Source organism: Triticum dicoccoides, chromosome 3B (genome assembly GCF_002162155.2).
Source record: "Triticum dicoccoides isolate Atlit2015 ecotype Zavitan chromosome 3B, WEW_v2.0, whole genome shotgun sequence".
Classification (NCBI taxonomy): Eukaryota; Viridiplantae; Streptophyta; class Magnoliopsida; order Poales; family Poaceae; genus Triticum; species Triticum dicoccoides.
In genome coordinates, this window is record NC_041385.1 from 751,609,156 (window position 1) to 751,681,244 (window position 72,089).

At 44.9% G+C, this 72,089-nt stretch overlaps 3 protein-coding genes and 1 pseudogene across 3 annotated transcripts; 2 read left to right on the plus strand and 2 right to left on the minus strand.

The window, feature by feature from the left end:
• The first annotated feature begins 9,809 nt into the window (after positions 1–9,809).
• On the plus strand, positions 9,810–11,074 carry LOC119282025 (annotated as a pseudogene).
• Positions 11,075–32,084: 21,010 nt separating this feature from the next.
• On the minus strand, positions 32,085–38,172 carry LOC119282026 (protein LAX PANICLE 2-like). Its single transcript, XM_037562394.1, has 4 exons — positions 37,312–38,172; positions 36,900–36,950; positions 36,421–36,493; positions 32,085–32,436 (listed from the first exon to the last, which is right to left on the minus strand). The coding sequence occupies exons 1-4, from the start codon at positions 37,968–37,970 to the stop codon at positions 32,242–32,244; spliced, it is 978 nt and encodes a 325-aa protein (XP_037418291.1). The 5' UTR covers positions 37,971–38,172; the 3' UTR covers positions 32,085–32,241.
• Positions 38,173–44,259: 6,087 nt separating this feature from the next.
• On the minus strand, positions 44,260–47,944 carry LOC119278265 (long chain base biosynthesis protein 2d-like). The gene is made up of 12 exons (XM_037559625.1): positions 47,648–47,944; positions 47,506–47,571; positions 46,809–46,897; positions 46,565–46,710; positions 46,347–46,471; positions 46,175–46,268; positions 45,929–46,092; positions 45,541–45,702; positions 45,334–45,460; positions 45,079–45,245; positions 44,817–44,924; positions 44,260–44,645 (listed from the first exon to the last, which is right to left on the minus strand). The coding sequence occupies exons 1-12, from the start codon at positions 47,771–47,773 to the stop codon at positions 44,550–44,552; spliced, it is 1,470 nt and encodes a 489-aa protein (XP_037415522.1). The 5' UTR covers positions 47,774–47,944; the 3' UTR covers positions 44,260–44,549.
• Positions 47,945–61,941: 13,997 nt separating this feature from the next.
• LOC119279899 lies at positions 61,942–64,952 on the plus strand. Its single transcript, XM_037560969.1, is given in 8 exon segments — positions 61,942–62,034; positions 62,105–62,198; positions 62,201–62,384; positions 63,043–63,078; positions 63,177–63,338; positions 63,595–63,601; positions 63,715–63,924; positions 64,926–64,952. Coding segments are annotated over 8 exon segments (813 nt in total).
• The last annotated feature ends 7,137 nt before the right edge of the window (positions 64,953–72,089 follow it).

The window sequence follows — 72,089 nt, forward strand, 5'->3', positions numbered from 1 at the left end:
CTGGAAAGCCGTGAACATGCCGGCACACTTTATTTCTTCCTGGAATCTGCAAGTTTTGTGTGTTTTATGTTAATCTATCGTGCGATCTTTTTTTTGTAGCACGTTACGCTGTCATGGAAATAGAAATAGATTTTTGTTTGAATATGGCAAACATAGTACACTGAACATGGCAACTGTAGTATACCAGACATGGCAACTGCAGTACACCAGACATGGCACCTGTAGTACACTGAACATGGCAACTGTAGTACACTGAAGATGGCAACTGCAATACAACAGACATGGAAACTGAAGTACACTAGACATGGCAACTGTACTACATTTTCAACTGGCCATCGTCATTTCCACACCAATATTTCCCCCAAGGGAAGCACATTGCATAAAACATGGCATCTACATTTGAGTAAACATAGCAATTGCATTTTCAACAAACATGGCAGTTGCATTTCAGTAAACATGGCAATTGCATTTCAGCATATGCGTTGACAATATAACATTTTTCAGTTGACATTGGCATTTGCATACCAACATGCCCCAATGGAAGTACATTTCAGTAAACATGGCATCTGCACTTCATTGAACATGGAAAATGTATCCGAGTAAGCATTGTAAACAGAATTTTCATTGAACATGGCAACTGCAGCTGAGTAAGCATGGCAAACAGTATTTCATTAAACATGGCAACTGCATATCATGGCAACTGCATTGCACTCTACTAGGCACCTACTGCCCTAGTGCTTTTGCGCAAATAAGACCGTAACGCAACTGACTTACTTGTTGAAGATCTTGTTTGTGTATATCTTGCTCATTTGCCTCTCCATTGGTAAATATGTTAGCAATTTCGGCTGCTTTAGCGCGGTGGTAGCTTCTTGCTGTAGCTCAGATCCCAGAATTTTTTGTTGCAGAGCTGTGTACTGCTTGGCAAACTGTAGCAATGAGTTGCCAGGACTCACGTATCGCTTCAAAACAGCATTGAACCCCTCGCTGCGCTGCGTAGTCTGTAGAAAGGGGAAGAAGCACTGCATGAAGTAGGCGGGCACCCAGTACATTTGCTTCTCCCACAGGCTAGCAAGCGTCTCGTTGTCTTGGACTTGATGTGTTTCAACCATGGCCATCCAGCTCCTTTCAAACTCCTCGACCGTCAAGTTGTGGTCAATGCACAGCTCGAATGCCTTGTGCAGCTCTGGACGGTCAGCAAAGAACGGTCCTAGCGTCTCCTCAGCCTTCTTTATAATGTGCCACCTGCAGTGCCTGTGCACTGCCAACGAAAAGACCTCCTCTATGCCTGCACGCATGCTGAAATCCTGGTCTGTTATTATGTTCATCGGCGCAAGTCCATCCATGCACTCCAAGAAGGTCTTGAACAACCAGACGTACCCATCCGTGTCTTCGTTCCGAACGAGCCCGCAGCCGAACTGCAACGACTGATTGTGGTTATTTATTCCTATGAACGGAGCGCATGGCATCTTGTACATATTGGTGAGGTACGTCGCGTTGAATGAAATGCAATCTCGGAAATGTTTGTAGGCTCTCCTTGCAGCACCATCCACCCAATACATGTTCCTGACACGGTCCTCATCGTCCAACCTTATCTTGTAGAAGAAATCTGGATCTTCCTTTGCTTTCTCATCAAAGTAGGCAATTGTAGCCTCTATGTTAGCCAGCCTGCTCTCTCTACGGTACTTGGCCTGTAGGTTTGTGACGTCAGCCGGTATGTACGGCATGCTACTCAGATTCCCCTTTTTGCTGTGGATGAGTGATAGTATCTGGACCATTCTTGATGGACCGATGTTACAATCATGTAGCAGCTTTACGAATTGCCTTTCGACTGGGGTGAATCCTATGTGGGCGGTCAGAAATTCGACCAGGTCGAACTTCTTTATGAGTTTGTGGTTGTGCTCATCAAAATATTCAGTGACCATATACTGTGTTCCATCTACGTTCAGCTTACACCGGACAGGGCATCCCGTCTTGAGAATGATTCCTCTTTTTCATTCTGGAATGACAGGCGCATCACCTTTCCCCTTCTTGTTCCTCCATGCCTTGTGGCACCTCATCTCACCTCTGCTGTACTCATTAGTTTTCTTAATTTTCCTATGGTACTCGGTGTTGACCGAAAATCCATGGAACTTTGCATATGTCTGGTAGTATTCCTTTGCTTCTTCGAACGATTCAAATCTCTGCCCAATGTACGGTGGTTGAGGTACCATGATATCTGATTGCCCGCCATCTTCATCCCCTTCTGCCTTGTCGTCAGTTTCATCATTCACTTCAGTATCGGCGGCAGTTCCATCCACTTGAGTGTTGGCAGTGCTTGTGTTCAAAGGAGTGCTTGTCGGTATTGCTGGAATGATTGCCATTCTTGACTGTGACTCGAAATTGTCTGCGTCATGATTGTCTGCTGGCTGGTGGAACGCGTCTTCCGTGTGCTCAGAGCTCCCCGCAGTAGATGTCCCCGCGCCGCTGTTAACTATAGTTGTAGGCCCTGTAATAGGAAAAACAGGTACGAGAGTAAGTTTTTTGTTTGAATAACATGTGTATCACAACGGATCACACCATCTACGAGTGATTTGGCACGACATCATTTCAAACAGCAAGCCGTGAGTCTGCGCGTGGACATGTACGGCAACTATAGCTGTCCAGTGATGGCAGCTACTGTTCAACAAACATGGCAACTATTGTTTTTTGCCTACAAATAACTACAGATAACAAATGTAGTGCTGTTTTTGTGGTTCAGTTTTTTTCCCTTACCTTGTTGTGTTGCATTTGACCTTCTTGTGTGGTCTGTGACACCAAAATGACGTGCACCACCTGCAATTTGTGAAGCTTGCCACGAGATGTTTGCCGGGTTTCGACCAGCGTAATAACCTGTACGCAAAGTAGTGGTTGGTCAATTCATGGCAAATGCATTTTGTGTTAGCACGGCAACTGCAGTTGCCCCTGATGTGGCAACTGCAGTTTTACTGGCATGGCAACTGTATTTGCATCGGCATGGCAACCGCAGTTGTTCCTTCATGGCAGCTGCAGTTGCCATGTCATGGCAAATGTAGTCGCACTGGCATGGCAACTGCAGTTGTTCTTCCCTGGTAACTGCAGGTGTCCAGGATGGCAACAATAGTTGTCCAGGGATGTCAAGTGTAGTTTCTAATACATGGCAACTGTAGATGTCCAGTCATGGCAATTGTAGTTGTCAACTATGCTCCTTCTGCTAATTGATCATCCGCAACTTCACTTTTTTTATGGACTCACCTGTGTATGACGTCGATGGCAGGTACATTGGTGCTGCCTGATGCCACGCGCTGCATGAAGGCTCTGCATTTTCACCCTTGGTAACTCGTGAGTCCTTTTGCCAGTTTTTTTGCATGTTCATTTTTCATGTCCACAGCAGTATGTGCTCTTTTCTCGGTTTGCATTACCTTGATTATCCATACAAGCTAGTTGAAGTTGGCTGCCCGTACATTTGTCAGTGTTAGCGCCTTGTGAGTGAACTTGCCACGGGGGCCCCCTAATTGTGTTTTGGTCATAAGAACCTGCGAAAAATGACAGTGTACGACATAAGTAGAATGTCATCTTCATCGTTGCGAAGATGGCAACTGTTCTCTTCTTTTGTTATCACGCATCATACCTACGCCTGCATACTGTTCTAGTGGTGGCAGCAACGGCCCTGAAGAGATGAGCTGACTGTACTCTGTTGCATCCCAAGGGGGTGTTTCTGGCCTTTGAGAATCCCAAGCATCAACGCCATCTTCGTGATTCATTCTTTCCGTGTCTCGCTTCTTTCCTGTGTGTTCTCAATCACTGCATGAACAAGAAGGCATCAACAATCCACAAGAATTGTATTCTTCTGCTGCTTGCACATAGAAGATATGGATGGCAAGCGACGGGTCAAAATAGGTGGCAGCTACTGACAACGAAAGGTGGCAATTGTCGTTATAAACAAGTGGCAATTAATTTCTTCCAACCCTCTTCATTCCAAAATTTGTCTCTCCTGTCCTTTAGTGATTCCTACTCATCCATTTTTCATACTCAACTACTTGCGTCAATTAAGCTAGGAAGTTAAGTCAATTTTAAACGTAGTACATGGCAGATCTGGTGTACTCTGCCTGGCAATTGCGACTACACACTGAACCATGTAGTGTTCTACCCCTATAGCATAGATCCAGCACAAGATCGGGAGATTTTCAGCCTTAAGGATGAGAAGGTCGAGATCGGGAGATTTTCACCTGGTTTTTAGATGATCGTCTCTGGAGGGCTGGGTTGGAGTTTGGGGCTGGGGGTGGGGAGGGTTGGGGTGTGGGTTTGAGGTGGGAGTACCCTACGGATCTGATCTGTTTGCCATGGCAACCATAGAAGGCCGGCGACGGAGGTCGGGGTTCGAGAGGTGGGGGACGATGGCGGCAGACGAGAGAGGGAATGGATTGGAGGCCGGGAACTACTTGGTCGTGCGGGCAGCGGGTCGGCTTGCCCGGATGGGGCAGTGCGGGCGGGGTTGGCACGCAACAGACGTGCGAGCCGTGCGTTGTGCGCGCGGACGTGGTCGTGCGGGCCGGTTCCCGTCCATGCCACACGAGGCGTGCGGGCGGGTTCCTGTCGACGCCACACGTGTGGCAGTTATTCGGACCCAAATAAAATATGTATTGCATTATGAAATTGAGGGAGTACAAATTGGCGCGTGTACGCAGATGGACCGTGATGTCTTGCACTATCTACCGATAGGCGTACGAAGCTAAGACAGAAAGAAAATCATGTGCTAGCTAGCTACAATGTGCACATAGAGCTATAGGAGCTAGGTAGAATACGCTGGCCATCCATCGCTATTGGTCGTACCAGCTGGTGCGTACGTGCACCTCGAGCGAGTGGTCCGTCCTACCCTTGCGCGCGTGCCGCCAGGGCCGGCCGGACGGCCGGCCGGACGGCCGGCGTCAGACGGCCATGTCACGTACCTCTCGTACTACATGCGTGCTCCTGTATAGCTATGTGAAAAGTGAAGTCTATTTTAAACCTTGAGGTTATAGAGCCCGTCTAAAATGAACCCTCATCCTCAAATCCTCGAAGTTTGTACCTTAAAATCATGGTCCTGATTTGATCCCAACCCCGAATCTGTTTGGCACACCGGGAAACATTCCATCCCGCCCAGGATCAGGGTCTACCCTCACTTACATCCTTACCCCACGTGTCAATCCATCCTCTATCCCTAGTGCCTCTCTCTCTTGAAATCAACGCAGACGCGTCTGTGCCGCATTGTCGTTGCCGTGCACCTCGTGCGCCTCGTGCCCATTGTTGCAAACAACGTCGTGCGCTGCTCCAGTCCATGCCAGGACCCGGGCCGCGCGTCGGCAGTACACCTCATGCCGAGGAGTCCGTGCTCTCATTGTGAGTAGAGGAGAGCAAGATGATGAAGTGGTGCGCCCGCACATCGGTGCTCCCCTGGCCATATGCAGTTCGTGGGGTAGCACGGCATCGAGTAGCTTGACGTGGTGTGTGCGACCACGGCTTCTGCTTGGTCCTTGTTAAGAGAGCTTGTTGCATGCAACGTTCAGGTCAGGACTAGTTCCTTACGTGTTGTTCCACGTCTCCTAATCTCTTCGCAGTGTACACTCATGTATATGTAATGTAATCCTTTGATGTGAATACTGAATGTGAGTAGCATTCCAAAGCTTTTCAGCCTTCTACAATCTGCGCCGAGCAGTTCAGAGTTGCCTGCCACCACAAGTTCTCCTGGCTTTGCCTCGACAACTAGAGCGCGTACATGGGTTGCAACCGATACCGAACAACAGCAGAAGTGCAGAACTCACACGCACGTAGTACAACACAGCAAGTTGCTTGATCGATTCTAGCCGCCAGCTAGACGCGTATATGTACTTATGCACACAAGCGCTTCTGATCTGTTCCCAGCGCGAAGATGGATATGACGCGCGGGTCTACTTAATCAGTGAGAGTACAAAGTTATCCTAGCGGGATAGTGTTTTTCCTGGTGTACCAAATTGGTCTAAACTGATTGAGAGGGTCGGGATCAGACCGGGATTAGAATACAGAGTACAAACTTCAGGAATTTTGAAGTGAGGGTTCATTTTGAACGAGCTCTGCAACTTTAAGGTTTAAAACAGACTTCACTCTTCTTGATTTGTAACCCCCACATAATAAATAGCTAAGAGAAAAACAGTAAAAGCTGCAACGTTTGGCAGCACAAATTCTCCCCTCGTCTGCATGTATACCTTCTTCCCTGAGCTTGACAGGTTCTCTCTCGCGTGTTTGACAATGACATACGTGCTGGTGGTCACCAGGGCAGACGAGGACAGCAGTGGCCCACACAGAGCTGTAGGTTGGCCTGGCAGGTGGCGTTGTCTGGCCCGTATCCGCGGTCACGGATGCGGATCCATTGGACGCCGAGGCTGCCGACGAGGTGGCCGGAGTGGATGAGTGCCTGGTGAAGTGGTCCGGTGGTGTAGATCCAGCGCGCGCGTCGGCCAAAAGGGCGGTGCCGAGGGCGACGGTTAGCGACACAGACGGTGTACGTTGTGCGTGCCTGTGCGGGGTGAAGCTGTGGAGACATGTTGTGAATATTCACATGTGGCAACGCAGGTAGCGTCCATGGCGGAGGCTTGTGCATGGGATGATTGAGGATGAAGATGGAGATGGCATGTGGCCCCAAATAATCAGTAAGAGAAGCATTCTCACAAATTAAGTTATGCTCTCTCCGTTTCTAAATATAAGTCGCTTCTTTCGTTTCTCTTGAACAGACAAAAAAAAATCCCTTTCTTCCCTATGCCTATGGATTTCTTCTGGGGAGATTTTGCTACTAGAAGCTCTTTCAATAACCTAAAAATTCTCGATGCTCATCTATGCATCTAGAATGCATCTACTACTACTTTGCACCTACTTTGCTATTTCTGGAAAATTGCATCTATGCCTCTAGGTCGTTTGACATTTCTTCAAGTCTTAGTCAGAATGTAGTTCAATTTCAGTGTACCTTTGCTTCCACCTACTTTTCTATTTCTACAAAATTGCATCTTGCTGCACAATGGACGAGGCCACGGCGGGTGTGTTGGCTGGAACTGAGTCCGGATCAAGGGCACTGCCGAGCGGCGGGAACTCGGACAACTGTGGAACGGGAGTCTTTGGCGGTTGTGGACATGACGGCGGTCTCCGTTTCTGCCATCTCGCCACCTTCCGGCGGATCCGGCCCGAGTCGTACCCCTTCCCTCCGTCGACGACGAACTCCTCGAGAACCATGGCGTTCTCCGCCAGGAACTTGACGAGCCGAACCTGGAAGCAGGTCAGCTCCTCCGCGTCGAACTTCACCACCACCCTCCTCAGCGAACTCCGTAGGCTGTCCAACGTGCAGCCGCAGCAAAGCCCATGAAGGCCCAAATCATAACAGCAACCTTCGTCGTCGTCGTCGTCGTGGCCGGCGTTGATGGATCTGCACAGGGAGAAGTCCGACATGGCGGCAACCCGATCCGGGTCCGCCATTTCCTCAAGGTAATCCAGCCATCTGAACTTGAACCGGAGCTCGCGCACCTCGGTGCAGCAACGCAGCAGGCTCACAACGGCCCTCAGCGCGGCGACGCCGTGGTTCTGGATAGACCACCCGCAGAGCTCTTCAATCTCGAGCCGCTCGAGTCTGGGAAAAGGTACCGACGTAGCGTCGGCGAGGTCGGCCATGGAATAGACCGTGAGCTTGAGGACCCTCACGCGGTTAATGGAATAGAGCATGGAGCAACTCGGTGGCCACGCCGCCGGGGAGTGCAACGCCAGGTGGACCTCCTCCAGGTGCGTCATGGGCGAGTCAAAGGAGAAGGAGCTGCCTAGGAAGGCGACGACGGTGTAGCAGAAGCGGCGGAGGCGCGGCGCGTCGAGCTCGACGCGGCACGCGTCGAAGTCGAGGTACCCGAAGTCGCAGTTGGCCATGAGGATGACGGTGGCCGCCGGGCATCGGATTCGGATCCGGTACTCGAGCTGCGAGTTCACGAATCTCACGTCCTCAAGGCGGACGTCAGCGAGCTTGGGAGCAGCGGAGATCATGTCCTGGAGCGTCGCGTAGTCCGTGCGGCACCGCCGGAGCCGCATCGCCTCCAGGCACGGGAACGCGAGGTCCGGACAGGGCTGGAGAGAGTAGCCGGTGAGCTCGAGGACTCGGAGAGCGGGGAACGGCAGCCAGCCCGTGCAGTAGGGGATCATGCACCTCCCGTAGTCTAGCCAGTAGCCACCAAGGTTTTGGTTACCGGTCGAAATTTCGAGATTTACCATGGTTACCGCGTATTTCCGTGCCCCTCGGTAAATCCACGTACCAAGCAAAAAATACCAGTTATTTGAATTTTTTGAATTTAAACACTCAATTTATAGTAAAGTACATAGAATCTAATTAATACCATGAGAGTTGGTTTTGGCTTGTTGGTCGGAACCTAGTTCCTGTTTGAGAGGTCTTTGGTTCAAATGTTCGTTCATTAACTTATTTGAATTCAAAATTCAACTATAAAATTCGTTCGAAATATTCTCGGTATTTTTCGGTATTTCTCGGTAACCGTGGTAACCGCGTTTTCCAGTCCCCCTCGGTAAAAATGCCTCATTCGGTAACCAAAACCTTGGTAGCCACTCGAGCCGGAACTCCTCTGCCTGGGTGATGTCCTTCAGCACGACACAGGGGGCGCTCTCCACCTCGGTGCCGACGGTGAACTCATCATCATCGAGGCTCGCAGACTCCTCCTCCTCCTCCTCCTCCAACTGTTCCTCGTCGGATTCCTCCTCCTCCAACTCTTCCTCGTCGGATTCCTCCTCCAACTCCTCCTCGGCGTCTTCCGGGCTGCACGCGGCGTGCAAGGTGTCGTCGTCGCGCGTGGTGAAACCGGTGCCATACCTCGTGACTAAGGTAAACTTGTTGGGGCCGTGACCGCGGGAGCGGAGGAACGCGAGGTTCGCGTTTATCATGTCGTCCAGCACGCGACGCCTGAGAGTATCGCCGCCGCAGCCGACGCCGGTGGTATAGGAACGGTAGTCGACGTTGACGGCGCCGGTGTCGAGCCAGAGCGGGCGGCGCCATCGCCGGGAGAGCGCGGTGGTGCTGGCGGCCTCACGGGCCGGGGCGAAGGAGAGGATGCCGATGAGCAGGTTGTCAGGGAGTTCGGAGAGCCGGTCCGTTGCGGCGGCAGTCGTCGCCATGAATCCAGATCGAGTTCTGTCAGGCCTCTATGCCCTTTTTCAGGGGAGTTAGGGCGCCAGGCGTATATAGTGCCCGTACCGAGTCCCAATTGGAATCGTCTTCGGGCGACGTCTAGCGGCCGGCCGGCCCAGTAGCGAGATTTTGTACGCTGCGAGCTGTAGGTACATGTAGGTCCCCGGTTTGCTACACCCCTAAAAAAGTCCGGTTTACCATGTTTTTTTTTTCTTTTTCGTTTTCTAATGTTTTATCCTTCGTTTTTACTAGCACATATGGCCGTGCGTTGCAGTGGAGTGAATTGCAAGAAACCACCACATTTGAGGCTTATCTTGCAGAAAACAACGTGGTCGCTAATCATTTGCAAAAGCCACCGCGGATTCAGTAAAAGTTTTGCAGATTGCACTGAACATGTAATTTGGCGCGGTTGAGGGCGTTTCCGACAGATGGGGCCCAATATGCGTGACGTGGCCTAACGGACACGTTGACGGCGCCGTTTGCTTAAGACAGACGCGGTCGATTCGGCAGAGACAGACCGCCCGCGCCCGACCACATCTCGCTCGCTCTTTCTGCTCTCACGCTCGCTCTCTCTGCTCCCACGCTCGCTCGCTCCCCTCCCATTTGCTCCTCTCCTCTCCGGTCGCCGCCGGCCGCCATGGTGTCCTGGAGCGACAGTGAGAGCACTGAGGGCTCCTGCGCAGTACATCTCCTCCGACGACTCCCCTCTCAAGGTCAGAACCTTGTATTTCTCATTTGTGTCCTAGGGTTTCTAGGGTTCAACATTTGCTCGATTTGAACAAGTTTTTGTTGGATTTCTCAGATCCCAGCTACAATTGATGAGCCGTCGTTCGAGGGTCTTGCTGGCGACTTGAATGTGATTTGTGAGCATGGGAATCCAGGGAGGAAATATGTTGCATTTGAGGGGATAAGCGCTGGTAGGAGGTTCATTGCCTGTGCCACTGAAGTAAGTTTCAAGTTTTGTTTGCAGAATTCCAATTCTTGTTCATGTTCTAGGGTTCAAAGGTATTGTTCATGTTCTAGGGTTCATAGATACTGTTCATGTTCTAGGGTTCATAGTTATTGCTGATGTTCTAGGGTTCATAGTTACTGAATTTAGTTCTAGGGTTCATAGGAACGGTTCTTAGTTGTAGTTTCCATAATGATTCATCATTAAATGAATCTGATTCTGGTACATTAACTGAATCAACTATGTAACTAAATCTGTAAGTAATGTCTGTAATTTTGAACTGAATTTTTGTATTGTAGGGTGTTGCAAATTGTGGATTAGTGCAGTGGGTAGATGAGCATTGGCCAGAGCATCTGCAGAATGATATTCATAAGTTGTGGCTTATGTATGAGCATAGCCAGCATGATAACAAGATGGCATGCCTGGAGCATTCAAGCACCGTACACAATCTCACACAACAGAAAAAAGAGTTGCAGGAGACATATAAGAAGCTTGTTGAAAATGTGAACAACCTATTGGATTATAAGGATAGCCAGCCTAAGGTAAAACAGAAGAATGATGCTGAGAACATTTCAGTGAGTATGGAAAGCAGCATGACAAAGGATGCTGAGATCAAAAAATTGAAGGCTGTTGTTGACCAGTTAAAGCAAATTCATGTAGCTCAAGCCACTGTCATTAGGAATTTGAAGTTCAACCATCTTAAAGAGAAGGAAAAGTTGAGCTCTGATAAGAGGACTTTGGAGATTTGCTATGCTGACCTGAAGAAAGAGAAGGATGACCTGAAGAAAGAGAAGGATAAGCTGGATTGTTGCATTGCTAAGCTGATGAAAGTGAAGGAGAAGTTGACCATGGATAAGAGCACTCTTGCTTCCTGCATTGTTGACCTCAAGACAGCAGGTGATAGCAACAAGAGGAAGCTTCACCAGATCAATGCTATTTGTGATGAGGACTAAGTTGTGTTGTTGTCTGACCATGTGTGTCAATGATGTCTTTTGTAGTAGCTATGGAGGAAAGCTTGGAATGTGCTAAGCTTTATTGTGGTGAACCTTGGATTGTATGTTGTTTGTGAGAGTACTATGTTTGTGATTAATTATCAGCTTGGATTAAGTTCAGTTTGTACCTGACATACTAACATAATACTGCTGGCATACATATATAGTACCTGCATATATAGCCTGACATAGATAGCAAGTTCATACTGCTGGCATACATAGATAGTACCTGCATATATAGCCTGACATAGATAGCAAGTTCATACTAACATGGATAGAACTGACATAGATAGAACTGGCATACTAACATACTGACGAAACTGAACTTTTTCTTCTACTGACGAAACTGAAGACAGCATGTCACTCCTCCTTCTTCAGCATCTTCAGGCGTTGGGAGCGCAACACGTCATTGTTGTTCACCGCCACCCTCTTCTTCTTGGCCGGCTCTGGCTCCACCACATCTTCACCGCCGCCCTCCTCTTGCTTGACGACGACGAGCTCTTGGTTGTCGGCGACCTCCGGCAGCTTATCCACATCAGTTGGGTTGTTCTTCTGCCCCTCCACGGCGTGGAGGACGGGCGCCAGGAGCTGCACATTAGGCTCGTCGGAGGAGGAGTCGTCAGAGAGTACGACGACCTCGTCCACCTCGTTGTCAGAGGAGTAGCCGTCAGATTCGTCAGAGTCATAGTCGTCAGAGGACTCGGACTCGGTGTCAGAGTCGTTGTCTGGCCCGAGCACCCATGGATTGCGCCTCTCCCAGTAGGCGTTGTTGATGGGGGCTGGGAGAGCAAGGACGACGTCGTTGATGTCATCCGCGGCGGCCGGCGGCGTGGTGGATGAGCGGTACATCCACCAACGGGCGCGCTGCCTGGGGTCGGGGGAGCGCTGCACCTCGCGCATCGCCCATAGGAGAATGGTCGCCGGCGGGACGGTGCGGCGGGCAGGGATTGCACGCTGCCTTTTGGCAGGTGTCATCACCTTCACCAGGCCGCGGGCATGGTTCCTCAGCATCACCAGACTGGGGAACCAGCGCGCGATCTCCCTGTACTGCGCGCGCAGCTCGTGGTTGTTGCCGGCGAGCTCTTCGATGGCCAGCTGCCAGTCCATGGCGACAGCGGTGGGGGTGGCTGTCGGGGGTGGTTTCGACAGGAGAGAGGGGGAAGAGGAGTGGGCGGTGCGGGCGGCGAGTGGGCGAGTGATCAAAGAGAGCGGTAGGTGGACACGTATTAAAGGAAGAAACCGAAACGACGAGTTATACTAAACGGACGTTCATCACGCTGCCGGCCTCAACGCACTCTCAACACAGTGCGTGCCTAACTAAATATAAGTAAAATTTTGGATGCTACTAAAACAACATCACTAGCACTATCCCATTGGTATTGAACCCCTGGTTACTACCCACTAGTCCTGGGTTCGATCCCCAGGCCAAACTATTTTTGTGCAAATTTTTTTGGATTTATAAAATTAATATGTCAGTAACTTCTTAGGGTTTTTTTGGGTTTTGTCTACGCCGAGGCACCCAAAACGGACCCATTTAGGGTTTTGTCGACGCCGAGGCACCCAAACTATGAAAACTTCTTGCAAAACATCATAACACATCATATCAACAGCATGAAAACTAAGATCATCATCATATCAAAAATGAAACTATGATCATCATCACAACAACAGAATGAAAACTTCTTGCAAAACATCATAACTAATAAGTTCATCATCATATCATCATAACCAGAGTATCATAGTGCATCACAACCATTAGGTACATTACATAGTCCACCACTTGGACTTGAACGGGTAAAGTCTGATAAAAACCTTAAACTGGTAGATCCAGTCTGAATCAAACCTCGAACTTCCAATCCTTGAAATTGATACCCTGTACTCAACAATCTTGGTGAATTCCAACCCTAAACCAACCATATATTGTTTGTCTTACCGGGAAAAGGTGGATCCCAGTCGGGATTATCGCTTCTTTCACTGACTATGCGGTCCTACTTGTCATCTTCATCTTCTTCCCCCAAATGTTCTCCTTTTCTCCTTGCTAACAAGTGACGAGGCGTCCGTCTCCATGACGAGTGACTGATGCAGACCCACCTCCCCGGCGGCAGCGCTGCCCAGTGAAATGGCACCATTATTGCGCTCACTTCTTCCTGTCCAGGATCCCTCGCCTGCGCCGCCTGATGTGCATGCTCACCCCAACATCTGCAGATGGAAGACTCCACGGGTCTGGCTCATGTCGTCACGGAGGCCCCGCCGAAGGCGAGAAGTGGTTCGTCGCTAGCGTTATGCTCCCCGGCCAACGCTGTTCAACGACCTGAATGTGCTGGGCTTATACAAGATGTCTGGTTTAATAACTTCGGCGAGAGATGCAAGTGCAAAAAAGCTATCCTAAGCAAGCAAGCAAGCAGGTGGATTGATTCCTAAGCTAGCCATGGGATTTATTTGTAAAGTTGTGGAGAAGTTGCATGGGCGTAAACATTACAGTAGCCATTAGGAATTAGCCATCGCAGTAGGCAGGCGGCCACCAGTGACGCGATGGAGCGGGCGGACAACCGGACACCAGCGACACAATGTCCTCGAGCGCGGGGTTGACGGCATTGACGCGCCCGGCTACCATGGAGATAGGGAGGTGCTGGAAGAGGACCGGTGCTGATTGCAGGAGAGCGGGAGAGAGGGGCTAGGGAAGAAGATGAATATGACATGTGGGGGCATGGATGTCAGTGAGAGTAGATCGCAATCCCGGCTGGGATGGACCTTATCCCGATACGCCAACCATCACCATGGGCAAGATTGACCAGGATCAATGAGTACAGGACATCGATTTCAGGGATTAAGAGGTTGGGGTTCAATTCCGACAAGCCGTATGAGTTCAAGGTTTAAATCAAACTTCACCCGCACTAACTGGTTTCAACATGAAATTCTTAATATTCTTCATCACAAACTAGCCAAAAAAGGCTGAATTAAACATGTTTCAACATTACATCACTTCTTGCTGCCTTGAGAACAATTGAACCATTCAGACATCTTGTATGATGGCTTTCTCACTCTTCCAGTACCTGACAGTCTTGGTGGTATGAATGTTTTCTTTGCCCTTGACCTAGCAGCAGTAGCAGAAGATGAACTAGGCCTATCAGCAGCAGCAGAAGATGAACTTGGCCTTGTTGGAGCAGGAGCAGAAGGAGCTGCCCTAGGTACAGCCCTAGTTGCAGCCCTAGTTGCAGCTGGAGTTATTGCCCTTGCTGCTAGTGGAGCTGTCCTTGGTGTTGCACTGGTTGCAGCAGGAGCTCTTGCCATACTTCCCTGACTCACCACCAAGAGCATACTTGAGCTCTTGCCATACTTCCCTGACTCACCACCAAGAGTAAAAATAAGAATGATGATGTATGAGGTACCTTTTGTCTATCAGATATGATAGTGTACTAGCCATACTTCCCTGACTCACCACCAAGAGCATACTTGAGCTGGGTTAGAAACCAGGACCAGCTCGCAGTGTCTTCCTTGTCAACAATAGCAAATGCAATGGGAAAGATGTTGTTATTACCATCTCTTCCAGTTGCAGCCAATATTTGTTGCCCTATTGTCAACTTAATAAAGCAACCATCAACACCTACAACCAAACATAACACATTAGCACCAAACATAAACAAAAGCAATGGCAAATATGTTGGGAAAATAATTATGCAAGTACCTATGAAGGGTCTGTAACCATTTAGGAAACCCTCTTTGCAAGCATTGAGGCACATGAACAAGCCATGAAATCTAGGGGTTTTGCTAGGATGAAGCTTTAAATGCTTTTTTGTGACAATGCATCTACTTCCAGGATTGGTATCCAGCACAGCTTGGAGGTAATCCCTTATCCTAGTGTATTGTGCCCTCTGATCTCCTTGGACAACTTCCTTAACCGCTTTCCTTGCCCTGTAGGCCATGTGAATGGACACTTCAATTCCATGTTTTTTCTTCAAATTGTCAATTATTGCCTGGACTGGTGTGTTTATGTCACACCTTAACTGTTGCTCACACTCATGTGCCAACCATCTTGCAATGACTTTGGTGCTCTCTCCAACAGCAGGACAGTTGTGGTACAAGTTCATTTTCTTCATGCAAAATGTCTTCTCATGTGCAATTTTGGAAGCAACAATGAAAAAAGGACAGTCATCTGTACTGCAAACTACAATAACTCTATCTGAGCAATTCCTATGAAATGAGTAGTTCCTGTTTTGTGAGATGTGAAATGTAAGGAGTGCCCTCCTGAACTGCTGGACATCTAGGAAACAAAGTTGCTTGACAAATTGTTATTGTGGGTTTTCCCTCTCCTCATCATACCAAACCCTAACTTTATTCTTTTTGGCCCTGCTCTTCCTACCATTTGGTAGCTTAAATGGTGGAAGCTGAGCACAATCATTCTCTTCCTGACATAAGTCACCTGGGTTGCTCTCCTCATCAGATGAAGGTGCCCAGTCTTGCTCTATGATTTGATCCAAACTTGCATGGGATCTTGTTGTTGGCCCCTCCCCCCTCCTCTTACTTCCTCCTGTGCTGCTGCTACTGATGTCTACTACACAACCTTCTTCTTGTAGACGTTGTTGGGCCTGCAAGTGCACAGGTTTGTAGGATAGTAGCAAATTTCCCTCAAGTGGATGACCTAAGGTTTATCAATCCGTAGGAGGCGTAGGATGAAGATGGTCTCTCTCAAGCAACCCTGCAACGAAATAACAAAGAGTCTCTTGTGTCCCCAACACACCCAATACAATGGCAAATTGTATAGGTGCACTAGTTCGGCGAAGAGATGAAGATACAAGTGCAAAATAGATAGTAGATAAAGGTTTTTGTAATCTGAAATAATAAAAACAGCAAGGTAACAAGCGGTAAAAGTGAGCGTAAACGGTATTGCAATGGTAAGAAACAAGGCCTAGGGTTCATACTTTCACTAGTGTAAGTTCTCTCAACAATAATAACATAGATAGAACATATGACAAGCCCTCAACATGCAACAAAGAGTCACTCCAAAGACACTAATAGCGGAGAACAAACATAGAGATTATGGTCGGGTACGAAACCACCACAAAGCTATTCTTTTGGATCAATCTATAAAAGAGTTCGTACTAGAATAACACCTTAAGATACAAATCAACCAAAACCCTAATGTCACCTAGATACTCCATTATCACCTCAAGTATCCGTGGGCATGATTATACGATATGCATCACACAATCTCAGATTCATCCAACCAACATAAAAGTACTTCAAAGAGTGCCCCAAAGCTACTACCGGAGAGTCAAGAACGTGTGCCAACCCCTATGCATAGGTTCCCAAGTGTCACGAAACCCGCAAGTTGATCACCAAAACATACATCAAGTGGATCAATAGAATAACCCATTGTCACCACGGTTATCCCACGCAAGACATACATCAAGTGTTCATAAAAGACTCAATCCGATAAGATAACTTCAAAGGGGAAACTCAATTCATCACAAGAAAGTAGAGGGGGCGAAACATCATAAGATCCAACTACAATAGCAAAGCTCGGGATACATCAAGATTGTGCCATAGAGGGAACACGAGAGAGAGAGAGATCAAACACATAGCTACTGGTACATACCCTCAGCCCCGAGGGTGAACTACTTCCTCCTCATCATGGATAGCGCCAGGATGATGAAGATGGCCTCCGGTGATGGGATCCCCCTCCGGCAGGGTGCCGGAACAGGGTCCCGATTGGTTTTTGGTGGCTACAGAGGCTTGCGGCGGCGGAACTCCCGATCTATTTTCTGTTCTAGAAGTTTTAGGGTACGTAGGTATATATGGGTGCAGGAAGAACGTCGGTGGAGCTACGGGGGCCCCACGAGGCAGGGGGCGCGCCCAAGGGAGAGGGCGCGCCCCCACCCTCGTGAGCACCTCTCGTATCTTCTGACGTGGGGTCCAAGTCCATCAGGTGGGTTTCCTTCCAAAAATAACTTCTCCAGTTGATTTCGTTCCGTTTTGACTTTGTCTGATATTCCTTTTCCTCGAAACACTGAAATAGGCATAAAACAGCAAATCTAGGCTGGGCCTCCGGTTAATAGGTTAGTCCCAAAAATAATATAAAAGTGGATAATAAAGCCCAGTATTGCCTAAAAAAGTAGATAAAGTAGCATGGAGCAATCAAAAATTATAGATACGTTGGAGACGTATCAGCTACCTCCTGCACTGCTTCCTCCTACACTGCTTCCTCCTTTCAAGCCCTCATCTAGTGACTCCTCCTGTCCTTCCTCTTCATCTCTTCCTTCATTCTCCCCCTCCTCCTCATCTGGTCCATATAGCTCTTCTACATCAGTGTCTCCTTCAAAGTGATGTAGTGGATCATCCCTATGCCTCTTCATTGCCTCCAACCTAGCCAATATGTCCTCATCTTCTAGATCTTCATCCTCACTTTCACTATCAGTGAACTCCTCAGCAAGCAGTTGTGGGAGTTTTCTTTTTGCTGCCTTGTACTTCTCTCTTTGTATCTTATTACCCATGTACCTCTGAATTTCTTCATTTCTTTTCTGCTCCATCATCTGCTCAATGTGCTCTTGCTCTTGGTCTGTCTCCATGAAATAACCATGCCTCTCATTACCATTTTCCAAAGCAAACTCAGGTTCACTTGGGCCCTTTTGCTTCAACAAACAAGAGCTCTCCTGTGTGTTCATTACTTGGACTGGCTGTGGTTGGGGTTTCACTGGACTGGGGAAAAGAACTGCTGAATTGTCTACCTCATAGACAACTGGTACACCTATTTCTGACAAAGGAACCTGCTCTTCATAAGCATGACCAATGTTCAAATCAACTGGTCTAGGTGCATCACTTCTCATAACTGTAATGTTAACAACATTCTTTCCTTTACTAGCTATGTGATCCAACATTTCTTCCACCTTATCATCATCAGTTAATTCTTCCATTCCTGACACCCCAACTCCTGGATCTCTAACATAATACATAAAATGCCTTGAACTATAGCCTTCTACCTCTATTAGGGCAATGAGATTCCAGAAGGTTATGTTTGATAAACAGATTGTTCTTTCCAAGTTATCTCTGTCTAGGAAATGGAACCTCACTTCCCATTCTTCATCATCCAAGCTACAAATTCAGATAAAATGCATTTAACAGTGTTCACAATTATTGTTAAGAGGTCTCATTGGTGGCAACAGAAATTCAGTTTACAGTGTTAAAATCCAGTTAACAGTGTAAACAAAATTCAATTAACAGCATACAGTTTTCAATAAATCCAGTTAACAGTGTTCACAATATTCAGTTAACAGAGTTAAAATTGTTGGCAACAGAAATTCAGTTAACAGTGTTAAAATCCACTTAACGATGTTCATGTAATTCAATTAACAATATACAGTGTTCAATAAATTCAGTTAACAGTTAACAGTGTTCACAAAATTCAGTTAACAGCTAACACTAACCCTAATGCTAGAACCCTAACCCTACAACCTTAACCATACTACAACTACCCAAGAACACTAACCATAGAACCCTAACCCTACAACCCTAACACTAGAATACCAATTGGGGAAATGACAAAGGAGGAGGAGGATGACTTACTCCACACCGTCGAAGGAGGAGGCAAAATGGTGGCTGCCCGTCGGATTGGCCTTCACCGCCTGGGCGAGCGCAGTAGCCGCCGCATATTCCAACGACTTCGGCGACGACGGCGGTTGGGGAAGAGGCAGCGCGCTCGAGGGATTGGAGCTCCAGCAAAACTCTGGTGGATCTCCAGCACCGCCGCCCGGAGCATCCCCATCGGCAGCAACTCCCCCGCCGCCGTCCACGCCGCCAGGTTTCGTCGTCGCCATGGATTGGAGCTGGAGGGAGAGGAGGGAGCAGATCTGGTCTAGTCGGGCGCGGTCGGTCGGTCTATCCGGCTTGACTAGATGTACGCGCAAACGGCACCATCAGCGTGTCCGTTAGGCCACGTCACGCATATTGGGCCCCACCTGTCGGAAACGCCCTCAACCGCGCCAAATGACATGTTCAGTGCAATCTACAAAACTTTTACTGAATCCGCAGTGGCTTTTGCAAATGATTAGCGACCACGTTGTTTTCTGCAAGATAAGCCCCAAATGTGGTGGTTTCTTGCAATTCACTCATTGCAGTGAGGGAGATAATTGACATGTCCACTGAAGTATCCACCAGCACGACCCAACAACATTCAAATTGTGTCAGGTCACAGCAGAGAGGCGCACACTGAGGTCGATCTGGGAATGGTTTGGACTCAAACTTTAATTTTGGATCAGTTTTCCTATTGGACTCTTTAGGTTTGGATAAAATGGGATGAGTTCCTAATGTAAGTTGGTTTGATTTGGGTTTTCCCTATTATTGGTTTGGTTTGGTTCGGTCTGGTCATATACCAAACAATCCCAAACTATTTCAACCCATGGACTAAGAACCAAATCAGCCACCAGCTTCTCCTCCTCACGGTTCGCATCGTAATGGCAATGTCGTCTCGTCGTTACTGCTAAGACCACGGATACGGCGGGTGGCGGAACCAAAACCAACGTCTATGGGCTCGGGTCGTGCACCAGGAAAATCATAAAAAGGCGGGCTAAGGGTTGTGTGTAGAGCAGGTATCGGCTTAGAGCATCTAGAACCACACATGTAACGCCCCGAATCCGTTGCGCCAGGTGTCATCCAGTTATTCGCCGCCGTTGCCATGTCATTTGCTTGTGTGTTGCACTTTGTCATGTCATCTTCTGCATTTCATCTGCATGTTTTTCAAATCTTGCATCCGTCCGGGTTTCCCAGGTTCTCTCCGTTGTCTGTTCTGAGCACAGACACACCCACACGCGCCCACGGCACCTCCGAAATATTATTTTATAAGGGGCATAAAATTTTCTCGGAATGGGATGAAAGTTGGCATGCGGTCTTATTATAGTGTAGGTAGACCGCCTGTCAAATTTCGTCGCGTTCGGAGTCTGTTTGATAGCCCAACCATTAAACGTACAACCGCGATATAGCCGGTGTATTCGTCGGACGTTTTCGGTCTACGAAAACGGTTGTTGGGCCGCACTCCTTCCCTCTCATCTAAGCCTAGCCCACTCTACACAGCCCACTAGCCCACCTACCTAACCCCCCATTCCGGACCCTTCGATCGAGATCGAACGGCTCCGAAACGGTCTCAAACCCCCCTAAACCGAATCCCTACCTATTTAAACCCTCTCCCCTTCCAAATCTGGCCAAACCTAGCCCTCCACCTACCTCTAGCCTTCCCCCTCGGATCAGCCCCGCCGCCACCTCGAGCACCACGCCGCCCCACTCCACTGCCGCCACTTGTCGCCGGCCCAAAGGTCAGCGCCGCCACCTAGCGCCCCCCGCAGCCAATCCGGCTGTGCCACCTCACCCAGCCACGCGCTCCCAACCAACCCCGAGCCGCCACCTCGCCTCCCTCGCGTCCCTGCCGCCGCCAGGCCCGAGCGTGGCCCAAGCGAGCCCCGCGCGCCCCTGCACCTGAGCTCCTCCCGCTCCCCTCGAGCGTCGAGCACCTCCCCGCAGCCTCCTCAGCGTCGCCCCGCCTCGTCCTCACCACCGGCGCCCCCAGGGCCGCGCCCCTGCCGGAGCTCCGCCGGCGACCTCGCCAGGTCGCGCCTCCCCGTCGCCCCTCTCCCTCTTGCTTCACTCTCTCTCAGATCTCTCTCTCTCTCTCTCTCGCTCTCTCTCTCTCTCTCTCTCTCTCTCTCTATCTCTCTCTCTCTCTCTCTCCAGGAACTCCGCCGCCCTTGGAGCTCCTCGTCGGAGTCGTCCCTGCCGCCGCCACCCAGGAGTGGATGGATCCGGTCGGGATCCGCCGGATCCGACCCCTATGCGCCCGTTCCCGGCCTCCCCGCGCCTGCCCTAGCCGGAGATGCTCCCCGCCGGCGCCACCATGGCCTCGACCGCTCGGGATCGAGGAGGCCGCCCGCGCCTCGAGCCCCCTCCTCACGTGGGCCCCACATCTGGCCCAGTGACCCTAGCCGCCGATCCGCCTCCCCGCCGTCCTGGGCTTGGCCCAATGGTGAGATCCCCGTTAAGTCCCGCCCATGCGTCATTTAGCTATTTTGCGCCCTTTCGTATTTTTTTCCAGAAAAACTGCTGTGTCCCTGAATTTTAACGATATGTGCTCATATTTGCCATGTCATAACTTGATGTTCGGCGCTCTGTTTTGTGTGCATGATATGTCAAAATGTTTATTGTGAGATGCTATTAATTTCACTCCATTTTAGCATACTTTTTAAGTCCATATTCAAGTCCTAATCATCGTTGCAAGAGTGCTATGTGATATAAACTGCTGGAATCTATTGTTTCTTAACATCATTTGTGCATCTTGTGAGTGCCACAACTTTGTCCCTGTTGATGCTATGATGATGATCTTGATATGCACATGTTCTGATCTTCACGCTCTAAATGTTGGTGTGCTTTGTATTCATGTTAGGGTTTGTATTGATATCTTAATCCCTGTTGCAAAAGTGCATGTTGCTGTTAACTACTGAAAACTGTTGTGACTTGCTGATTTGTCATTTTTGTTGCATTTTTTGTGTGCATCCTATGGGCATGATGTCTACATGTTTTAGGATGAATTTTATGCCATCTTTACAGGGGTGCAATCCATGTATTTTGTTTATGCCTGTAGTGAGTGCATCAAGCTTGTGAAGTGGACCACTTGCTGTTAATTTTCTGCCAATGCTGAAACTGCTATATCATGTTGCCATGTTTGATTGATGCTACCAATTAATCCATGCATAATCTAGAGATGCTTAGTTGAGATGTTTTGTTGTATATGTTATCCTCTATCATCCCAGGCCTTTTTATGCCCTATATATGTCCTGTAGCATATGTTTTAATTGCCATGAACATGCTTATATAATGTTCCAGATTTCTGTTAACTTCATGATGCATTGTTGTGAGCTTGTTATTGAGTGATCAATGCCTCTTCTGGAGATGCTTCAATTACATGAATTGTAGTATGAATGAGTACTATGTCCACATGTCATATTTGCTAATTTTGGATATCATATGCCTCTGTTCCATGCTTGCAAACATGCTTTATAATGTTGTTGTTTTACACTTGCTAAAACTGTTTCAACATTCAATCTTGTCATGTTGATTCCTACTAATCCATGGGCCATATGTATATGATGCTATGATGTTATTTGATCTTTGTTATGTGTACTTTGATGTCATGCCCTTGGTTGCTATGTATACTTGCTGTACCATCCTTGTTTCATGCCTCCAACATGCCATCATATTAACTCTGCTCATGTATATGCTCCTGTGTTATAAAGTTACTTTTTGCATTGATCATATTGGTTTAACCTTGATGCCTATAAACCTGAACCTTTAATGATATTTAAAGTATGTTATCTGTACATGAAGTACATGTAAAGTTTATGCTCATTTGGTTCCTGTAGCATCTTGTTTTGTTGTTTGCAAAGTGCCTACTTGCTGTTTTGGACAGATTGTTGTTATATCTTGTTTGAAGTGTATGTGTTGCACCGTTGCTCCGTTTTGAGCGTGCTCTTTATGAAACTTGCTTGATTTTGCATGTAGTTTCATCTTATCATGTTGCATCCATGTTTTGAGAGTGTTTGCTTGATGTTTGAATGAATTTTGCATCAATGCCATGTTTAACTTGTTTTGCTCTCTTCTAGGCCGTAGCTCCGAACTAAATGAACTTTATATGTAACTTGACTAAAATTTCGTGTAGATCATCATGGTGCTATTTAACTTGCTGTTTAACAACTTCAACTTAATGTTTGTTCAGATCTGGACCAATTTTGAAATTTGCATGAGGACTTATCGGATTTGTTATATGTTGTTTCCGGCCTCATTTAAACTTGCTTTGATTTGACATTATTGTATGCTTCATCTCTTGCCATGAGTAGCATCATATAGCCTTTGTCATGCATCATGCTTGATTGTGCATCATGTCATGTTTATGTGTTGTGTGTTTACCATGTTGTTTGCTTCTTTCCGGTTGTGCTTCTTCTCGATAGTTCTTGTTTCGTTGCGATCGTGGGGATTCGTTCGTCTATGCTTGGTTCATCTTCATTCGTTCGTCTTCTTCATGGACTCGTTCTTCTTCCTAGCGGGATTTCAGGCAAGATGATCGTCACCCTGGATCTCACTACTATCATTGCTATGCTAGTTGCTTCATTCTATCGCTATGCTGCGCTACCTATCATTTGTTCATCAAGCCTCCTGAAAGATCGTGCATGTCGCCTAGAGGGGGGTGAATAGGCGCTTTAAAATAATCACGGTTTAGGCTTGAACAAATGCGGAATAAACCTAATGGTTAATTTGTCAAGCACAAAACCTAAAACAACTAGGCTCACCTATGTGCACCAACAAGTTATGCTAAGCAAGATAAGCAACTATGTGATAGCAAGATATATGACAAAGAACAATATGGCTATCACAAAGTAAAGTGCATAAGTAAAGGGCTCGGGTAAGAGATAACCAAGGCACGCGGAGACGATGATGTATCCCGAAGTTCACACCCTTGCGGATGCTAATCTCCGTTTGGAGCGGTGTGGAGGCACAATGCTCCCCAAGAAGCCACTAGGGCCACCGTAATCTCCTCACACCCTCGCACAATCCAAGATGCCGTGATTCCACTAAGGGACCCTTGAGGGCGGTCACCGAACCCGTACAAATGGCAACCTTGGGGGCGGTCACCGAACCCGTACAATTTGGCAACCCTTGGAGGCGGTCACCGGTACCCGTCAAATAGCTCGGGGCGATCTCCACAACCTAATTGGAGACCCCGACGCTTGCCCGGAGCTTTACACCACAATGATTGAGCTCTGAACAACACCAACCGTCTAGGGTGCCAAGGCACCCAAGAGCAACAAGCTCTAGGGTGTCCAAACACCCAAGAGTAACAAGCTCAAGGGTACCAAGCACCCAAGAGTAATAAGCCTCTCAACTTGTAACTTCCACGTATCACGTGGAGAACTCAAACTGATGCACCAAATGCAATGGCAAGGGCACACGGAGTGCCCAAGTCCTTCTCTCCCAAATCCCACCAAAGCAACTAATGCTAGGGAGGAAAATGAGAGGAAGAACGAAAGAAGAACACGAAGAACTCCAAGATCTAGATCCAAGGGGTTCCCCTCACTAAGAGGAGAAAGTGATTGGTGGAAACGTGGATCTAGATCTCCTCTCTCTTTTCCCTCAAGAACTAGCAAGAATCATTGGAGGGATTGAGAGATAGCAAGCTCGAAGAAGGTCAACAATGGGGGAAGAACACGAGCTCAAAGGATGAAGTCTCAATGGGGAAGAAGACCCCCTTTTATAGGTGGGGAGAAAAACCAACCGTTATCCCCTCACTCAGCCCGCACGATGCGGTACTACCGCACGGAGCTGCGGTACTACCGCGGTCGGCTGCGGTACTACCGCTACAGGTTGTGGTACTACCGCATGTGCAGCACTGGCCAGATGAAGGCCTGATGCACAGGGCAACGAGCGGTAGAACCGCCGGAACGGTACTACGGCGCGCCCCTACGGTACTACCGTAAGGCAGGCAACACTAGGCGCAGAGAAAGCACGAAAGTAAAAAATTACTTCCGTACCTACTTCCGCTGAGGGAGGACCTGTGCAAAACTCCGGCACGGTACTACCGCACACGAAGAGCGGTACTACCGTGTAGGGTGCGGATGTAAAAAATTACATCCGCCCCTACTTCCGCTCATGCTGCTAAGCCTGGCCAGAGCCCATGGTACTACCGCGCCCGCAGTGCGGTACTACCGCGTAGGGCGCAGATGTAAAAAATTACATCCGCCCCTACAACTGCTCGAGCACCTGCGCCTGGCCTGAGGCCACGGTACTACCGCTCCCACAAAGCGGTACTACCGTGAGCACCTGCAGTACTACCGCAGGGGACTGCGGTAGTACCGCAAGGGCCTGCGGTACTACCGCTCCGGAGAGCAGTACTACCACATGCCCCAGATCAGCAACACTAGGAGTCCTTCATTTTGCAGAGAAGACAACAGAGGGAAACAATAAAACCAGAACTGCCATAACTTCTGCAAATGAGCTCCGAATTGAGCAAACTCAAGCTTGTTGGATACAAGACAACGAGTAGCATCAAAACAGAGGTAGGGGAGGTATGCCTAACAAGCAAAGGAGTGAAACCTCCAACAGAGAAGAACCGGCATACCCTCTAACATCGAAAACATCATAGAAGACGCATGTGAACTCCGTTTTCGATGAACTCGAGCTTGTCATAAAAATGACCATAAGCTCCAAAACTCGCAAGGAGAAGAACCAAACAAGAACCAATAAAGATGATGCAAGGATGCAATGGTTTGAGCTCTCTACGAACGATACGATCAAGCAACTCATCAAGAGCCCCCCTTGATAGTACGGCAATCGATCCTATAACCCGGTCTCCCACAACTACCATGAGACCGGTAAAATAGAAAACCTATCAAGGGCAAACCTTTGCCTTGCACATGGTCCACTTGAGCTAGATGATGACGATCTTCACTCCCTCAAGTTGGACCACCTTTCTTGATTGCGTTGGCTCGATGAAGACTAGTTGATTGCTCCCCCATACTCCACTATGGATGAGCCTCTCTTCCGCACATCTTCACAAGTCCATTGTCACCACAATGGACAGCAAGCTTCAAGCATTTGATCTCTTCGTGATGCCTCACTTGAACTTGCACACCACAACCTAACCCCACAAAGAACTCTCACGAAGATCATGGGTACACAAAGCGTAATTGACAATGCTTACCATACCATGGGATTGCTTGATCCCTCTCGGTACATCTTCTATGCTTTGTGTGTTGATCAACTTGATTCACTCTTTGACTTAGTCTTGATCAACCTTGAATCTTTCCAACTCTCTTCATTTGGATGATGTCTTGAAGGTAAACATGAATGATCACACACTCTTCTTCTTCTTCAAGACATGCTTGCTATAAGCACAACACTCATATGACCAATCTTTGGATAATTCCTTAATAGCACCTTGGTCATCACAAACTCTCCTTGAAACCAACAAATGGACTCCAAGAAAAGCCTATGGACAAACCCTTCAAATATAACTCAAGGCAACCATTAGTCCATAGAGATTGTCATCAATTACCAAAACCAAACATGGGGGCACCGCATGTTCTTTCACCTCCCAAATTGCCATGTCAGCCTCTAACCTTTTCACCCTTCCTAGCAAACCATTGCTTGGCTATGTTACCGCTTTGCTCAGCCCCTCTTATAGCGTTGTTAGTTGCAGGTGAAGTTGAAGATTGCTCCATGTTGGACAGGATTATTTTGGGATATCACAATATCTCTTATTTAATTAATGCATCTATATACTTGGTAAAGGATGGAATGCTCGGACTTATGCCTGGTGTTTTGTTTCACTCTTGCCACCCTAGTTTCCGTCATACGGGTGTTATGTTCCTTGATTTTGCGTTCCTTATGTGGCTGGGTGTATGGGAACCCCTTGACAGTTCGCTTTGAATAAAACTCCTCCAGCAAGGCCCAACTTTGGTTTTACATTTGCCTAACAACCTATAACCCTTCCTTTGGGAGTAATTAACCCAAGGGTCATCTTTATTTTAAACCCCCCCCCCCCCGGGGGGCCAGTGCTTCTCTAAGTGTTGGTCCGAACCGGGCAACCTGCGGGGCCACCTCGGGGAAACTTGAGGGATGGTTTTACTCGTAGCTTGACTCATCCAGTGTGTCCTGAGAACGAGATACGTGCAGCTCCTATCGGGATTTGTCGGCACATTCGGGCGGTCTTGCTGGTCTTGTTTTACCATTGCCGAAATGTCTTGTAACCGGGATTCCGAGACTGATCGGGTCTTCCCGGGAGAAGGAATATCCTTCGTTGGTCGTGAGAGCTTATAATGGGCTAAGTTGGGACACCCCTGCAGGGTTTGATCTTTCGAAAGCCGTGCCCGCGGTTATGTGGCAGATGGGAGTTTTTAATATCCGGTTGTAGAGAACTTGACACCAGATTCGAATTAAAACGCATCAACCGCGTGTGTAGCCATGATGGTCTCTTTTCGGCGGATTCCGGGAAGTGAACATGGTTTTGGGTTATGTATGAACGTAAGTAGTTTCAGGATCACTTCTTGATCACTTCTAGCTTCTCGACCGTTCCGTTTGCTTCTCTTCTCGCTCTTATTTGCGTATGTTAGCCACCATATATACTTAGTCGCTGCTGCAACCTCACCACTTATCCTTTCCATACCCAGTTAAGCTTTGCTAGTCTTGATACCCATGGTAATGGGATTGTTGAGTCCTCGTGGCTCACAGATTACTACAACAACAGTTGCAGGTACAGGTTATGCGATAGTCATGACGCGAGAGTGATGCTTGCTTGTTTTGAGTTCTTCTTCTGCTTCATCATTCAGGGGTTTGGTTCCTGGTCGGCAGCCTGGGCTAGCAGGGTGGATGTCGTTTGAGTTTCTGTTTGTGTTTCATCCGTAGTCGGATGTTGATCTTGCGTATGATGATGTCGTATTTGTGTGGCATTGTATGTCTCTGGTCTGTATCCCCAACTATTATGTAATGGTACGATGTAATGATATCCACCTTGCAAAAGCGTCTTCAATATGCGCTCCTATCCTTGGTGGGACCTTCGAGTTCCTTTAGGATAGGGTCGCATATTGGGCGTGACAACACATGACAAATATGACCTCTTAAACGTCCGCGGATAGGGACCGGACACTCTTCAAATTAGCACAACTGCATCCGGACATCTCATACTAGATTCTCTAATCCACAAAAGCATGCAAACAATAAAACCTACTCCCTCCGTACCTAAATACAACTCATTTTAGAGATTCCATTATGAACTACATACGGAGCATGAGCGAATGTACACTCTAAAATACGTCTATATACATATGTAGTTTCTATTGAAATCTCTCTAGAAAACTTATATTTAGGAACGCGGGAAGTACGTACTACATAGATGATCTAGTTACTCATCGTCAGAGATGTCGACAATATTCCTGCCTGGCTTTGCCAGCATGGGCAGCAGCTGCAGCTCCGACGCCTCCGGCTGCTCCGCTCCGGCCTCCTCCTCCCCTATCTCTGCATCGAGTTCGACGAAGAGTGTGTTGGCCGCCGTCTGCTCCTGCAGGAGGAACTACCGGTTGGCCTCCGCATAGGCCTCATCCTGGATGGACTCCAGGCTGGCCTGCTGCTCCGCCATCTCCGCGGCTTGGGCGACGGTGAACTCCGCCTCCGCCTCTGCCTCTACCATGTTGAACCCCGTAGCAGGCTGGTCCACCTCGTCCTCCTCCGGATCCGCTAGCTCCATTGGCTCCGGCAGCAGCTCTCCCTCCTCCGGCTGCTGCTCCTCCTCTTCCTCCGGCTCCGTCGAGTCCGGGGGCATCCCGGCAGCGATGCCGGCGGCGCGCCTTGCCTGGGCTGCCTCCGTGATCTGCCTCCGGCGTGAGAATAGCGTACGTGGTGATCAGCCGCCGGACCATGGCAATGCCGAAGAGCGTGGGATAGCGGGGGAGAGGTGGCGGAAGGGCTCGAGTGGCGGTACAGAGAAGGAGGAAGTGGATGGGCTAGGGTTGGCCTCGGGCAGCGAGCCGAAGCAGCACCACCCGACATTTACACCACGGCAACGAAGGAGGCATCCGTCGGACCTCTGAGTTTCCGGGCGAGTCCGCATGGGACCCCATCATCAGTCCTATGTGGTGGACGCACCCGGGCACCCCATATCCCCCTCATATATATTTGGGCTAGATATGAGGAGTGCCAGTCAGCCCAAGCGTTTAAGGCTCGTTCAAGACGCCCGTCTGGGTCGAAAATTTGTGACCTGTCAGTGACTGGGCGGCCTGCCCGGGCGTATGTGGCGGGTTTGGGATGCCCGGCTATAGATGCTTTTAGAGGCAAGCATCTCGTCGAAGTTCACTTTCTGCTCTGTCTAGATACAGCGGTTGGCCTCCGCCTCCGACAGAAATGAATCGAGGATTGCCTGATGCTTCGCCTGCAGATCTGCGTCACCCGTGTCTGCCACGTCTTTAGGATTTTTTTTTTTTGGATCGGTCAGTGACTAGGTCGTCCGTCCGGGCATTTAATAGGGTTTAAGGCTTTCCGTCACGCATTTGTGAGTATGATGAATCCATTTGTTGTAGGTATGGTGAATCAGTTGTGAGTGCGTGGCTAGCTTTAGAGTCCACATGCACGCATGCATGTTTCATTGGTCACGCATTTTAAAAACAACAGCGATAGAAAGGAGGCATGCCGCATGCGGCAGCAGCTAATCAGAAACGACAGCGATGGAAATTAGGAGGCATGCGGCATCAGCTAATCAGATACTGTACACGCCCATGGTTTGGAACTTCAGGTACGAACTGTATATAGAGAATGGTCTGGATTGGTTTGGATTGAAAATATGTACAGTTTGGGTTGGTTTGGATTGCACCCTATGATGTTTGGTCTAATCTGGTTTGGTTGCTGGACTTATACACGTATGGATTGGGCTGGGTTTAGTCTGGATTACAAACTATTCCCAGGTTTAGGTCTAGCAGAAATTCATATCAGTGTTACATGCTACACAGACAATAATTTTGATATGGTTTTTGTACGGCGATTCTGATCTGAAAGAGCCTAATTTTTCAAAAAAAATCATACCAAGGCATTATTTGTAAGGTGAAGTAATGTTTGGAATTTGCATCGAAGTCGTGAGAAAAATCTCAATAAAAGGATTCACTCCTTCATATTTTTTTGAATCTTCCTTTTTTTATCCCCACTGATCACACCCTTATTCTCTTCTTTCTATATTACTCCTATATGCCCATTGAAACTGATCATTCATACTCCCTCCAACCCATATAGGCCCTCCTAACATACTTCATATAAACGTTATATTGTGGGTTAGCATTTTTTAAAATACACAATTGCAATTAATTAGGTTAATTAAAGTTATGCCATAACAAAATTTTAAAATGGTTAACATGAACAAACAATAGCATGGTTGAAAACTACGCATTTTCTGATCAAATTACATATAGAAATTATTTTAATCCGAATTATGGTTGCAAAGTTATAGCATTATCATGCTTAACCTATTCTCTCTAAATAATAAAAGACCAGGGAGCTAAATGGGCCAAAAATAGAGCGAACTGGGCAAAAGCGAAATACTAACGAGCGCCCAGGAGGGCAAGATAGGGGTTGCCGCAGTTGGGCTGTAACCCAACAGAGAAAAGGCACTTAATGTTGGACTGAGGGTTACTTAAAGAAAAATCAGGGTTTTTTTTGTAAAATGTAAACGTATGACGGCGGACAGGCAGAAACACTCCGTACTTTATTAGTGGGTATATATATATAGAGAGAGAGATATATATAGATTTTTTTACTTCTCCAGTTTTATTTGCCTTTTCTTTTTTTCGTCATCCTGCTTCGCGTTTCTTTTTTTCTCATTATTTATGTTTCTTTGTCAGTTTCCTATTTTTCTCAAAATGCAAGCGTGCCACCTCATCATACAACCTACATAAAAATGACTCACCTTAATAAGTAATTGTGCATGTGAAAAAACTAACCTCATGATGCGAACATACATGAGAATTTTTATTTTATAATGCTATTTATAGTTAATAAAAGTTTTACAACTATAGTATAAGCAAACACAATAAATCATACTATATATTTTTTATTTTATTACTCATATTATTACTTTAAATATTCAAGTTCCATACAATCGAATCTACTGAAATATATGGCAAAACATTTCTCAACAAATGTATGGGGTATCATCTAGTATTTTGATTTAAGAATTCAACGACAATGACTGCGGCTCCGCAGTGCTGGTCCTTGGGGTACGTTCACGAAGACTTCCTGGTTGTCATCAACAAGAACATGTCAGCTCTGTATGAAGGCGGTGACAGCAGCAATGTCCATTCGACGGTCCATGGACCTCGATGTATTTTTATTATGTTTGAGGTGGTTTATACTTCCGATGAATCTTTATAATAGATCTGATCATTTTTGCCAAGAAAAAACAAATAACATGTGTGGTTTCATCTAGTATTTTGTGGTTCAGACCCAAGAGACAGCCTTACACGACAAGTGGTTACCTCAATTCTGAACAACAGATACACATCACTATGGAAAAAGGAACAATACAAACAAGAAAACAACAACACCATAACCTAGCTTTTTTTAACACAGCACAATCTTAGATGCCCACAACACGTACCTACACTCACCCGTATGAATGCACATCCGTAAACCCTACCTCTATAAGCACTTTCGAGATACTAAGTCGGCATCACATTTGAGATTTACGAAGTCACCACAAGCGTCTCGTAGTTGACCAGAACGCCTCCTCCTACTGAATGAACATCAGTGAAAACTCTGAAATAAATCTAGAAAAATGCGAGCATCAGGACTTGAATTCTGATGGGCTGGTTCCACCACAAGGAATAAAACCATCTGAACTATGCTCAATTCACCATAACCTTACTTTTAAATAGTCAATGCACAAGAGATCCATAAAGTTGCACCAAGGGTTCAGTTGAGTCTACAAATTTGCAAATTGGAGTGGACTAGTCCATAAATTCACAGCGCGGGATCGGATTCGTCCAAATTCAGTTCAGTAAAGAGATTCGGGCAAAATGGCATGCGCCTGGCGCTGTCATTTTGCAAAAAAAGAAAAGGAGCAATGCTGACATTAATGACAGCAAAGCTAATGGCACCTCAAACTTTGATCATGAATTGGATGGTTCAATGCATGTGTACATTTTGTATGCGTGATTGCTGGCTTCCCCTTATCAGATGCCAAACTTAGATCAGTAATTCTCCGTGTATACTCGTTTAAATGCAGCAACACACATGCACACAGCTAGTGAACATAAACTGGCAAGTGCAAGCATACATTTGAACACATGATGCTTTAGAATGAAAACTGCTTACAACCGTACCAAACTTATGACTCCACTAAATATGCTTCATTCCAAAAGTTTGCGAAAGTAAAGTGGGATTAACAAACAGGGAAGAGGAACGATTCATGGCTAATTGGTTGGTTATTCTGGGACCAATTAAGCGTAAGTTAGCGACAACAGCGGAAGATTAGAGACACGTAGGAAGTACCAGGAAAAATGAATCAAATAACTTGTTTGATTAATTATAATCACAAGGGAGGGATTTGGTTGATCAGCTAACTAGTGGTTCCCTACACTTATGCTATAAAAGAGTATCATGACATGGTCAGTGGTAGTTGTGGCCGGTGAGTGCCGACATGGCAGCCCGGCCTCCTCCTCTTGGCTCGGCGCCGGTGAGCCGCGCCAGATGCAGTCCCTCACGTATCTCATCTGCAAGAAGGGAGGAAGGAGATGCCCTCGGCATGTCAGCTCCACCTGCGTTCGGGGAACAACAGACATATACACTGTTAATCCAATGTTGCTCACTAGCTAACCATAAGCAATGGTGTCTTCTGCGCAAAAAAATAATAGTGCCCTGATTTTCTAAAAAAAAATAAAAAAGAATGATGCCCACATGAGGGATGCACATGACTAAACATTAAGAATGCCTGAGAAATGTGACAGATGTACTATCATATTTTGAAATCAATGTAGCTTTCTTACTATTACCACATGCACGTAAGACACAGAAGCGCGAGAACAAAGATTATCTAATGCAATCTCATCAAGAAGTCTTTGGATAGATCTTGCACCCTCACCGACAAAAGCATAGTTTCGGTTAAATTCAACTTTGTTGTTTCCTGTATGTTTTTCCTTGTTTGAAATAGCAGACTGTCTGCCATGGTACAAGCTCAATATGTTTTTTATCTCTCTTTTTATGGAATATTTTGTACTCCCTCCGTTTCATAATGTAAGACATTTTTTGACAAACGTCTTACATTATGGGACAGAGGAAGTATCTTTTTGACGTTACATTATGGATTATTATTGATAATACGGTGCCTTTTATCAAGGAAAAAATAAGTTACGACTAACACATGCGTGCGCTTTCAAAGGAGCATTTAACCGAAAACTATCACAATACATTTATGTGTCCCTAACAACTAACTTCTTTTTCTCCCTAAAACCTAGTGCCACTTTTGTGCTAAAAGAATTGCTAAACACTATCACATTTTGTTAAATCGTGTTTTCTCAGGGACACATAACATAATCGTGTGTACGTGCATGCACGTTGCCACGTTTATGTACGTACGATCCGCCTAGCCTAACATACGCGTGCATGATGGCATGCATACGCGCGCGCATGCATACAGAACGACCGCCAGATAAACAGGGGATATTGGGATTGGTTGCCAAGCATGCATATCGATCGCTTTCACGTACGTACGTTGGCTTTGCTGTGCAGCCACGTACATAACCTCTCCCCCTCCTCAACACTCCTTCCATGCCAGCTCGCTACACCGCACTCCGCCGACCTTACAGTACAAACTACTCCTCCATTGCAACAAGGCAAGAAGCTAGTTTGCTCCTCCTCTCCTTAATTGTCATTATAAAACTATCTAGAAAACAGAATAAACTACTCTCTTCGTCTCACAATATAAGAGCGTTTTTGACACTATGGTACAAACGTATTGATTGCGCACGCAAGACCTTATGCGTGTATGCATGCACTCCAGCAAGTTGTTATTGATCAGATGGACTGGAATCTCCTTGCACTGCCATATTTATTTACTCGTAGGCGTACGAAGCTAATATAGGAGAAATAAAATCATGTGCTAGTAGAGAATGAGCTAGTACTACCTAGAATGCGCGCGCGTGCGAACTTATACGCTGGCCGTCGCTACTGATCGTACCAGCTGGTACGTAGCACCTGCACCTCGAGCGAGTGGTCCTGACCGCGCACGCGTGCCGCCAGTGGCCAGCCCGCCGGCCGGCGTCAGACGGCCATGTCACGTACCTCTCGTACCTAGCTACGTGCTCTACTACAGTACATAAAGCGACCCGTCGACCGGCCGGGCCACGCCGGGCGCACACTCATCAATCCACCACGTTTCATCTCATCCAAATGTACCGATCCATATCGTACGTAACGTACGTGTGGCGTCCACGTACTCGACCGTATACCAGCTGTCGCTCGCTCAGCTGGGTGGTGCACAGAGTAATTTCATACTATATACGGACGAACGAGTGCTCGCAGTCCAAAGAAACTCAGATCGATGACCAGAACAACTGGAGTACATGCATGATGATGCATGTACGCACGCATGCGTGACGACGAGATGATGAACGAACATATATGGAGCAGAAAAAAGAAATATGTGCCGGTATTCGCGCGTGGTAAGCATGCAGACCACCCTCAACAAAGTTAAAGAAAGAACCAGTTCCCAGTTCTGTGCGTGTTTTTGTGTGTCAAGTGCGTTCTATGCATGGGTTAATAATGAGTACACTTAAACTACACCAAACATACTGTCAAAAAAACATCTGCATGTCATCCGGTAGGGGAGCGACGACAGCGGTGCGTCAGTTCAGTGGCTCGTTCTTACGGTAGTACTAGTCGTTCGGTGGTCTTGAAATCTCAATGTAACTTTTTTGTGTTTGAGATGCTTTGTAAATTAGGTGAAATTTCATAATAGATCTGATTATTTTTGAAAGAAAAAAGAACATATGCATGTAGCTGTAATTCTTTTGTAGAGGTTTGTTAGGCCAATGATATTACTGTACTTGATGGAATTAATTAGTTTGGCGATATAATTTGCTATGCTATGCGTGTACGTGTCCATACATAAAGTAACGATCAGAGTTTCGTATCAGTAAGAGACCATATAATTAATTAGTTTAAGTCCTAGCTAGACTTGGCATTGGTGATTGCATTTTCTTGAATTTATTTCAGTCTTTTTGACAATGCTCGTTCAGTGAGAGTGAGAGGAGACATTTCCATCGACTGCGAGGCATCTGTGATGATTTTATCAATCTCAAGATGTTGTACAGACTCAGTATCTCGGAGGTGCTCATGACAATAGGGCGTTCGTGAGTGCATTTATAGTGATGAGTGTATGTGAACATCTGCAATTGTACTATGTTGAAATAAAATCAAGAGACCGTGCAATTAAACAATTGATCGTCTTTGTTTTAGCATTCCAAGGGAGTACTATTTTAGTGCAGTACTAAATAAGAAAAAACAAATCATCCACGGTTGCAGTCGTGAACTTTCTATACGCAATCATGTTATCAAATATGTGCAATACTTTTTCTTTTATTCACAAAGGATGCTACAAAACGTGCAGAAGATAAGCAGAGCACGTCGAGATCAGACAATCAAGTTGACCTTGATTAGTATAGTTCAGATGATTGATTGTTGACAATGATATACATACACGAACTGTATTAAGTCTGATGAAAACGAAGTTGGCAGCTGGTGCACTCTGAACGGATGAGTTGGGATGGCCATGTCGAAAAACAGTATGACATGCATCGACGCCTCAACAGTCAGCCGGCCCTCCCTCATGCATCGTGTGTTAACTACTTCATCATGTATCAACAGAAACACACGGCATAAGCAACGCAATATTCTTGCGTGCATCAAGCTATAGGATCGATCATGGAAGTCCTACAAGATACTGACGTGATACTGTATAAGTTATTTTGCAGCATGCATGCATGCATGCTGATAGTTATGCACCACCACCTGCTCCATTAGTTGCTAATTAATTTCCGTGAGAATATATTCGACGGTGCACATTTAGGTGCAGAGGGCGAAAGTTATTATATTCGTATTGACTTTTATGATAATTGTCCACCGTTGATCATACAGATGCATCTAGACAGATAGAGTTTCTGTTGCTAAGTTAACTCTAGTACTTAAGAGTTTTTTGTATAGATGTAAGGAATGTTATTCAAGTGAATTGTATTAAATCCCTAGCTATATATCTTGAACTATTTATGTTTAAAAGAACTTGATGCATGTATGATGTGGCCCCCTGACCTATTGCTTTGTCTATATCCAACAATATATGAGATGCTGACATAGCTTAGCTATGTGGTACGTTTAATTAGGTATGGTGTTTCTTTCATGATTATTCCAAGTGCCAATAGGGTACCCATACATGCGGCCACACAACAAGAAACCAATGCTCTCTATACCTTGCAGTGTAAATTCAACAATCGCGCGACTATTCACAGTTAATCACTCGATTGGCGCTTCCGAGCTAAATTTGATGTCACTAACGTGATGGAGAAAGACACATAGAGCAATTCAGAACAGATGGAAGACGCTTGTTTTTTGTAAAATAAAAAAGTGGGTGCTATATACCAATCTGCCCAGGATAAAATTGTTTATATACGGCAATCCTAAAATTGCTTATAAATATAGCCATGCCGCCATAAAGTTGGCAATATTTAAAGGTCGATTTCGAGATGTACCTGATGAGATTGTGAGAGTCCTAGCTTCTCCGCCAAGTACTTTAGCACCACTTCCACCTTCATGCTGGTATCCCTGTGGGAAATAATATATGCATGCATTTTGAGATATATGTGTGTATGCAAATGCAAGCATGACCTTTCAATTCATACACCGACGTGTCATTTTTTTCATTAAACAACTATATATATATGTACCAAATCATTACAAAAAACAAAAGGTGTATTTGATAGGTACAAATCCTACATGTATAGCTAATTAGCTAGCCAGCTGCCGCATGAACTACCCAGAAACTTTTTAGGCTAGCTAGGTAGTAGCTAGCTACATCCTACATAGGCCGTTGTAGCTGGAAACTAACTGAACAAGGAGAGCTACATATGCATACACATACGTGCACCGATAACACTGTTGTGCATTAATATTATTTGTACTCTATGGAGAAGGGGCACAAAAGAAATAAAAAAATGCAATCAAATTATACCTGATTCTTAGGTAGCTCTTTGGTATCTGAGGCAAAATGGGCTCTTTAACTCTGCAAGAGCATGGCAAGAAGAGTAGTTAAGTACTAGAGCTCCACACTGCAGCTTGAAAATTATAAATTAAATCCAATCTAAGGCAGCTTTGTTGGCATATGTGCACTTGCAAAACTATGTAATTTGTCATAAAAAATAATATGTGCAGCATGCAGGGGATTTTTTTTTTCCGAAAAGGGCATGCAAGGGGGTTTGCATTGTTATCAGATGCATATTCGTGATGTGCATATATATGGACATTGCTATGAGTAATTAATTGAATACGATCAAATTCAAAAGAAAAAATCAGAAGAGAATCAAATTGAATATGTGTGTACATATATGTAGAGTTGTTGTGTATGTAGAGATTAATATGCTTACTGGTTGGGAGCTGCCTGAAGTGTTAGCCACAAGCCGGCGGCCTCCGTTCTTGTCGGTGGGCTGACGACTCTCAAGATATCGGCGGAGCAGCTCCTCAGCGGCCGCGCGAACTGCAAGAACGGCGGCGCCGGCGTCATGGACCCGCTCGCCGCCGTCGTCGGCCGATACCGGCCGTGGCCGTACTGGTGGTGATAGCTCCTGATGGGCAGCGGGAACAGCGGCGGCCGGGTCATCATCCTCGCGCTTTCCTTGCCGTCGCCGCTGGCTAATAGGTCCAGCTCCATCGGGGCAGCCCTGGCGCCGTCGTTGTCGCCGCCAGCGGAGGAGGAGGATGTGGTGGTCGACGAGGACGACGCCACGGCACCGAGACCCAGCCGGAGCCAGTCCTTGTTGCCGCCGTCCTCGTAATCCCCTCCGCCGCCCCGGGAGCTCGTGCCGGCCGCCGCCTCCTCCTCGGCGTTGTCGTCGCCGGCCATGGCTAGCCGACGAGGGAACCTGGACGGATGCAGCTTGAGGTCGTCGACGCCGTGAGCGGCCGCCGAGGCAGCCTCCAGCTGGGAGGCGATGTGGTATCCGGAGTAGTACGATGGCGGCGGCTTGCTGTTCTTGCCGCTGGGTTCATGGTGCTGCGCCAGGTGATTCCTAGTGGTTGGGACCATGGCGGCGCCGTGGATGTGCTGCTCCTGCGGTTGCTGACCTCGTCCACCGGGCAGCACGTCTCATGTCGGTGGCTGATCAGACGGCAAGGCACATCCATGAACGCCTCATCTCCATCCTCTTCTAACTTCTCTCCTATGGTATGGGCAGGGGAGCAAAGGAGATGAGGAGGGAGAGGAGAGGAGAGGAGAGAGATGTTTCTTTCCCCTTGGTTTGAACCTTAATACCAGTCTTTGCTAGAGAGAGAAGCTTAAATAAATAAATAAAAGTTGCTCAAGAGAGAGAGGGGACAGCCACAGGAGAGAGAGAAAATGCAGAATTTTAAGGATAAAAAAACAGGATGTGAAGAGGGCTGTCATGTCAGTAGAGTTAATTAATTTACAATTATATGCGTGATTTGTGATGGAAGTGAGTTCGTAAACAGGACTAACATAAGGTAGGGTGCATGCCGTCTTGCTGTAGAATCTAAGGGCAAGGCCCAGACATGGCACTGGACACGAAAACTACCTACGCCAACAGCAAAAACTCAGGTAGGACATAGGGTACAGAAGGAAAGAGAAGGCTAGAGAGAGACAAGGGTAGAGAGAGAGAGAGCAAAAAAGAGAGAGGGATGGATGGATGGAGGTAAGTGTGAAGTATGTTCTACGTTGAAGTGACCGCAGCATGGCAACGCACTCACCTTATCACTAATCTTAAAACATGACTAATAATAGTCCATACAACACACATGTTTCGATCAAGGTTACTATATTTGGTCTAAGTAGTGTTAGCTTTTTGACCACCCTAAAGTTACTTGGCCATTTTGCGCCACTCCTCTTTTTCCTCTGTTTTCTTCGTGTGCACGTTTATGCTACTCTACTCTCGGGTTGCTAAAATGTAACTGTTGTGTGAGAAAAAAAAAATACTCCATGCAATTGTGGCGTTCAAGAAAAAGAAGTGTATTCATATTTTGAAAAAAAAAAAGCAAACTCGCAATTCCAATTCATCATATACCAAAATAATAATTCATTTTTCTTGCTATATGACGCTATTATAATATCTATTTTTATCAAGTAGCGAAACGGGGTGTGTACCGTCGTCTCGAACGTAGAATACCGCAATGTCACCGGACACATACTAACATACATGCTGAAATGCTGAATAATCAGTCGGTCAGCTCAGGAGGAATGCACTGTTGGATGAGGCACCATGTACCTTTCTTTGGGGGATATCTTGTTATGGTCCTGTTCAGTTAGGACGCTGCTTTTTTGGGCAATTAAGTTGTAGATGCCATGTCCCTGTTCCTGCTGCAGGTCATTCGGCCGGCAATATTCCTTAGTCGCCAAAAGCTTAGTTTTTTCTGTTGCTAAGTCATGGATCATGACAGATATGATATGGTGATCACCTACTTGTTTGCAACATTAGAGAAACAAGTTGTTAATGACACATTGAGCGCTAGATAGTTGATGGTGCATGCATCAATTAGAAAAATGATTAGAAAAATAAACGAATTTAGGGATTGAGCTTCTAGTTAAGGGGTGCCACTTACTAGGAAGCACATATACAGATGTGTTTTTGGTAAATTAAATTAGATGTATATACAATATTTATTTGATTGAAGTCTTAATTTGAGTAGATGTAGGTATGGAGGGTTGGTTAGTGCAGGGGTTGTGATACTTTGTCCCTGATGAGATATGATAAAGAGCAGTTAGCTGTCAAAATAGACAAATGTTTTAGGGTAGTTAGAGATGGGGTGGGATCCTGTAAAGATGAGCAGACAACTATTTGTAGAACAAATAGTATTGACCAAATAAATGAGCATACATCTCATCATTGGTCAATTTTATTATACTGAGAATTGTTATATTCCTGAGAGTAATTTGTCAGTTAGCTAGATCATATTACTCTGTTTCTTGATCCAGCATATCCCAAGTCAAGGGCCATGCATGCATGCATGTAGCATGGATCATTCAGTACATGTATACAGTGAGAACTATATAATGGTGATGATAATTGAGCATTATACTACTCCCTCCGTTCCATATTACTCGTCGCTGATTTAGTACAACTTCGTAATATGGAACGAAGGAAGTATTTGCTTGTGTACATGTATCCACTTGAGCTTAGTATAGTGTATATATACAGATTCTTAATTAATCAGCGCCAAGTAATATGGAACGAAGGAAGTATTTGCTTGTGTACATGTATCCACTTGAGCTTAGTATAGTGTATATATACAGATTCTCAGTGTCATAATTATCCAGAGCAGCTGGATATATCATACATACTTGGTTAGTCGTTGTCAGTTATGTGCAGGTGAGGCCATCACGTAACAGAGATTAATTAAGGGACTCCATGCATGAGCACTCTCTGACTCTGCAATATACAATCAATTAGCCTGCATCTATAGCTAGCACAGCTGCGCAAGGGCATTAGTTTACTTAGCACATGAACAAAAAACAATCGAGCAGAAGGACAGCCGCATACATACAGATACGTTACCAAAAATTTGTAGATAAAGATTGCGAGATCATTGTGCAATCATGCAGCGCGTTCGACAGGTTTATCGAAATTATATTAGAAGATGCAGCAAACGGATAGTGCCTCCACGTTGCGCACACACGGTTTGTAACTGCAAATTTGCAGTGTATATTACTCCCTCCGCCCGGAAATACTTGTCATCAAAATGAATAAAAATGGATGTATCTAGATGTATTTTAGTTCTAGATGCATCCCTTTTTGCCCATTTTGATGACAAGTATTTTCGGACGGAGGGAGTACTGGCAAGTTGATCGCCCCCATTGACATGCATGGCCATCATATAAATGTTGTATTACTCAATTGTTCATTTACTTGATTAAATGGTACACACAAAAACATAAGACTATATACGTGCCGGTCACTACTCACTAACAGCACCAAATCAATGTCTTATAATCCATATCTAGATGTTGATTGACTTTTTTTAGAAGAAAAAAAAAGCATGCCGAAGGAGAAATAGTTTATGAACATGCTAATGGCTAGGCTACGTTAGGAGCATGTATATTACAGAAAGCTGTCATGGTATTAACAAACTGCTTTCCCACGTTGTGTTAACAAATAAGCTAGAAGTGTACCTTCACGCAGCTGAAGAGATCAATAGCTTGTCCCGGCATTTATTCATGAATGTAAAACTATTCAGGTGCCACAGTTTGCTCTATGAGATGATTGAATTTGAGCCTGAGCACAGGGTAGGTTAACTAAGCAGAGGATGGGTGGCATGGTGTCTACAGGAAATTGACAGATATGCACAGTCTGAGCAGCCATAGAATGCTCACAAGATGGCACTGCTCACCAGACACATGTTGAGAAGGCAGTTAAAATGTCAGTACAGATGCCCATCTGTTCCAAACACAGTAAGTAGTTCATATTTTCTTTAATTTTAGTAGTCCATAACTTCATTCTTTTCCTCAGTCTACTGTCAGCAGAAAACAGATATACATCAGCACACAGGTATGTGCATGTAGATGCAAACAAATCTGGATTCTAATCTGTAAAGATGGGAATGATAGGAGTGACATGTCCTTGCTGCTTTGCTCAATCTGTGTGTGGTGATCAATCAATCCATCAATCCTATAAGACACATGCACCTCCTCCTCTCTCTTTTTATGATAGATTTCCTTTGTTTGGCACACCTTCTTGAAACAAATGTACACACAACTCATGAATCATGATGGCAGCCAAGGCAGGGGCACTTGATAGCCAAGCACTGTTTGGCTGCCTGCATCTATCTGCATATTGGCACTTGCATAGGTAGTAGATATACACATAGATATTGGATTTCACTTTGCCTTGTGCTGCAGGCTGCCGCAGTGTCTTGGCCTGCCCACACTTCTGCATGCCTATAAAGGGTGCACACACACACGCACACAAGCACCCAAGGGAGAGAGAGAGACTTAAAGCTCTGTGTCTTTTCCCTATTTCTCTCTCTCATATCTCCAATGTGGCAGGGGAGGAGGAGGAAAAGATTGAGCATGACAAGATGTTTGGATTGGGGGAGGTCAGGGCTTTGATCATGGTCTCCTGTGATGTGTCAAGGAGGAGGAAGATCTTGTGGACCATGCACACATGCATGCATGCAAGGTTGGCTGCATGCTGCAACCTTTGCATTGCTGCAGCAGCACACAAGCCTGCAGGCAGCCATGCACACACTGATCATGCCATGGAAAGACACATCACTGAATCTTTGAGAGCCAGCTCAAAACCACACACAGAGGCAGGCAGGCAGGCAAGCAAGCTAGCTTGTTCTCTGCTTTGTTTTTGTCTCTAGCTGTCTCTGAAAAAAGCCTTGTGGGTGTGGCTAGGCTAGTGCTCTCACTGCATGCAGGCTGGATGGCTGGCTGCTGCTTCACTCACTTGCCAGCACACACATAATTGCAGGAACAGGCCTGCCTCAGGCTTAGGGCATCTTTCCTCCCTGTTCATGTGCTGTCTCCTTTTACTGTTTTTGTATCCTTGTTTGATGGCCTATGGCTGTGGGGGTGGGGGTGGGGGTAGATGTGTTACTCCTACTCACAAAAAAGCTTAGCCAGTACAAATTGGCGGTACAAATCTATGCATGCAAGCCTCTGAAAAGAGCCATGCATTAAACCAGCATGCATGTAGAAAGCAGCACTATGCAGTCATGCATGCACGCACACGTATGTGCACAGCACCTAGCTCTATGCTATGCAATGCACTCACTAATGCCTGCTCCTAGACAGTGTCATGCTTTCTGGTTTGCAGGCTAGGAAAATAATCTTAATTAAGCTGCTCCACTGTAAGCAGAAAATGCAGTTAGTAGCCTTGACAGAGCAGGTTTTGAGTCCAGCACAAACCTTAAGAATATGAGTAGAAGAAAAGAAGCAGAGATTGTGAGTACCAGTGACCAGGAATGAATAATCACCTGTGCTGGCTCCAACAGAGACACAGAAGCAGAGATTGGGAGTATCAGGGACCAGGAATAATCACCTGTGCTGGCTCCAACAGAGATACCTAGCCCATCTTGTCAAATTTCCAAAATCTGGCTGCTCAAAATACTCCAGCATTTAACAGTTATTACTCCATGTACACTGGATGATGGATTGGCAGCAGCAGCCAGGTAGAAGCCTTCTTTTTGTCTCATGCCATACATACCTCTCACTGTTGCCATGCTGCAAGCAATTTTGCCTCTCAATTCAGTTTCCCATATACTGCTTATAGTACACCATATCATATCAGCCTCAGCAGATGGTACAGCATATGGTCTGAATCACCCAAAAAGAGAATCATCCAGTAGGCTCTTTTTCCTTCAAAGAGAGAAAGAGAATCCAGTAAGCTTTATTAAAAGAACCACACCACCACATAGTCCTCCTACCTCTCATCCCTGTCAAGGCAAAGTTGCAAATATGCACCTGCATATTGTTTCCTACTGCTGCAGGCTTGCTGTTTGACCAGACATGTAGAGTACATAGCCCTTTTGTGCCATGCAAGGCAATCAGACCACAGGAGCAGCAGCACACAATGCACCAGGCATTTGAATCATGACAGGCATGACCAAGCCCTCCTCTCCTCTCCTGCATGCTCCAGGCCCTAGACATGCATGCTACAGCCTCAACACCCTCAGCAATATCTCTTTTCTCTTCTCTTCCTTGATCTTGCTAGCAGCCAAAACATAACAAGACAAGCAGAGGCACATTGGACCAGCAGAAAGACAGTGTGCAATCCCAGCAGCATGGCACAGCATTTCCCTTACCTGCCTCCCAATGATGCTAGCACTTGAGTGACTGTCCTCCCTTGATATGCACATTGCTCGCATCCATAAATTAACCAAGGGCCCAAGGCCCAACTAGTTTCTTCTCGGTTGGCAAAAGGCCAACTTCCTTTTTTGACTTGCCATACCAGTTCATCATTATATCTTCATGTCCTTGCAGCACAACTGTAAAACCATACTACATTCTAGCAGTCTACAGTTGTATTTCAAAGGAGAGGTCTCAAAAGAAGAAGAAAAAGCGCAGCTGTAAAACCTACAGAGCTGCACCTGACGGGGAGCCATGTTGAGATAATTCAATATGATCAAACAACAGTACTATCCTACACACTGATCACTAGAAGGGTGTTTAACCATACACGCGGAGCACTTGGAATTTTAAGATCCAATTTTGTTTTAACTGTTCTGACACTAGGTTTATGAAACTAGACCCGCCAGTATCAAGTCACATAAACTAGATTTGACAGATACTGATTCTCAGACATTTTTTGTCAAGCTGGTTTCTGACATGGTCGATGCAACTAATCTTGCGCCTTGAAAGGAAGTCAGTAATAAGAAGGGAATTAGTATCTACATGATTTCAGTCACTTACAAGGTTGTACAGGGATTTCTTTCTTCTTGAATTCGACAAAACAGTGTATAGAGCCGTGTTAAGTTTCAAACTATGATGGATGATAATACAGTCTGTACAAAATCAAAACCACTTCAGACAAAGGAAAATGAAGGGTCCTGAGGTGCACAAAAGAGCAAAACCAAGGCATGGTGCACTACCAAGATGACCCAGTAGATCTAGCATAACAGCAGCAGAATTCTTCCAATTGTCCATTGTCACTATTCACTCAAGCTTCTTAAGTTTGTCAACAGATGCAACCTTCTCTTGCTCAACGGGGAAGTAATTGATTCCGATGAGATCACCAACTTTGCTGATAACCTGAACAATTTGCATGAAATTATGATCAGGGGGTGTATTGTGTACACAACGCATAATCTACAAATGCATTCACATTCCATGGATTCAGATCAATCGTACTCTGTATTTGGAATTAAAGTGAAAATGTCGCAACAAAGCATGTAGGGGCATTGACAAGAGTGTTGACTTTACCTCCAACCCTTTAATTAGATCCTCCCTTGATTGAGAAGCTGAGATACATATCCTAGCTCTGGCAAGTAGTAGTGGCGTTGCAGGAAATGCAACAGTCACAACAGCAACCTAGAATTACAGAACATGCCACATTAGCGAAAAGAAAATAAGAACTTCACCAAATAAAAACATAAACATGAACTGCTTGAGAAATTCTCATGCAAATGTAATAAACAGATGACGACGTGCATCTAATGGATCATCGCTACATATGAACACTCACATTTTGTCTCAAGCACTCCCTTGAGAATGCAGGAATTTTAGCAGGATTGTAAAGCATGATAGGCATGACAGGTGAGTCATTATCTCCCAGCACCTCAAAACCCATTTTCTGAAGCTCTGAACGGAAAAAATTGCTGTTCTCCCGAATCTGAGCAAGTTTCTTGGCCCCTATTTACAGCAACAACTGCGTTAGGAATTTCCCCAAGACAAGAGACACGTGGAAGCCCTAAAAAGCATTAAGTCCTTCCTGATATACCTCTGTTAGATCCATCTTCCCCAAGGACAACCTTTATCGCAGAGATGACCTGCTGGACTGCTGGAGGGGACATGGATGTTGCATAAATATGGGCTGGGCATGCGTGCTTGAGATGGTGAATGATCTCCTAAGAATATAGAATGACATATGGGTCAGATTTATCAAATATAACGTTCAGTCAAGAATTGGTAGGTGGCCCTTTCATACTTTTGATGCTGCAATATAACCTCCACACGATCCGAATGATTTTGTAAATGTTCCCATCATGATGTCCACATCAGCTGGATCCACTCCTAGTAGTTCGCATACACCTCTTCCAGTCTTTCCAACAGCTCCAATACTGTGTGCCTCGTCTAAATATGTGTAAGCCTGTTAAGATGTTTATAAGAACTCCAAGTCAATACACCAATACATCACTACCACTCTACCAGTTTGAAATTTTTGAACAGCTTGTGAACTTGAGTTTTTCAGGCACAAATTTTGAACACCAATACTTCAATAAATATGCTACAAGTAACATTTCAAGCATGCAAGGAAGTACAGTTTTTCAGTACTGATTAAAAGAACAAGGAATCAGTATGCATAATTCTCACACCTTGTATTTCTTGCAGACAGCCATAATCTCAGGGAGGTTGCATAACTCCCCTTCCATGCTATAAATTCCCTCAACAATCACAATTATCTTCTTCCATGGTCTGTGCGTACGAGGTTGCCCCCCTGCAATCTGCTCCCTCAGTACGTCTTCCAAATGTGCGGGGTCTGGAAGAAAATAAGGCAAGCATTAAACTTCCTGCTTAATCGTTAAGCACACTACATGAGATACAGCTGTTAGTGAGCTTACTGTTATGTTGAAAAACCCGGACAGTAGCCCCTGAACCCCTGGCTCCATTCACTATAGAAATATGGTTCAATGAATCACTAACTATCAGCCCCCCCTGGTATCATTAAAATACATTAGTCCAGCATGTATCAGAAAAAAAGAAGACAAATAAAATACTCTGCTCACCACAGACCTTCCCAATCAGAATAGGAATGATCGCAGAATTTGTCACATAACCCATGCCAAAAAGAACAGCCGCAGGCTTGCCAACAAATCGTGCAACTAGTTCCTCGAGCTCTGTGTGCAGCTTAGTATTTCCTAAGATTATAACAGATCAATTAGCATTAGTTTCACCATATTATTGAAGTATTAAATTGAGGCAAACTATGGCATGGACATATAAGCACCTACCTCCATCAACTCTGGCACTGCAAGTACTGGCAGAATATTTCTTGAGTGACTCGATAACACGAGGAGTGCAGTACTCATCTGCTGCAGCAAAACCAAGGTAGTTGTAGGAACCCAAGTTAAGACACTTGGATGTTTTTGTGGTACGTCTGCGTTAAAGATGCACTGAATTAGAGACTAGCATTCATCCGGGGATAACATTTGCTTATGCTAATTAGGTGTGTAGTCAAATGTGAGGAAAACATACTGGAGTGTCTTGTTGCCATCATTTGAGTGACGCTCAACTACATCGAACCAAGCATCGGGCGCACTGGCAATAGGTCGGCCAAAACAGTCCTGCCCACCCAACAAGGAAAGGTAAACAAAAAAAGTGATCAACATGTCATTCCAGAGGGTGCATATCATAGTGAAGCATCATCCCACACATCACTCTCCATAAAAAAAATCATTGGACGCATTGCAGAGATATGGTTTCACACATATCTATTCAGACTAAAGATTAGTTCTTTCTGATAACTATTTATTCTGCACATTGGAGTGGAATAGCACAGAAAAATGCTGAAGGATGAATGACACACTCAACATGGATCAAAACAAGCAACCCTTTCACTTCATTCACCTATTAATTAGAAAAATGGACCAAAGTTTCACTTGAGATCTCATGGTTCTAGCATAAAAATTGGGGTTTATGTATGTACATAAAAGGCAAAGAAAAAAAGGATAAAATAAGCTAGCAAGCACAATAACAGATCAAATGAATTTTCAGTTGGGACAGTTTCCAAGTCTCCATCATGTGATCTACCTAAGCAGGCACTAAATTTACCACACCCACCACCACTAGGCAACTCAAGTCAACTAAGTCAGAATTACATGATCCAAGCCCCCCTTCAGAGAAAAAAAAAGTTGTAATTCTGTGAATCGTCAAAGTGGGGAGGAGATCTCACCTGGATGCGGAGGTAGAGGCGGCGCGTGTAGAAATCCTCGTACCCCAGGCAAATGGGCGCGTAACCCTGCGGAGTCAACAGCAGGAGCAGCGTCAGCACCGGGGGGGAGAAGAACAGGACGAATCTGAAGTAACGGACGGACCTTGAGGTTGCTGGATTTGCCGGCGTCGAGGATCCGGCGGAAGAAGTCGCGGAAGTGGCCGAAGGCGAAGAGGAGGCCGTAGCTGAAGAGCGTGGTGAGCGCGGTCAGGTACGGGAGCCTCACCATCCTCCTCGCTCCTCCTCGCTCCCTTCGACGCGGCGCGCGGCGGGGGGCGGGAGGGGGCGGGAGCGGTGTTTATTGGCCGCCTGGGCGCGCGACGGGGTCGTCAACGGCGGCGTGGGGTGGCGACCGGCCAATGGTTTCCGATGGCGACTGGCTAGATTGGAAAAATTGGAATCTTTGGGATTAGGGTGGGGGGTGAGGCTAACGGGGCGGTGGCGACGCGCGTTTGAACGTGGACGGCGACGACGGGCGCAGCGCGTCACGGACACGGTGGGGGGTCCGGCTCCAGCTCACCCGCGGAGCACCGCACCGCGCCTCACCTCCGTTGATTTCCAGGTAATTTCGTTTCAACAGAAAATTCTCCGTTTATTGCAAAATATTTTTCAGGACGATCGAGTCCTACTTCCGGAGAGGCGATTAGTAGTATATATATACTGTACATATAAGGCAATGCTTCCTCTCTAAAAAAAATAAGTGTTAACGTTCTTCTATTTCTTTTTTTTCACGAATACGTAAAGCTTGCGTATCATTTCATTGATAGAAGACACGGACGCAAGAGGGCGTGAACATGGTGCCCGGAGCAAAGAAGACATGGGATGCTCGGCCCAAAACAAGAAATAACACAGCTAAACCCCCACCCCCCTAATCCGGCCTCAAGCCATAGAAGGCGAGGAGACGGGACACAGGAACTCTGGCCGTGTGTCAACCTCACGAGAACGTCCGCCCCGCACCCACTGCTCCAGACTCGATCGGATCAACGTACGCCCACCAAAAGCGTCGGGAGATCGAGAAGTGGGCAGCAGGACCTGGCCAAGTCGGAGCCAGAAGACATGGGAGAAGCACCGTGGAAGTCGTACATAGCGCCCTGAAAAACCACGCCTTGAGCAGCAGCCCGAACCAACATGACGTCCAACATCTCCAAAAACAAACACCGGGGACATGGCGAGCCAACAAGACGGCGCCTTCAAGAAGGAGGACGACGCTGTGGCGCCACCATTGTCCGATCCGAGGAACCGGACCTAGGGTTTCCCCTGGAGCTCGAAGAGGGGCATAGAAAAGGGCCATAGCAGCGCCTCCAAGGAGGGAACGACACTTGCAAGCGTCGTCGCTGCCAGCATCGGCAAGCCATCCAGACCTAGAAAACACGGCCACAACTCTAGCAGACTCTAGCCCTACCACACTGGCCATCTCTGATGCCCCAAATCAATAGACCCCAACTGCCGCAAACAATATGATGATGCCAGTTGACATAGCACCACCTCTACGACGCAAAACCCCCTTCCAGCAAAGAGTACACCAAATCCAGTCGCCAAATCCCTTTTCAAACAAGAGAGAGCCCCAATTGCAGCAAATAGGACTCCTGTTTTACTTCTTCCCAGTTTAGAAAATGAAGCTTATATTGTTGTCAGGAACTTTGTGCGCATCTTTCCTTCATGGAAAGATTATACCACAGACAAAGGAACTTTGTGCGCAACTTATGCGTAAGTAATGTACTAATGTTATTCATGGTAATTACTGCATATGTTTCTGCTCACAGAAGACACAAGATTTCATTCATTTAAATAGGCAAGGACCAAACTAGATTGTCAAGACGAGTGGTTGCGCTTTTCAAGCACTCGTTGATGAAGTATCGTTCCTACCTGAGGCAAGCGCACTTCGATGGCAAGCCTCTAAATGAAATTTCTGTAAAGTCTCCGGTGCTACATTTATCAGACAGTGACTGGAATAATCTTGTTACACATTGGTCCCGTTTGCAGCGTAAGGTACTGTCTATGATATCACATCACGATTTGAACTACATTTCTGCATGTGCCTTAATGTCTCACTTTGTACGAAAAATATTTGCAGAAGAACATTCATTCTCAAGGGGCCACAGAACCTCGCAACTATACTGCACACTGCATTGCTCTTGTGAGTACCTCTTGCCATGTATGACCATACTTACTTTCATAACTGGTTGATTATGTAGCATCACTTCACACGTTAGCCTCGTTATCGTCCATTTGATGGACATTATAAGATCTATATGGACTCTTACATAAATTTAGAATCAACCCAATGCTTTTGAAGAGGTTTAGCTTTGCAGTCCTCTTGTAAGGACTGAACATCGTTTATCACTATACTTACATTAACAACTACTCCCTCTGTCCCATAATATAAGAACGTTTTGTACAGTACACCAGTGTTCAAAACACTTATATTATGGAAAAAGGGATTAGTTCATTGTATAGCATTCTGCATCTTGTCTCCCTCACGCATTCTATAATCCAGTGCGTGGTGAAGCAGCCCATGGTACGTCTCCAACGTATCTATAATTTATGAAGCATTCATGCTATTATATTATCTGTTTTCAATGTTTATGGGCTTTATTATACACTTTTATATTATTTTTGGGACTAACCTATTAACCGGAGGCCCAGCCCATATTGCTATTTTCTTGCCTATTTCAGTGTTTCGAAGAAAAGGAATATCAAACGGAGTCCAAACGGAATGAAACCTTCGGGAGCGTGATTTTTGGAACGAACGTGATCCAGGAGACTTGGAGTTGAAGGCAAGGAAGCTTCGAGGTGGCCATGAGGGCGGGGGCGCCCCCCTATCTCATGGGCCCCTCGAGACTCCCTCGACCGACTTCTTTCGCCGATATATTCCCATATACCCTAAAAACATCAAAGCACAAGAATAGATCGGGAGTTCCGTCGCCGCAAGCCTCTGTAGCCAGCAAAAACCTCTCGGGAGCCCGTTCCAGTGCCCTGCCAGATGGGGAACCCATCACCGGTGGCCATCTTCATCATCCCGGCGCTCTCCATGACTAGGAGGGAGTAGTTCACCCTCGAGGCTGAGGGCATGTACTAGTAGCTATGTGTTTGATCTCTCTCTCTCTCGTGTTCTTGACTTCACATGATCTTGATGTATCGCAAACTTTGCTATTATAGTTGGATCTTATGATGTTTCTCCCCCTCTACTCTCTTGTAATGAATTGAGTTTTCCCCTTGAAGTTGTTTTGTCGGATTGAGTCTTTAAGGATTTGAGAACACTTGATGTGTGTCTTGCCGTGCTTATCTGTGGTGACAATGGGATATCACGTGATCCACTTGATGTATGTTTTGGTGATCAACTTGCGGGTTCCGCCCATGAACCTATGCATAGGGGTTGGCACATGTTTTCATCTTCACTCTCCGATAGAAACTTTGGGGCACTCTTTGAAGTACTTTGTGTTGGTTGAATAGATGAATCTAAGATTGTGTGATGCATATCGTATAATCATGCCCATGGATACTTGAGGTGACAATGGAGTATCTAGGTGACATTAGGGTTTTGGTTGATTTGTGTCTTAAGGTGTTATTCTAGTATGAACTCTATGATAGATTGAACGGAAAGAATAGCTTCATGTTATTTTACTACAGACTCTTGAATAGATTGAGTAGGAAGGATAACTTTGAGGTGGTTTCGTACCCTACCATAATCTCTTCGTTTGTTCTCCGCTATTAGTGACTTTGGAGTGACTCTTTGTTGCATGTTGAGGGATAGTCCCCATTTCAAGTGTTTCAGTCACCTTTCGATGGCTCCCTTAATGTATGTGCCAGGAAGTTTCTTCTGAAGGGGGCTACTCCCCGAAAATGCCCCGCCCCTTGTTTCGTTTGTCGTTGGGGATTAATTGCTTGTTCTGCGGTTATAAGTAACGTAGCCAGCCTAATTTCTAGAATAGGGCTGCGGGCAGGAGGGCTTTGTTTGTGCAATCTGTTATGTGATCCAGTTATGTTATTGTTGTTGAGAGAACTTGCACCAGTGAAAGTATGAACCCTAGGCCTTGTTTCCTACCATTGCAATACCGTTTATGCTCACTTTTATCATTAGTTACCTTACTGTTTTTATATTTTCAAATTACAAAAACCTATATCTACCATCCATATTGCACTTGTATCACCATCTCTTCGTCGAACTAGTGCACCTATACAATTTACCATTGTATTGGGTGTGTTGGGGACACAAGAGACTCTTTGTTATTTGGTTGCAGGGTTGTTTGAGAGAGACCATCTTCATCCTACGTCTCCCACGGATTGATAAACCTTAGGTCATCCACTTGAGGGAAATTTTCTACTGTCCTACAAACCTCTGCACTTGGAGGCCCAACAACGTCTACAAGGAGAAGGTTGAGTAGTAGACATCAAGCTCTTTTCTGGCGCCATTGCCGGGGAGGTGAGTGCTTGAAGGTATATCTTTAGATCTTGCAATCGAATCTTTTTGTTTCTTGTTTTACCACTAGTTTAGTTTATAAAAATAAAACTACAAAAAAATGGAATTGAGTTTGTCTCATACTCTTCATCTTTTTAATATCTTTCGTAAGTTTGATGAAAAGGAAAATTGTGCTCAAGTGCTAGAAGAAGAAATCTATAGAATGTTTGATACTAAATCTTTGAATGATGAGCATGATTGCAATGTTGTCAGTATGAATTCCTTGAATATCCATGATGCTAATGATATGCAAAGCCACAGGCTTGGGGATGCTATGTTTCATGAAGATGATATTTTTTGTTCCCCAAGTTTTGATGAGCAAATTTATTATGATGAAAGCATGCCTCCTATTTATGATGATTATATTGATGAAAGTGGGTTTGGAAGAGTGTCAACTTTAGGAAGTAATGATCCCACTATTTTGGAGGATGTTGAATATTATTGTGATAATTATGAAAGTGGATTTGGAGAGGTCATGACTTTATTTAGTGATGAATCCACTATTTCGGAAGAGGTTCCAATTGATTATGAGAACAAAGTTGCTATCTATGATGATTATTGTGATGACTTGTATGCTATTAAGAATAATGATAACCATGAAACTTGTCATCATGATTTTAGTTTTCAATTGGATTATGCCTCACATGATAATTATTTTGTTGAGTTTGCTCCCACTACTATTCATGAGAAGAAATTTGCTTATGTGGAGAGTAGTAAAATTTATATGCTTGTAGATCATGTAAAGAATGCTTTCGGTGTTGGTTATATTGTTGATTTCATTCATGATGCTACTAAAAATTATTATGAGGGAGGAACATATGCTTGTAGGAATTGCAATAATATCAAGTTTCCTCTCTATGTGTTGAAAATCTTGAAGCTATGCTTGTTCTACCTTCCTATGCTAGTTGATTATTGTTCCCATAAGTTATTTGCTCACAAAATCTCTATGCATAGGAAGTGGGTTAGACTTAAATGTGCTAGTCATATGCTTCATGATGCTCCCGTTATGTTTCAATTCTTATCTTTTATGTGAGCATCATTGTCATCATCATGCCTAACTAGAAAGGCATTAAAGAAAAGCGCTTGTTGGGAGACGACCCAATATTTACCCCTACTGTTTTTGTGTGCCCACATGATTATGCTACTGTAGTAATCATTTTTTATAGCTTTTGTTTCAATAAAGTGCCAAGTAAGACCTTTAGGATAGCTTACGGTGATAGTTGTGTTGATCCTGCTGAAAATCAGAAACTTTTGCACCCAGTAAATTAGGTTTGATAATTCACATAAACGTGCTTATGATCTGATTCTTTTTGCTCTGGATTGGTACACAAATTTCTTAGGACTTCCTAATTTGGTAGGATTTTTGGAGTTCCATAAGTATACGTTTGATACAGATTACTACAGACTGTTCTGTTTTTGTCAGATTCTGTTTTCTATGTGTTCTTTGCTTATTTTGATGAATCTATGAGTAGTATCAGAGGGTATGAACCATAGAGAAGTTGGAATACAGTAGATATTATACCAATATGAATTTATAATGAGTTCATTACAATACCTAAGTGGTGGTTTTATTTTCTTATGCTAACGGAGCTTACGAGTTTTCTGTTGAGTTTTGTGTTGTGAAGTTTTCAAGTTTTGGGTAAAGATTCGATGGACTATGGAATAAGGAGTGGAAAGATCCCAAGCTTGGGTATGCCCATGTCACCCCAATATATTCAAGGATAACCAAAAGCCTAAGCTTGGGGATGCCCCGGATGGCATCCCCTCTTTCGTCTTCGTCTATCGGTAACTTTACTTGGAGCTATATTTTTATTCACCACATGATATGTGTTTTGCTTGGAGAGTCATTTTCTTATGTTAGTATTTGATTTATGTTATTTATAATAATGTTTTGCATCTATATTTTCAATAAAAATGTCAAGGATAGCCTTTACCATGCTTATTTTGCAAGTATACATGTTGCTGTTTCAAAACAGAAAGTTTACCGCTGTTGCAAAAATTCCCTAGAAAAGTCAGAGAATGATAAAACGTTGAAACTTTTTGCATTTTGAGCTCTGATAAATATTTTACAGCGTAGTATTTTTATCATAATTTTTAGAGTTAGGGAAGTATGATGAATCTTGCATTCTTTACAGACTGTACTGTTTTGGCAGATTGCTGTTATGTTTGCATTGTTTGCATATGTTTGCTTGCTTAATGATTCTATTTGAGGATAGGAGTATTAAATATGCAGAGGCATTTAGTATAAATGTTGAATAATAATTTTAGTAATTTGTTACAGTATAAAATGATAAGGTTTTGCATTGGTTTATACTAACTTATCTCACGAGTTCTTGTTGAGTTTTATGTGGATGAAGTTTTTGAGAAATAGAGAAACCATGATATGAGAGGAATTAAGAAGACACACAAGCTCAAGCTTGGGGATGCCCAAGGCACCCCTAGATAATATTCCAAGAAGTCTCAAGCATCTAAGCTTTGCTTGGGGATGCCCCGGTAGGCATCCCACCTTTCTTCTTCAACAATTATCGGTTAGTATCGGTTGAACCTAAGTTTTTGCTTCTTCACATGAGTTTGATATTCTTAGATGTCATTTTATTTTGTTTTGCTTGCTGTTTGAATACAATACCAAGATCTGAAATTTTTAAAGGAGAGAGAGAGTCTTCACACAGTTACATAATTATTTAACTACTCATTGATCTTCACTTATATCTTTTTGGAGTAGTTTGTCATTTACTCATGTGCTTCACTTATATCCTATGAGTAAATGGTTGAATGAGTTGAATGTCATAAACATGAAATTATATGTGTTTCATTTGCTTATCCCATGGGGAGTAATGACTTCACATCTAAGAAGTAGAGGTTGTAAATTTATTGAAGGATAACAAGCATTGTATTGGTCATTTGAACAATTCATGAAAGAATATTGAAGGAAGAGATATTTCACATATAAATATACTATCTTGGACATCTTTTATAATTGTGAGCACTCATTAAGTATGACATGCTAAAGAGTTGATGTTGGACAAGGAAGACAACGTAATGGGTTATGTTTTCTCACATCTCAGTTAAAGTATATTGTCATGGATCATTCAAACATGTTGAGCTTGCCTTTCCCCTTCATGCTAGCCAAAATTCCTTGCACCAAGTAGAGATACTACTTGTACTTCCAAATATCCTTAAACCCAGTTTTTGCCATGAGAGTCCACCATACCTACCTATGGATTGAGTAAGATCCTTCAAGTAAGTTGTCATGTTGCAAGCAATAAAGTTTGCTCTCTAAATATGTATGACTTATTAGTGCAGAGAAAATAAGCTTTTATACGATCGTGTGATATGGAAGTAATAAAAGCAACGGAGTGCATAATAAAGGTTCATATCACAAGTGGCAATATAAAGGGACGTTCTTTTGCATTAAGATTTTGTGCATCCAATCCTAAAAGCACATGACAACCTCTGCTTCCCTCTGCGAAGGGCCTATCTTTTACTTTATGTCTTTTACTTTATGCAAGAGTCAAGGTGATCTTCACCTTTCCCTTTTTCATTTTATCCTTTGGCAAGCACCTCGTGTTGGAAAGATCCTGATATATATATCCAATTGGATGTAAGTTAGCATGAACTATTATTGTTGACATCACCCAAAGGTGAATACGTCGGGAGGAAAAATTATAAGCCCCTATCTTTCTCAGTGTCCGATTAAAACTCCATAACCATAAGTATTGCGTGAGTGTTAGCAATTGTAGAAGACTATATGATAGTTGAGTATGTGGAGTTTGCTAAATCAAAGCTCTGACATAGACCCTTCCTGAAAATAAGATGAATTGTAATTGTTTGATGACTAAGAATGAAGTTTGCTAGTTTTCAAGAAAGTTTATGGTCTATGCTTTAACATGTGAATAGCTTGTTACTTGATCTTGAGAAGTTTTATGAGATGAACTACTGTTATGACATATAATGATGCTAGAAAAGGTGATTGAAATTACTATTGATCAAACTTGTGCACCTGCTAGCATTCACACTTCATAAATTCTTTCTTTTATCATTTACCTACTCGAGGACGAGCAGGAATTAAGCTTGGAGATGCTGATACGTCTCCAACGTATCTATAATTTATGAAGCATTCATGCTATTATATTGTCAGTTTTGAATGTTTATGGGCTTTATTATACACTTTTATATTATTTTTGGGACTAACCTATTAACCGGAGGCCCAACCCATATTGGTTTTTTCTTGCCTATTTCAGTGTTTCGAAGAAAAGGAATATCAAACAGAGTCCAAACGGAATTAAACCTTCGGGAGCGTGATTTTTGGAACGAACGTGATCCAGGAGACTTGGATTTGAAGGCAAGGAAGATTCAAGGTGGTCACGAGGGTGGGGGCGCCCCCCCTATCTCGTGGGCCCCTCGAGACTCCCCCGACCGACTTCTTTCGCCTATATATTCCCATATACCCTAAAAACATCGAAGCACAAGAATAGATCGGGAGTTCCGCCACCGCAAGCCTCTGTAGCCACCAAAAACCTCTCGGGAGCCTGTTTTGGCGCCCTGCCGGAGGGGGAACAACCCATCATCGGTGGCCATCTTCATCATCCCGGCGCTCTCCATGACAAGGAGGGAGTAGTTCACCCTCGAGGCTGAGGGTATGTACCAGTAGCTATGTGTTTGATCTCTCTCTCTCTCTCTCTCTCTCTCTCTCTCTCTCTCTCTCTCTCTCTCGTGTTCTTGAGTTCGCGCGATCTTGATGTATCGCGAGCTTTGCTATTATAGTTGGATCTTATGATGTTTCTCCCCCTCTGCTCTCTTGTAATGAATTGAGTTTTCCTCTTGAAGTTGTATTGTCGGATTGAGTCTTTAAGGATTTAAGAACACTTGATGTATGTCTTTTGTGCTTATCTGTGGTGATAATGGGATATCACGTGATCCACTTGATGTATGTTTTGGTGATCAACTTGCGGGTTCCGCCCATGAACCTGTGCATAGGGGTTGGCACACGTTTTCGTCTTGACTCTCTGGTAGAATCTTTGGGGCACTCTTTGAAGTACTTTGTGTTGGTTGAATAGATGAATCTAAGATTGTGTGATGCATATCGTATAATCATGCCCATGGATACTTGAGGTGACAATGGAGTATCTAGGTGACATTAGGGTTTTGGTTGATTTGTGTCTTAAGGTGTATTCTAGTATGAACTCTATGATAGATTGAACGGAAAGAATAGCTTCATGTTATTTTACTACAGACTCTTGAATAGATTGAGCAGGAAGGATAACTTTGAGGTGGTTTCGTACCCTACCATAATCTCTTCGTTTGTTCTCCGCTATTAGTGACTTTGGAGTGACTCTTTGTTGCATGTTGAGGGATAGTTATGTGATCCAGTTATGTTATTATTGTTGAGAGAACTTCACTAGTGAAAGTATGAACCCTAGGCCTTGTTTCCTACCATTGCAATACCGTTTACGCTCACTTTTATCATTAGTTACCTTGCTTTTTTTATATTTTCAGATTACAAAAACATATATCTACCATCCATATTGCACTTGTATCACCATCTCTTCGTCGAACTAGTGCACCTATACAATTTACCATTGTATTGGGTGTGTTGGGGACACAAGAGACTCTTTGTTATTTGGTTGCAGGGTTGTTTGAGAGAGACCATCTTCATCCTACGCCTCCCACGGATTGATAAACCTTAGGTCATCCACTTGAGGGAAATTTGCTACTGTCCTACAAACCTCTGCACTTGGAGGCCCAACAACGTCTACAAGGAGAAGGTTGAGTAGTAGACATCAGCCCACGTTTGCACCTTGTCATTTCCTGTTTTATCTTACTGATGTGGCTGATGATATAAACAACATGCCATGCACAATAACCAAAATAGATGCAATGATTGTCTTTTCCCTTCATCTATGTTAGCTTGTTATGTTAACATGGTAATCCAGTAGTGTGGTGAAGCTCTCCGCATTATGAACAATGCCAAATTATGCTATTGATATTTTGAACTTACTCTTTATTTTCTAATTTGAAATTGGATGGAATTAACAACACAATTATCATCTTTGTTTATACACGTGCAAAACTTGTCATCTCTCTGCTTGTTTCAGGGTGAGATGCCTGATGGCATGCACAAGTCTGCTGAAGACTGTGAGACAAACCCAACATATATTGCAGCAAAGAAGGCAAAACATCTTTAAGAAAAGCGAGACAACCCCAAAGTCTTGTCTTGATGCAGTGTTCAAGTTACTTGAGACTAGCAGTCAGACAAGCTCACAGAATTCGTGACACGTCTCCAACCACTACAAGAAATATGTCAACTAGTGACCTTCTGTCAGTGACCCTAGAAGAATTGGTCATAGATCTATGACCATTTCAGACCAATTGTTCAAAAGCTGTTCGGGGGGCTCCTAACCCTAAACTATAACGACCATTTTGGTCAGAAAGGTCATAATTTCCTTACATGAAATGGTCATAAAGCAGACAACAGTGGTCCGATGCCTTATTTCTAGCTGATCACGACCAATATAGATGGTCATAACCTTGTAAATTGTGGTTGGTTGCTATGACTAGGCGCCACCTCATCAGTTTTGCCGATGTGTCATGTCCATGTGTCAATTTTTGCCCTAGGTTGTGAAACAACCTATATTTCTGTCATTCCCAAAATTCCCAAAAAAATCTCATATATTATTTGGGGCGTATATTTGTCAAATTTGTAAAAAACCTTCCTTGCCTAGTTCAAAAATAATTCAACAATATTCATTTTCCTATTTTGTTCAGAACAACACTTTGTGAAGGAAGTGCTATTTATATATTCTTGGTTGCCCTCAATTTTTTTGGGCGCTATTTCCTATCCAAATCATTGCCTCATGACAAAATTCATCTCCATTTGCCCAGTAAATCTTCCTCGGCAAATTCCCAAAGTTTTTGTCCACCTAGAACCTTTGTGAAAGAAGTACTAGCTATGCATATCCTAATGAGTTGAATTTTTGCCACATATTCTATATGCCTATGTAAATTACCTACACCAAATTTGAGCTCAGTTCATTTAGCCAATTTCTCTCACTAATTTTTCGAAGTTTCTTTCCAGAGAAGAGCATTGTGAAGGAAGTGCTATTTCTATATTCTTGGTTGCCCTCAAAATTTTTGGGCACTCTTTCCTATCCAAATCATTGCCTCATGACAAAATTCAGTTCCATTTTGCCCAGTAAATCTTCCTTGGCAAATTTCCAAAGTTTTTGTCCACCTAGAACCTTTGTGAAAGAAATACTAGCTATGCATATCCTAATGAGTTGAATTTTTGCCACATATTCTATATGCTTATGTAACTTACCTACACCAAATTTGAGCTCGTTTCATTTAGCCAATTTCTCTCACTAATTTTCCGAAGTTTCTGTCCAAAGAAGAGCATTGTGAAGGAAGTACCACTTTGGCATGTCCAAATGGTATCCATTTTCTACAGTGGTTTCCTATGCCCAAATAACCATCCTCCACCAAATTTTAGCTCAATCCATTCATTATTTTGAGCCGAGCTTCAACATTCATATTTATGTCCAGTGTGGTACTTTGCAAAGAAAGTACCACCTAGGCTCCTCCTTTTGAGCTAAAAATTTGTGAAGAGAGTCTTCTTAGTAACTCATCATCCTCAGCCAAAACTCACACTCATTAGCCATGTGCATTCCCATACCACTAATCAAACACTTGGCTGCTAATTCATGTTGGAGCATAGATCGGTCTCCTTGTGAGAATCTTATGTTGTAATTTTTCTTCCTAGCACCTACCTGGGGAGTGCCCAACCCACTAGACATGCCTAGGCTGCCCAGAACGCATGGAAACGCCACAGTCACGCGGTGACCATGTGGCGGGCATGCGAGTTTATGCGCTCTAGAGTTGGGGCCCTCGCCCATCGTCCAAACCTCGACGTATCGCCACCAAACCATGTATTTATGATTAAATAGGTACTTATGTAACTATAAATGATTTTTGGAAAAAATAAATAGCAAACTATAAGCAGCTGCAGTTCAAATTTGATCCGCTTCCAATTGAATCGGCGAAAATTTGTCTTTTTCACGAGAGGTGGATCAAAACTTTTGACACCAACCATTTTGTTAATTGTGCATTAAATATGTCCTAGTATTTTGGAAAATTTATTTGGTCCAATTTTGCAACACATATATGGTAGGTCCTTCACAAAAAAATCATTTTGGGCACTCAGAAAATGGAAAATGAATTTTTCATCCAAAGAAAATGAAAAGTTCCTTAGGCAACATTGTTTGCCATTCCAAGATGCACCCTTATGCACAATATAAGATCATTTGAACAAATTATGCCATGAATATGGCCATACGATTGAGCATATGGGTTGAAAGCCATGCATCTTCACACTTGATAGCTCGTTTCTGAGAACACTTTTTAAAAATAATTGCCATATTACAAGTTTATTATTTTTCCGGGTAACTGGTCACATGTAATGACCCAATGCGAAGCTTTTCTAATTTTTTGAATTTTTTTGAATTTTTTATGCCCGTTTCATAATGCGGTCAAAACGACGGGAATGACCATTCCTAGCTAGATGTTGAATCTTGGAAAACTTTTGATGTTTCTCTTATTAAATAGATACTTATGTACCTAGAAATGATTTTTGAAAAAAATAAAGAGCAAACTATGAGGTAGCTACAGTTCAAATTTGACCCGCTTCCACCTGAATTGGCGGAAATTTGTCTTTTTCACGAGAGGTGGATCAAAACGTTTTACACCCAACCATTTGGTCAATTGTGCATGAAATATGTCCTAGTATTTTAGAAAATTGATTTGGTACAATTTTGAAACAAAATATATGGTATGTCCTTTACAAAAAAAACTCATTTTGGGCACTCAAAAAATGGAAAATGAAATTTCCGTCCAAAGAAAATGAAAACTTCCTTAGGCAACATCGTTTGTCATTCCAATATGCACCCTTGTGCACAATATGAGATCATTTGAAAAAACTATGCCATGAATGTGGCCATAAGATTGAGCATTTGGGTTGAAAGCCATGCATCTTCACACTTGATAGCTCGTTTCTGAGAACAATTTTTAAAAATAGTCGCTGTATTACAAGTTTATAATTTTTGCTGGTAACTTGGTGACGTATAATGACACAATGCGAAGGTTTTCCAATTTTTTGATTTTTTTTTGAATTTTTGATGCCCGTTTCAAAATGCGGTCAAAACGGTGGGCATGACCGTTCCTAGCTAGTGGTTGAATCTTGGAATTTTTTTGGTGTTTCTCTGATTAATAGATACTTATGTACCTAGAAATGATTTTTGGAAAAAATAAAGAGCAAACTATGAGGCATTTGCAGTTCAAATTTGACCCGCTTCCAACTGAATCGGTGGAAATTTATCTTTTTCATCAGAGGTGGATCAAAACTTTTTACACCCAATTATTTGGTCAATTGTGCATTAAATATGGCTTAAGGTTTTATAAAATTGATTTGGTCCAATTTTGCAACAAATATATTATAGGTCCTTCACAAAGAAACTCATTTTGGACACTCGAAAAATGATTAAAAATAGCTAGAAAGATCAGAAATGCATACAAATTGGTGCTCATCCATAAAATGTGGTCTAACTTGAGTGAAAATTTGTGTGATGCCCTTTTGCAAAATGTTTTTGATAGTTGCTTCACAAAATAGCTCTATCTTTAGTACTTGGAAATTATTTTAAATCATAGATTCTCGGACCAATCAGAACACTTCTCATGGATCACCCCACTCTATGTGATCTGAACCGTCCACACCAGGCGAATCCAACGTCTCTCACTCACCTCTCAGCAGTCCAACCACCCTAACTCCACTCCTCTCCCCTCTCTCCCCCGATTCAGATCTACTCGCAGCCGCCACCTACCTCCCGCCCTCGATTCAGATATCGCCGCCCGCGCCCGCGCGCCACCACACTCCTCCTCGCCTCCCCATGCCGCTCTTCCTCCGCCCGCCGACCCACCCCGTCCCTGATGCCTCACTCGCCACCTTCCGCGGCAGGGTCGCTGTGCTCGTCCCGCCCTCGGTGCCGCACCTCCACCGCCACCTCCACTGGCTCCTCGCCTCCGCCTCGGCCTCGGGCGGATGGTTGACAGAGACGCCAAGAGCCACGGACCGCCGCCGACGTGAGGAGGGGGATCTTCGACCACTTGCGGGCCGCCAACAACTAGGAGGCGCTCTCTGACCCCTTCTCGATCGAGCACTCGAGGACCACTACGAGCGCCTCCCGTCCAGCTACTACATCGACCTCGACGTGAACAAGGCCAACGACGTGCTGCTGCACTGCCGGATCCTCGCAAAGTGTGCCGCGGACCCTGATGAGATCCACCCGCCCTCTTCCTCTCCCCTGCGTCCGCCCCGTTGTTCCTCCCCAAGGTACCCCGCACGACCGCCCCCAGTCAGTTCTCTTCTCTGTGGCTGGATCAGCACGACGCGTTCCTGACATTTTTTCTCTCCATCTCTGTGGTTGGGCAGATGGAGAGGGTGCTCAAGGATGATGCCATCTAGGAGAAGGGCGAGCGCGCCAGGATGGTAACCACCCCCTCCCATCTGATCTTCTTGTTTTCCTTCTTTGTTTGACTGGGTCGGTTCGTTCGTTCGTTGGTTCGGTGGTGTTGCTGCAACTGTGTGCAATTAGTTTATACTGATCTCATTTAGACTGCAAAATCCATAGATTGTTAGTTCGACAAGTACCAGACCAACAACATGACTGCTGGCTTCGCTTAGTAGGATATGTAGGTAACCGCGGCACACACACACATACACTGATGATGTATTGTTGTTGCATAATGTGTTTTTGCAACTGTGCGCAATGAGTTTACCGGTCTCCTTTGATTGTGGAAGCTGAATATCACTCCCTTCGTTCATAAATAAGTGATGTGCAAAGAGGTGTTATGCATGATGATCACCTTCAATTTACTTTCTGCCTGTAGAGTTACTGTGTTAAATCTTGAATGAAGCATTTGGTAGTTGCATCTCTTGGGTCAAGTGTTTCTCATATGCTTTTATGTATTTTGGCTCAATACTTACTTAGCTATGAAGGGACTTTCATGAATCATAACACTGGCGTGTGGCTGCCATGCATCTCTGGATTATTGGTTTAGTGTACTGTAGATATGTGATCCTTTTATCTAACTAGCTTCTATGTTCTTATTCTTGAACTGTAAGTCACGGAGGTTCTGCTGGAAACAAGTTCAGGATGTCTCTGGTTCTGCCTGTGGCAGCCACTGTGAACTGCGCTGATAACACTGCTGCTGCATCTGGCGGAGCTGCCGTTGCCGCCCCAAAGGGCAACCTTCATCAGACACAACCCCATAACAGGGCCTCAAGGTTCTGTGCCCCATCGAAGCTCTTTCTAAATTACTAAAATGAATATGGCTAGGCCTGATGTGCCTCTTGTATCTATTGCTCAATTTGTTATGATTTGATTCACCAAGAGTGATTCTTCTACTATCTGGTAGTAAGGTTAATTGTACAACGATGGATGATTCTAATTTGGTTATTGCTAGAATAATTCATCAACTTGAGATATGCTAGGATGTTACTGTAGGTGTCAATGTTTGTTTGACCTTTGATTGTCTGTCAGAAGTATTGTATGCATCCATAATTTAATTCGCAACATTAATTAGGTCCTGCTATAGTCTTTTTTAAACTTCTTATGAGATTGAAGTATTCGTTCTGATTTCTGGTTTGCTGATTGTTGTAGACAACGCCGGGTAGGAGTCCTTTGCTGCTGTTGCTGTCGGTGGCTTCTCTGCCATCCATAGTCGCAGCCGCGGCTGGACGCTTGGTCCTTCTGCTATCGTCGCTGGAGCTGATACCACTGCATCTGGCCTGGCCTGCTATCCCTTATCCATTGGTGGTGTTGCAGCTTAAGTGGATTTCTCAACGGATGTGCTTGCGGCTGGGTATCCAGGTATCTTTCTTAATCGCTAGTGTTTTTATTTATGGGATCGACCTGGTGTCCCTTCGCTAGCCTCCTGATTCGTTCTGGCTAGTGCCAGTATGTTGTTGGTTGTGCTAGTATGAAGCTTCCGGCTGAGTTGAAGCAAGTCAAAGTGTAGTACTATTTCTAAGTAGGAAAAATCAATTAAGCTAGTTGCATTAGTACAAGGTGTGGGTAAGGCTTCCTTTGCTTTGGCCAATAGCACACCGAATAGTAACATCACATGTTGGCCCAGTCATATGAGAATGCAATTAGGAGAAAGTTATATCAGCAAGTTACTGTATGTGTTAGAGAAATCAGTGTTGATTTATTTGTTGTTCTTTTTTTTCTAATTTTTGCATGAGAGCAAACTGGTGTAGCTAGTTGGACTATGCAGCCATGAATCAGGAAGTAGCATGTTCAGTTTTGCTAATAGAAAAAATGTATTAAAACCTTTAAATTTGTCTGTTAGAGATAACAGTACCGATTGTACCCGTTAAACAAGCATCAATTCTTACTGGAATGTTTGTCTACCAGCTAGTATGATGGCATATTAACATCTTTCTCAGGGTGCTAGAGTCACATACTCTTGGGTTCCATGTTAAAACAAACTAATGGCTATATATCTTAGTAATATTAAACAAAGCTATATGGCTTATCTTTCGAGTTTTCCAATGCCATCTAATCACTTTGGCAATGTTCTTTTATGAGTACAGCATTATTAACGCCTAAAATATTACCAAGCAGGCTTTGTTGTCTTTATGATGATGAGACTGGAATTTTTAGATTTACTAAACTGAGGCATTGGGCATTGGAATCTAGGCATTTATGTATAATTTTAGTTTTGGATGTGTCCAATGCAAACATTACTGTCAACTGTCAAGTTGATTCTAAAAGGTCTCATTAACTTCATTATTCTGTTATTTATTGTTAAATATGCTGTTAGATTTACTTCTATTTTGTTCCTAAACAATTTGTTCTGTAACGTGCAGATGCTGGGCTTTCATGTTTCTTCGTGAGCATCAGGACAAAGAAGTCAGAGGAAGAATAGTTCTAGCTTATTGGAGCTAGTTCTGAGAGTAATGAAGCCCTTCATGATGCTCCTATTTGTATGTGTGTTATATGATGTAGCAGAATCTGGCTCATGTGATTGTACACTTGTGGAGCTTGTTATCTGATTGTAAACTTGATGCTGATCACATTTGTATGTGTGTTATATGATGTAACACTTTGATGGTTGATAATATTTGAAGTATTTCGTGTGTTCTGTGTGCCAATTTAAATACTAGGTATTTTTTTGCGTTAAATTAAAAAAATGAAGAATATTGCCCTGACGGCTAGGACCCAGTACTAGAACCTGACAATGGGGACCCACCTGACTAGTGAACCCACTTTATAAAAAAAATGAAACTGTTGAGACAAAAAAGGCCATGGCCCAAAAATAAAAAGGATGCAATGTTGGGATTGGTCCATGAAGCTGACAAAAAATTCATAGGAAAAAATATATAAATGGGCTGAATTAATGGGCTCGGCCCATAGAAACACTGAATTGGACCAGGCTGATTCTTATCCACGTCAGCTTGCCACGCTGGATCCTACGTGGCCTGGGGAGGCTGCTAGTGACCAAAAATTTGGTCAAAGAACCAACGACCTTTTACATATCACAAAGAAGGTCGTTAATTTCAGTTTACGACCGCCAGCTTTTGGCCTTCTATTTTTGGTCACAAAAAGGTCACAAATGAAAAATAATGACCTTTGAGTGACCAATAGTGATGGTCGCAAGTTTGACATATTTCTTGTAGTGAACGTATCTATCATTTTTTATTATTCCATGTGATACGTCTCCAGCGTATCTATAATTTTTGATTGTTCCATGCTATTGTATTATATATTTTGGTTGTTTAATGGGCTTTATTATACACTTCTATACTATTTTTGGGAAAAACGTATTAACCGGAGGCCCAGTCCAAATTGCTGTTTTTTGCCTATTTCAGTGTTTCGCAGAAAAGGAATATCAAACGGAGTCCAAACGGAATGAAACCTTCGAGAGAGTCGTTTTGGAACAGACGCAATCCAGGAGACTTGGAGTGGACGTCAAGGAAGCAACGAGGCGGCAACAAGGCAGGGAGACGCGCCCAGGGGGTAGGCGCGCCCCCACCCTCGTGGGCCCCTCGTGGCTCCCCCGACCGACTTCTTTTGCCTATATATACTCATATACCCTGAAAACATCCAAGAGCACCACGAAACCCTATTTCCACCGCCGCAACCTTCTGTACCCGTGAGATACCATCTTGGGGCCTTTTCCGGTGCTCCGCCGGAGGGGGAATCGATCATGGAGGGCTTCTACATCAACACCATAGCCTCTCCGATGAAGTGTGAGTAGTTTACCTCAGACCTTCGGGTCCATAGTTATTAGCTAGATGGCTTCTTTTCTCTCTTTGGATCTCAATACAAAGTTCTCCTCGATCTTCTTGGAGATATATTCGATGTAATTATTTTTGCGGTGTGTTTGTCGAGATCCGATGAATTGTGGGTTTATGATCAAGATTATCTATGAATAATATTTGAATATCATCTGAATTCTTTTATGTATGATTTGTTATCTTTGCAAGTCTCTTCGAATTATCAGTTTGGTTTGGCCTACTAGATTGATCTTTCTTGCAATGGGAGAAGTGCTCAGCTTTGGGTCCAACGGCACAGTGCGCACGCACTGTGCTCGTCCCTTTCCTCCTCGATCCTGTGCTCGTCCGCGTCCACGCACAGCTCCCGCGTGACCCCCGTCGCCTTCCCCCTCTTGCTTTGACGTGGCTCGTCGCCGGGCGCCGTGGACAGGTGTCCACCGACGGAGCCTGAAACCCCCTCGCAGCTCGCCTATATAAGGAGCCACCCCCCCAGCCTCCTCGAGCACCATCCCACACTCTCTCACACCCCCACAAACTAGTAGGAAGCCGCAACCCGACCGGGTAGGCCGCGGACTGCCGTTCCGGAGCAAAGCTCGCCGGTGATCCCCTCTGGATCGTTCCCGTAGCTCCGGCCCTCCCCAAGCCAAGGCGACCCCGCCAGGGCCTCCGCCTCTCCTCTGTGAAGCCAACCCACCCCCCTAGAGCTCCTGAAGCCGCCCCTAGCTGCCGTCTTCCTCACCTCCGGCGACCCCCGCATTCTGCCTCCGCTTGCGAGGAAGAATCCGACACCGTTCGGCCACCGTTAGCCATGCTACGGGTCGGGCAGGTGCGCAATCATCTTTTCCGTCGATCCCTCCCTCTTGGTTGCCTCCAAGAAGCCTCAACACCGGCGTGAGCGCTGGCGAAGTGCCGCGCCTCTATGTTTCCTTCTCCCCTCCCTCCGGCCTGACTAGCAGGGCCCGCTAGTCAGCCACTCATTACGCGCGCGAAGCGGTATGAGTGGTGGCGCCCCGGGAGAGTACGCCTTCGACGTCACCCCCCCTCTGTTTTCTTTTTCAAATTCATTTAAATTCCAGTAGCATTCAAATGGCCACAACTTTTATTCTACAAGTCCAAATGCATTGATTCTTTTTACATCGTGTTCTGTGTTCAAAAATCTAACAGCACCCAAGAGACGGGATTTTTCCTTGCTGTCTAGATTTTCTGGCATTTTTCAGAAGGTTTCTTGATATTTTTCTTTTATGGTTCTGAATATTTTCAGAAGAACCAGCTTGTCTTGAGGATCACCAAGAGTCTTGTGAACCTCATCAGTACTAAGGCAAGCCACAGTAACATTTTTATGGTGCCACTTCAATATTTATGATTTTCATACTTGAACCTATGATTATTAATGCCTTTAAATTAGTTATATAATAAATATATTCTGTTATATGCTTGTTATGTTAAAATACTTGAACTTCAGAATGTTTGAAGTAAATATGGTTGGCAAGATAAGGAGAACTTAGTTGCAAGTGATAAATAAATAATATGGTCATAGAGTTTGATGAGTAATTCAAATATTATTTTTGCATGAGGTATAATGATGATAATGCTAGAAATGGTTCTGGTATAAGTAAAGAGAGGTTTTAACCAGAATAGTAGCATGAGTTTATGATGGCTCCGTAGGAGCGTGGTTGGTGCAGTCTTTGCACGGTTATGTGATGCATATGTTAAGTGATGCATAGTATGGCAGTACGACAGCGATTATTTTCTTTTCACATTAAGTTGAACCTGATTAATAGTTCAACTTGAACATGTTGTTGACCGGGTCGTGGTGCCGCTGAAACGAGTCTTTCCAAGTGCAACCACATTTATCGGTATGGGACGGCCTTAATGCATTTCATTGTCGTGCCTCTGGTCGGTGCCTCAATTTAGGGAAGGTTATGGGCGTGCTGTACCTTGGCCCGATAGGCAAGCATAACCTTGTGAGCCCGTTGTTAAGTTAATTTTGGTACCAGATCCCAGAGTGGATCGTGGCCACGACGGTGGTCGAGGTGTCTGGAGGTAGACACGGGGCCACCCAGGACTAGCCCGGTGGGGTCTGAGTCGGAAGGGCCGGGAGAGTGTCATGACAGTGAAATGGTTTCGTCAGAGCGCTGTTGGTCCACCCGAATGGGAGTGCGAGGCCATGTGTTCCGTAGTGTGGGTACAGTGTACTAACCTCTGTAGAGTGTTTTTAATCTATCGATAGCCAAGTCCACGGTTACGGACATGCTCAAAAGTAAGGTACACCATGGGTCAACACTTATTAAATATGCACACTAATTTGCACTATGGATGGCAGTGAGGTCATTGTGTTGAGTTGGACATGAGTTGTCGGGTTGTGATCGCCGTAAGGATCACAGGCCACGAGTTGGTCGGGTTGTGATTGCCGTAAGGATCACGGGCCATGAGATGGTCGGGTGGTGATCGCCGTAAGGATCACGAGAATGTCTTGGTAATATCTTGTTTATTGGTCACATCTGGTAAGCAAGTCGGGAGATTGAGTACCTGTTGAGCATGGTCACAAAATGTTGGATATATATATATATATAGTTGCATTGTTGATTAATTGGATAAATATCATTATATTGTTTGTCATCATGTTTATGTTTATTGTGAGCTTGCAAGTACATTCAATGTACTGACCTGGCGTGTCATGCCAGATTTCAGGAAAGTCCCGTTGGAAAGGAGTGCTGTCTGAGTCTAGACCGTGTCCACGTCGGTGTCCTTGTGCTATGGAGTCCCGCTATGTCATTGTTCCGCTGCCGAGTAGTTGTCATGTTTGAGGCCCCCTTTATGTTCACTAAATAATGTACATATTGTTCAGCCGCACCGTGTGTGCCACCTGGCCTCGCTAACCATTGTAATATGAACTATGTTCCGCTAGCATGAATAAAGCGGTTGTTTTCTGTACCATGTTGTTATGTGTTGCCAGAAGACAAGGTCTCTAGGCTGGCAATGCAAGGTAAACCGGTCGCTCTGAGCCGGGGTGCCACAACGCTTGGTATCAGAGCTGCGCTGACTGTAGGCCGCGCTAGACTAAGCCGAGTTAACTAGACGCTAGATACGAGTTGTAGCTGAGTGTGGGTAATGACTGTAGCTGGTTGTTGCATTGCTTGCACTGATTATATTTTTCTATGCTAACCTGTTAATGGTTGTGAGTGTAGATGGCTCCGGTGCTGTATCCGCGCCAGTTGCAGCTGATGCCGTACACATCGCCGCATCTCCTTCGTAACATGTGGCGTCGGTTGTACCCTCACGGAGACGATCCAGTCTATCGTGTGTACCAGGAGTGCCTAGCTGACTCAGTGTATGAGTATCACGCCGTGGTTACTCTGCGCACCAGTTCCGATTCCGGTTCTTACACTCGTACCTCTTGTAGCGGCTACGCTTCTTCCGCTTCTCAGGCTGTCCAGTTTGCTGCATTCGAGGTACTTGTTGAGCTCCGCTACAACGAGGTCCGGATGCAGAATCATCCAGGTTCCCATTACTACCCTTCTCTCCACGATAATGGCCGTGTCCATTTCCCTGTCATTGATCCGGAGTCTGATAGTGTAGCTAGCCACCTTTCTCGCTACATCACGGCTAGCTATCTTCTGATCTACTAGCTGGCTCGTGAGCTGAGTCGTGCCGTACTGCTTTAGCCTCTTCTTTAGTCTCTGTTTGCTCAGCCACTACTTCTCCATCTGTGGGATTTATTCCCTACGTTCCTGCCAGTTCTAGATCCCTAGTTTCTCCGGTTACTCCCCGGAGTAGCTCGGGCACCATGACTGCGAGTCCACTTAGTGCTCCTACCGAGTGGGTTTCACTCCTCGCCACTCCTGCAGCCCCGATGATCCACCCTCCACCTGCCCCTAAGGGAGAGCCCTCGAGGCAGCGTCTCGTGTCACTTTTAACCCGGAGGTCTCCATTAACCCCGCCAGTTCTGGATCCGAGTCCGCTTCAGGAGAGGACCTCGCAGCGCCAGCCGAGTAGTAGAGCTTTTGAGTATTCTCAGTCATCGGGATGGAGTATGGATGTAGTCGTACGGGTCATGATGTTTCATTTCTTGTATGGGAGTAGTTGGACCTGGCATGTTGTTATCTTTCATGTATGAGTCTATGTATAATTATGTGGGACTTTATTTTATTCGCTGTATTTTCTTCGTCTTTCCGGTTTCGCTTGGTTTTTGTTGCTGGTTTCTCCCTAGTTTTTGTTGAATGCTTCTCATATCGATTGCATTGACTTGGGAAAAATCATATTAGGATGACGCGGGGAGGCTGCAGTAGCAACGTTCGCGAGGGTTCTCCTGTTCGGCATTTCGCACGACAGGCAGGACAATCACCTGAGCCATATGTTCCACCACCGCCTCCACCGCCAAATCCGCCCTCCACCGAGCAAATTATGCGTATGTTCAAGGAATGATGAAACAATGATCTAATGGAAATATTCAGAAGTATTCAAGCAATGGTTGGACAGAATGGAAATCAGCCTGCCTCTCACTCCAAGCTATCTGATTTTCAAAGGACTAAGCCTCCCAGTTTCAGTCAGGCCGTTGATCCCTTGGATGCAGACGATTGGTTAAGAACTATGGAAAAGAAACTTGAGGTTGCTCGAACTGATGAAGAGGATAAAGTTCCGTTTGCAACTCAGTGTGTTCGATTTTCCATATTTCCAAACCCTGGTGAACAAGGCTTTCATTGCTGAAAGGGAACACAAGCTCGTGTCAGATAATAAGTCTGCCCATAACGATCACAAACGCAAGTTCGAGCCCAAGAAGGAAATGCAACCGGTGCAGAAGGTTCGTACCTGGCAGCCAACTCCGGTGGCGTACCAGCCTAGTTGGCAACAAAATGTTAACAAGACCACGAACCAAGCAAAGAATGATGTGCTCAACCCAGTTATGGAGAATTGCCCGCACAACAATTCCTGTTATAGTTGCGGACAAACCGGACATTATGCCAAACAGTGTCTCAAGAACAACCGGACCAATGCTACGTTCAAGCTTCAAATCCATTATTTGGAAGCCGGACCAAGTCAACACGATGTCACGGGATACGTTCATCATATTTCAGCCGATGAAGCCCAAGAAAATCCCGAAGTCGTCATTGGTATGTTCCCTGTTAATAACATACCTGCAATAATTTTATTTGACTCTGGGGCTTCCCACTCTTTTATTTCTCGGAATTTTGTTGCCCAAAACAAATTTCCTTGTTCACTTTTGGGCAAGAATATGCCGGTACAAACCCGGGGATCTATTATTCAAAGCAATCTTGTCTGCCGCAATCTGGAAGTCAATATCAACGAAATTCGTTTCCCGACGTCCTTGATACTCATTGAGTCTGATAAATTGGATGTTATCTTGGGTATGAATTGTCTAACTCGGTACAAGTATGCATAAATTGTGCAACCCGAGGAGTCAACTTGACCGGACAAGATGGACAAGCTACCAAGTTTATTGCTCGTAGAAGCATACCTTCCAAGGAAATGGTTTTCACAGCAATAGCAGAAATGGAATTAATTCCGGTGGTCAGTGAGTTTCCCGATGTATTCCCAGAAGAACTGCCAGGCATGCCACCTGACCGAGAGCTTGAGTTTGCAATAGAACTTGTGCCCTGAACCACACCAATACACAAGAAATATTATCGTATGTCGTCATCCGAATTGGTAGAGCTAAAGAAATAGCTCGATGAAATGCTCCAAAAAGGATATATCCGCCCTAGTTCCTCGCCATGGGGATCACCCGCTATTTTT

What these genes read in the sequence shown, in the direction of transcription:
- LOC119282026 (XM_037562394.1), bottom strand. Translation starts at nt 37,970, where the DNA reads ATGGTCCCAACCACTAGGAATCACCTGGCGCAGCACCATGAACCCAGC. An exon ending in CTTCAGGCAGCTCCCAACCA is followed by an intron (nt 36,951 to 37,311) that starts GTAAGCATATTA and finishes ATGCTCTTGCAG; the next exon opens with AGTTAAAGAGCCCATTTTGC. An exon ending in AAGAGCTACCTAAGAATCAG is followed by an intron (nt 36,494 to 36,899) that starts GTATAATTTGAT and finishes TATTTCCCACAG; the next exon opens with GGATACCAGCATGAAGGTGG.
- LOC119278265 (XM_037559625.1), bottom strand. Translation starts at nt 47,773, where the DNA reads ATGGTGAGGCTCCCGTACCTGACCGCGCTCACCACGCTCTTCAGCTAC. An exon ending in GCAAATCCAGCAACCTCAAG is followed by an intron (nt 47,572 to 47,647) that starts GTCCGTCCGTTA and finishes TTGACTCCGCAG; the next exon opens with GGTTACGCGCCCATTTGCCT. An exon ending in GTTATATTGCAGCATCAAAA is followed by an intron (nt 45,461 to 45,540) that starts GTATGAAAGGGC and finishes CTATATTCTTAG; the next exon opens with GAGATCATTCACCATCTCAA.